The sequence below is a fragment of the Carassius auratus genome, unplaced genomic scaffold (genome assembly GCF_003368295.1).
Source record: "Carassius auratus strain Wakin unplaced genomic scaffold, ASM336829v1 scaf_tig00216571, whole genome shotgun sequence".
NCBI lineage: Eukaryota > Metazoa > Chordata > Actinopteri > Cypriniformes > Cyprinidae > Carassius > Carassius auratus.
Genome location: NW_020528639.1, coordinates 148218 through 220306, shown reverse-complemented (window position 1 = coordinate 220306; position 72089 = coordinate 148218). Strand labels below are relative to the sequence as shown.

The window sequence follows — 72089 nt, the reverse complement described above, 5'->3', positions numbered from 1 at the left end:
GAAGCATGCAAATACTGGCGGGTAAGCGTGCAGTATAAATTGCATGGGCGCGAAAATTACGTCAGAATCTCTTTCTTCACGCTAGAAGTCTTATCTAAGTCATCGTGGAAGTTGCAATAGAGGACTACTCACCCTGTTTTTCCTCTCCGCATCCGATGGCTGCTAATGCTAGATTCGGACCTTCACCAGTTCTGTGTGACCTGCCTGGGATTCTCAGACGGACCACAACTTGCGCCCACTGTACCGAGCTGCCAGTGCGCGCCCTCAGAGCCAGAGAAAAGAAAAATGGCTCGGAGGACGGCGGGAATGAGGCCCACTGCCGCCAGCGAGCCGCTGGTGGGCCCTCCCCCGCCCGAAGACGAGTTTGACGTCGGCGTGGTGGACTATAGCTTCCGCGAACTTCGTCCTCTTCGGAGCTGGCGAGGAGAACGACTCCATGTCGCTTCGACGTCGAAAAAGGTTTGGGTCTCTAAGTGGGACCGCCCCGACCAAGAGGGCCCTGAGACCTCCAGGAGAAGCTCGTCAGGGTCTTCGGAAAGGTCGTCACGGAGCTGAGTCTCGCTTGCAACGCACATGACGAGCCCGTGATAGGTCACTAGACTCGTGGCTCCTCCAGTCGAGCTGCTACCAGACGGCATTGAGGCGTGCGAGAGCTCGTGGTGAAATCGTGGGCTGCACCCCAATCGGCGCGCACCCACTCTGCTACGAAGGCCATATCACGCACGTGGACGGGACGGAAACCCTCCCCCCCCGTCTAGGAGACTGTTACCACACACCTGTGCTCGTCTCCCTCTGCTTTTGGTCCGGACCACAGTCTAGAAAGAGCGAGTGCAGCTTCTGCTCTTCATGCCAGGGCAATACTCAAGGTGTTCAGGCAAACGGCGGCACAGTAGCGCTGACGTCATCAGGATCTGCACGCGGCAACTGATCTCGCGCTGATTGCTACTAGCGCTCTGCTCAGCTGTTTCACAGAGCTCATGGTCATCTTTACAGGCACCTATGGCTTACCCTAGCTGTCCTGAAAGACGCGGACCGTAGGCCGCTCCTAAACGTTCCAGTTGCTCCCTCCGGCCTCTTTGGTGACGTCATGGAGCTATTCTCAGAGACGCAGAAAGCGCGCCAAAGTATCAGCCATGTGATACCCTGTCGCTCACCCCAGTCTTCTTCTGCGAGATTCTTATGCACCGGGCCAGGCTCTAAACCAGCTAAAATAACCCGCAGTAAAAAGGCACCCCGCTCTGAATCGAACGCTCGTTTCTGTCGAAACCAGCAGTGGTAAGAGCCTGGAAGGTAACGTCAGGGTCAGTTGAGGACCCCGCGCCGCGAGAGAGCCAGCGCGCCATACGAGCCGTCTCCCTGACGGTGAAAGAGTGAGTGAACGGGAGGCCCCGCCCCCAAGCGCAATGTTCAGATGCATCATGTCCCCCATGTTTCTTCGGGCAACGATTGCTATGTCTGTTTGGATGCTGTTTGTGTGAGTTCCACAATAAAAGCATGTTACAATCAACTAAAGAGCTTTACTTCCTCTTACACTCATCTCTGTGTCACTCGCCCTGTCTCAGAACAGTGCAGAGTCACAACCCATGATTATACTGGCCTCGCGAGAGTGCCAACACCACATAAACACGGTGTCACCCTCAATGTTCAGATGCATCATGTCCCCCATGTTTCTTCGGGCGACGATGGCTATGTCTGTTTGAATGCTGTTTGTGTGAGTTCCACAATAAAAACAGGTATACAATCAGCGAAAGAGCTTTACTGCCTCTTACACTCATCACTGTGTCACCCGCCCTGTCTCAGAACAGTGCAGAGTCACAACCCATGATTATACTGGCCTCGCGAGAGTGCCAACACCACATAAACACGGTGTCACCCTCAATGTTCAGATGCATCATGTCCCCCATGTTTCTTCGGGCGACGATTGCTATGTCTGTTTGAATGCTGTTTGTGTGAGTTCCACAATAAAAGCATGTTACAATCAACAAAAGAGCTTTACTTCCTCTTACACTCATCTCTGTGTCACTCGCCCTGTCTCAGAACAGTGCAGAGCCACAACCTATTATTATAATGGCCTCGCGAAGGAGCGAGAGTGCCAACACCACTAAGACACATGCATCATGTCCCCCACATCACTATGGGTGACGATTGCTATATGTGTTTAAATGATGTTTTTGTGAGTAAAAATTGTACTAAAGACGCATATATACAAATTATTGCACCCAACATTGTGTCACTCGCCCTGTCTCAAACAGCGCAGAGCCACAGCCCATGATTATAATGGCCTCAGGATGGCGCAAGAGTGTCACACCATGGCCCGCCCTCCCGCCAGTGCTTCCAGCCTCGCGGGGGCGGGGCCCTGATTAAAAGAAGCCTTCAGTGGCTTAGAGGTAACGCGTCCGCCGTGTCATCTCATGGACGGTAAGAGGGCTATCCCGGGCGTTTCACCGTGGATACTGGGAATAATTCACGACGGATATTCTCTCCAATTCAAACGCAGACCTCCCCGCTTCAATGGCGTGGTCCCGTCACTGACTTTGCCCCAAAACCGTCCTGTTCTGCGACAGGAAGTTCTCAGTCTGCTCGAGAGAGAGCGATAGAGCGAAATTTCCCCTCAGATCAAGCGGAATGCGCATGTTGAATTATCTGGACGATTGGCTGATTTTAGCCCACTCAAGAGATGTGCTATCAGTCACGTGGAAACAATGCTTCGACGTTTGGATACGCTGGGACTGCGTGTGAATATGCAGAAGAGCGTGTTTTTACGAGTCGGACTCGATGGCGATACAAGCACATCTCTCTCTAGAGCATTTCATCGACTCTGCGCTGTTTCTGACTGGGCAGGTCGTTTGCACTGAGGGAATTTCAGAGGCTTCTGGGACTGATGGCGGCGGCTTCTTCAGTGTGCCATCTGGGTCTGCTACATTGCGGCCGCTACAGTTTTGGCTGTAACTCGAGTTCCGCCGAGGGCGTGGTCTTCGGTCCACAAGCACTTACGGTCATTCACAGTTGCGGCAGCACTCTGAGACCGTGGAACAGCCCGGATATGTTCAGCCCAGGAGTTCTTTTCTCTGCTAACGCGATCTAGGCCGGGGAGCAGTGCGTCTGGGCCTGTGGTCGGAGTCACAGAGAAGGTGACACATAAACCGTTTGGAATAATGGAAGCGGTGTCCTAATATCCAAACTGCAAGCCTTTCGGTCGAGATTGGAGCGGAAACATGTACTGATTCAAACTGACAACACGTCTGTGGTCTCGTACATAAATCGCCAGGACGGCGTGCGCTCCAGAGCTCTATTCAAACAGGCAGCGAGTTTCCTGTTGTGGGCGGACCGACACTTAATCTCCATAGGAGCGTCGCACATCCCCGGTACTTTGATCCGTGGAGTGAGCATGCTTTTGAGGAACGGGATTCCTCAATGAGATGTTGGCTTCACCCAAGATCAGATCTAATTATTTGGGAGGGAGGAAGTGGATTTGTTTGCCACCAGCGAGAACACGTTTGCTATCTCACTCCCCCCTGCTGGGAGATGCTCTGACATCGCGCTGGCCGGAAGCCAGGCTTACACATTCCCTCCTGTGAAGATTCTGCCTGTGTTGTGCAAAATCAGGGAGGAGAAAGCATCAGTTATACTCGTGGCCCCGAACTGGCCGAATCAGCCCTGGTTCGCGGACCTGAGAGAATTACTGATGGCTCCCCCATGGCGAATCCCCCTCAAGCAGGACCTGCTGTCTCAGGCGAATGGCACAATATAGCACCCCAGCCCCGAGCTGTGGAACCTTCATGTGTGGCCGCTGCGGGGACCCTAATGAGCGGGACTCTCTGCACTGACGAGTGCTAAACACACTTACTGAGACGCGAGCATCATCAAACATTCGCTGCTACGCGCAGAAGTGGTGAGTTTTCTCAAAATGGTGCGAGAACATTTATATTGACCCGGGGACCTGTTCCGTGTCGGATGTTTTGCGCTTTCTACAGCACAGTTGGATAGCGGGAGTTTGAAACCATCCACGCTGAAGGTGTATGTGACCGCTATTGCCGCTTTCGTTCCCCGGTTACGGGTAAACGATCGGTAAGCACGCTCTGGTATTCAGTTTTCTCAGGGGAGCAAGTCGATTGTGCACTTCATGGCCGCCATCCGTGCCGCCGTGGGATTTCGCTCTAGTTTTGAGGGCTCTGTCTCTTACTACCGTTCGAGCCATTAGCTTCGATTGCGGTTAAGGAGCTTCCCTGAAGACTGCCTTGCCTCTTGCTCTCGCCTCAGCGAAGTGCCTTGGAGAATTTCGTGAGTGTTTGGTGAACGATATTGCATTGGTTTCGGGCCTGGCGACTGTAATGTCACTCTCCGGCCGAGACCGGGTTTCGTTTCGAAGTCACTCAATACACCGTTTTGTTTCCCTGCCCGCCTTATCTGTTGAGCCGTCAGCCTCGCGTGACGCTGATACTCAGAGCGCCGGGACCCTGTTAGGGTTTTACGGATGTATATGAATTGCTCGGCCGCCTTTCGTCAGTCGGACCAGCTGTTCGTGTGCTTGGTGGATGTATAAGGGACGTGCTGTTTCTAAACAGAGACTTTCTCACTGGATCGTGGACGCTATCAAATGCCAGGGGAAGGATTACCCCCTCAACATCAGAGCTCATTCTGCGAGGACATTATAAATGCTTCCTGATGGGCCTGGTCTAGAGGTATGTCTGTCCAGTATTTATGTTTTGCTGCTGGCTGGTCTTCCCAGAACACAATCGCCAGGTTTAACAAGCTGGATGTTCCCTCTGTAGCGTCACATGTTTTTCGGTGAGTTAAGTTTTATTCTTTAAAGCTGTTATAACCAGCTATACAGTAGTTACCATGGCTGCTAACTCTGTGTTATGGTTTAAATGGTTTATGCAGCAGTCACCGCAAACGCCGTCGACTCTGTTTAACTCTCATGCTTGAGTGCTTATTGCTTTGTGTCTGCCCTGTTTAGTGCAGATTTCGATATATTGCTTGAAGTTATGCATATTTTGTTAGGGTCGGAGCAGATGTCTCATTGGCCTAGTTCCGCCTATCAAATGCAAGCACTCTTAGCGACACGGCCATTGGCTAGAACTGTACTGCTTGTGTGAGGGTGATTGACTCCGTTCAGGGCTTATCTTCACTGCTCTCACGGCGGGATTTTATACAGTTCCCATATACGTCTTAGCTGACGTAATGTTGAGTTACCGCCTCGAGAGGGAACGTCTCCGGTTACTATCGTAACCTCGGTTCCCTGAGAGGCGGGAACGAGACATTACGTTAGCCGCCGTGGTCGCTGTTTGATCAGCTGTGCTAGCGTTCAGTCGTGATTCTGACGTAATTTTCGCGCCCATGCAATTTATACTGCACGCTTACCCGCCAGTATTTGCATGCTTCGCGTCAATTGGCCAGCTGTCCCCAGCTGGCGTTAGCCAATAAGATTTCAGTGAAAGTGGAGAAGGGAAGAGTTCCCATATACGTCTTAGCTGACGTAATGTCTCGTTCCCGCCTCTCAGGGAACCGAGGTTACGATAGTAACCGGAGACGTTTTGTGCACAGCCCATGGGGAAAACTCCAGAAAGGCCTGTTTCTGTCTTGTTAAATTGCTCAGTGGTTAAAATGTACCCAAGAATTCCTAAACAAGCAGCTTTACAGACAAATTTTTAAAAAGTGTATAATAAAAAATACTTGAGTTAAGCAATAATTCATGGTTTTCCTTTGTTTTGTGCTGTGTCCACACATCATGTAGCATCTAAAAATCAACTGAACTGTTTTTTTGTCTCCTCTTATGGCCATTTGACAGTTCTCCAAAGGCACCTCAGGTTAATTAAGCACTGATGGGGGGGATAGTGGATATCATTTCTTTATACTTCCCAGCATCTTTGGTTTTTTAACCCATTCCAGCTCAACCATCCTTCTTCTCATTTATATCTCAAAAATCTCTGTCAAAAAAAGAATGTTATAAAACTTTGGAGTTTCCAAATTTCTTAATAGTGCTACTAAATTTACTGATGGAAGAAGGTGATTATTTTATTGTGCTAAAATATAAAATTTTTCTGCTGGCTATACAACCCACATTCAAACTTCATACTCACTAACTTCTACTGTGAACTTTTAATAATCAATTTATTCACTAATAATGACAAACATTAAACAGCATTTACATAGAGCCCCACGTATGTACTACAGTTACTAATGTGGATCACCGGATTGTACGTGCAATATGTGCACTTGCTTTTTGAAACACTTTAAATTAGAAGTCTTACACTGCAGATTAACAGTGTATTGCATGTCTGAAAACTGCTTAAGTGAGCACGCATGTGTGTATGAGTGCGTTACAGGAGTTGATGTCAGCACCAAAAGTTTCTGCAGTGTTTGCATGCGGATGACACCTGATCTTACAGACCATTAAATAGTAAATGAGGTTTGTTCACCTATGCATGAATGCAGTGTTTGCTATTGCTACAGGAACCCCTCTGTGCACTAGCGGAGGTTACTGCAGTCTTTGGTTCTTGACATAACGGGCACCTTGGGAAGCTGGCACAGAGAATGGGCACAGGAGCATTACTGTTCTGCTCACAGCAGGTGTCATCCATTAACAATCTCAGGTCTGCTCCTTTTGGGTCAGCATGGATGTACCAATTTACTTTTGAATGACTGATCAATATTTTTTTCACAAACATTGTAAGCGTATAATTTGTAAGGGTTTTCTTGCAACTGTTGCAGGGGTTAATTCTAGAAAAGGCAAAGAACTACAGGGGTCTTTCTCACATGTCACGAATAATGGATAATGTAATCAAACATTCATTCTGCCACCTCCTGCTTTCCCTCACATATCACCCATCTCTCTGCTAAATGATAATGTGATGCAGCATTATAAATATAGAATAACCGGGAGAGTACTGCAGAGTACATAAGGATGTCAAAATCAGCGTGCAAATTATGCAGTGACTTTCAGGGATCTGACCTTTTAAAGGGATTTCTATAGGTATTTGTATTCGTAGATTAATTAATCTTACATACTACACCGTAAGCTATATGGCACTTGTTACGATATTGCAATCTTGCGGTAAAGAAAATACAAAATTTTGATTGCAAAAAAATAAAAAATAAATAAGAATCTAGATCAGCGTACTACTGTTGCATATCTAACTGAAGCGTAGACTATTGCTTACTTGTATGAAAGTGAACGCATATAAATACACAGTTTATCTCCCACCCAATTTAATTTTATCATCCTCTTCGTATTTATTTATTATAAAATTTATTGGAACATTTATTTAATTGTAAAAAAAAAAAAAAAAAAAAAAAAAAAAAAACATTAAAGAAAAAAGCCTAATAATTTGTAATAGTCCTATATTTTTATTACTCACAAACGCTTGTATTACGTCATATGAGTTCGATCTTCTCTCGAGCCAATAGGCGCGATCCAGCATATTCCTCACATGAAGTAAAAAAGAAAAATCTATTTTTTTTTTTTTTTATCTGCAGGTAAAGCCCAGCACGCGCACAAATTCCACAGAGCCGTGACAGCTTTTCTCACGACACGCATCGCATGCAGCGCTATCGGGTAACGCAGGGAATTCCCTTCGTCATGTATTCACACATCATGATCTGCAGAGAATCAGCATGCTGCATTAACATAAGCCATCACCCAGCGCATATGTATTTCTGAACCTCTGAGTCAGCCAAGCTTACGCACCGTTATTACATCTAGAAAAAGAGACGCAAATACAAGTCAGTCACAAGATGTAGCTACGCATTAAAACTGCACAATCATAAAACACATCTTTTTTAACACATCGGCTGCATACTACAGCACGCATCAAAACACAGTACATTGTGTAACCGCGTACCTGCGTATCAACCTGATGTGTCCATGGAAGCGCCAACAAAATCCGCGGCGCAGAGGCGAATAGCCTGAGTTAATAATGCCGTTTTATCGCGCTTTCCTCTTTGGATTCCCTTTGGCAGCGATGCGTCGCTATATTCAAGGCCTCTTCGTCCACTGTAGCGAGATTTAGTCGCTTACCCGAAGCAGAAATCACGACTGAGGGGATAGTTCCCTTCTGCACAGGTTGACAGATGAGCTATAACATCCTGGATTACAGCGCGATCTATCTGATCTGACGCTTCTGAAGACTTGATCTCAACGCCTGTGTAATTACTCTAGAAACACGGCGTCGGGTTTCCCTGTGGACGTGACACCCGCTTCGTCCGTCCGCGCAGCGCATGCAGCGGTGGTTATAACGCAGTTATAAGGCGCTCCGGAGCTGGAGCTGGAGCAGTGTGAGAGCAGCGGGGTGGCGACTACTGGGGAACACATCTGTCCTGCACACACAACACAAACCTTCACATCACATGTGTATGGACTGATCAGTCCACACCTCATTATAATGCAGTCTATAAAGAATAATGCAGGTATGTCAGCTGGGAAAATTATAACGTTATCATTATAATTGTGTTGTGGACTGCAATTATTTTAAATTTAGAAGGATTATTATTATTATTTACATTATCGTCATTAGAACGGGCTTTAACATAAAAATGGAGTCATTTGAAACATTGATTTGCATTAACTAATGCCAATTAAAAAGGGTTTAAATATATATTAAAGTTTTAAAACTCATGGGGGAAAAAGTTCAGTCCTCTGGTATTGAACATTAAGGGCCACATTTCCATTCCACTGTAGATGAATCTTCTCTTTGATGTGATTGTACTTGACTCTATAGCCTGTGCTTGGTTGAGGACAGCATTTGTATTCATGTCCTGTGGTTTATTCTAAACACTCAAAGACCTGGACATCACTCGAGACATGCGTGTTTACATTAATTCTGTGCCATCCTCAGAGTCAATACTGCTGACTATCAATGGGCTATATGGGCCAAATGATTTATGTATTTATGAATGAGGAAAACCGTTCTGTGAAGGAATTTTAACAGTACATCAGATATTAAAGACATTGTGTTTTGATTATATAGCGATCTGTCTTTCAGCTGAGATGAAAGAACTTCAACATCTCCAGTCAAATGGTGTTTTGGCAACTGCAGTGGCCAAATCTCAGCACGACTAACAGCCATCTGTTAGGCTGAGAAAAAAGCTAAATATTATTAAATGTGACTAATTAGCAGTAATCAAAATGGCACTGACGAGATGTTTGAAGGATTTTTCTAGGTTTTACACATACTGCCCTCTTTTAAAAGGACAGTGCACACACACACACACACAAATAACACTAATTTTGTGTCAGAACCATACCTCAATTAAAGAATGATATGAGCACAAGTAATTAAGGATAGAACTGTCTTTTCTGGGTTAACAATCCTTTAAAAAAATAAATAAATGGCAACGCACACAGAACATTTTCAATAAATCTGAGAACCAACTCTGAATAAACAATTTTTATTGGAACTGCAGTAGTGCTCAAAAAATGCACGTTTTTGAGTAAAATAACATGTTAAGATATTTAAACACTAAAAGCCACTGACTCCACAGCACGTTATTTAACCTGAGAATGATCAATTTGTTATTTCACCATTTACAAAGCTTTGTGATAAACAAGCAATTACCTTGTTATCCTGCACTGTAACAATTGAATTACAAAGCAGGTAAACAACATCTCTGACACTTTCTAGGACGTCTGTATATTAAAGAACAACAAAATATGCTCCAGAAATAAGCATGAACTGCCCTAATCACTGTATTAAGAAAACAACGATCACAACCAAATCACAGTGACGCTGCTGTTTGGCCAAACAGGTGCAAGCCAATGATGAGAAATCAGTCCGACTGCCAACAGAAGTGCTAAGCATACATGTGCTGTAGTGTTTCATCACATATCTGTATAAAAGAAGCATTGACATAAATCTTCAATTACACTCTTAAGAGTTTCATAGTTACTGCACATAAGTGAATTACAAAAGCACCACAAACCAAGCAAAACAGCACTATAATCACACTTGAACTATATCTCTTAGTAAACATTTTATACGTTTAAAAGGTTTATTGAGAGCAATTTACAACTGCTGATTAATGTTTTCATTTTAAAATATGAACTCAGCTCTCAAATGAGACAAGTAATATCAACTCCTTACAATACAGATATAACAGACGAGTCACTGCAAATTTATTAAAGCACAACAGCATTTAGGTTCATGAGGCAGTGAGCTGCATTCTATATCTATATATAAAAAAAGTCAAAACAGTCACAGCTAAACTTGAAGCCCAGTCTGAAACCCTACTCAAATCCTTCAGAAGTACTGAATTAGTGTGTGTCACACAGAATATGACTGTGGAATGTGCAGGCTTGTAGGCTTTTGTTCCCTCAAATCAGATCTTTTTCCGCTAAAGGTCGATTTTGGTTTGACTGAGGTTTTCAGGTTAATATCCCTTCATATTCTAAACCAGTTAATACATCAGCATACTTAACAGATATATACATACATCTTCAATTCGTTTTATTCAATTCAAATCACCTGTTATGGCATTATACCACTTTCAAATGGTAGTGCATTTATAAAACCACATAAAACCACTCTAGGGTCTTTACTATTAATATTTAGCTGCTACAGCAGAGCTATTAACCACATAACAACAGTCTCTATTAAACAAAATGAGCAAATTCTTCATTACATTTTAACAGAAGGAGCCTAACTAGCATCAGTACAAACATTGCTGTCATTGCTGCAGTGTTAAAGAGTTGCTGTTGGATCCGTTTGGCTTCATTGTTACATAATCAGGACCGATCTGGCTCTGAATAAGCAGTTCTTGCTTCGAGACATATAATCAGATCCTGGCCTCCAAATATTGTGGCACATCACAGTGAACACCAATGAAAACAATAAGTCACAATCATATTGATAGAAAAAAGGCAGCCTTTCACACTTTAACCACAAAAACAGCTCAAATTTAGCATGAGGCAGAGCATGATTGCAATACAGCATAAAAACACAACAAACATCAAAGCTCACTGCAAGATGATTCAAACACACACACACACACACAGCTACATTCACAGTGCAAGAGACAATTATGTGCCATATGAGTGTTTTTGGTCAAGTACATACTATGAGAGGACGTCGTCAGATTTAAATACACACTACTCAGATGGACTGCCAAACATCCGTCCTCAGTGAAGAGAAGGTTAAACTGCGAATGGGTGTCAGAGAAGCAGGGGCATGTTACAAGAAAGGCACCGTTCTCTCATTCGATTCAGGATGACAAAGTATAATTTCAGCTCTCAGGTAAGTGATCCTGAATCAGACGATCAACCGTCATGAGCAGATCAGATGGATGCTGCTGAGCAATGTGTGAGGAACACAGACGGACCATCAACAGCATTCATCAAATGTTACAGTAAAAAAAAAAAAAAAAGAAAAATGGCTGTGCAGACAGCAACAATCTCATGGCTACTGTGACTGTGGCAGTGTTTCTAACAATTTGTCTCAGGTTATAAGAGACGCTATAACCATAAATGTAACTTTGATGTCTTTTCAACACCATAAATTGTGCCCATCGATATAAAATGAAATATCAAATTGCTTGGAGTGCATGGAATGTTCTGCTACTCGGACTCGCCTTACAGCTTCGGCGAATGCAAAAGGGTGTTAGTAAGAAGTGATCTGTCTAACACAGAGGTACTCCAGCACCTACAGGCGTTACATGTGCATTCAAAGCTAAATGGCTTAAGGCAGAAATGACAGATCGAAGATAGAACAGGCAGAGATCCAGTCACGCTCACACATAGACATGTGAATTGCAGAAAGGCTGAACAAACACCGAAAGCTGCTTTTACATCCTTAAAAGTCAACATGAAAAGGCATTTCTGCCCCATTTTACTTCCGTAATGTGACATGTTAAATGTACGATACACTTTTTTTTTTGATAAAGCGTTTTTCCTGCAGCTTTTCAACTACAAAATTGATAAATAATGCTGTAATGTGATTCAAAATTGTTGATATGGTGAATCAGAATTGAAGCCAAGGCTTCAGTCAATAAAATAGAGTCAACAGGAAAAAAAAGCCTTGTTTGAAAGTGATAACATTAGTTTAAGCAAACAGAACAGTTCCCAATGGTTTTGCAATGCATTTACTATGAAACTAAGAACTTCTCATTTACTACCCACACCACAATGATCTGAATCAACACGTAAAAAATAAAATATTGAACGCATATGGATTTGCGCAAATGTAGATGGTGTTCTTACTGCTCCATTTCTCAATATTTAATCAGATTTTTTTTTATAATAATCTTTGAAATAACAGACATTGATGAGTCATGCGCAAGATCAGGAAGTAAATGGGGTCAATTGATAGGGCACCATGTTTTAAATTCTGGCTTTTTAGGATAAATGATGAGTGTTATGTCCGATAACCATAACACGGCTGATATCAAAATTATATAACATTTTTACAAATTAGTTAAAAATAAGTCACTAAAAACTTGAATTCTACAAATTAATTTTGGCATCCTGAAATTATAAGGTACAATATGACGAAAGAGAAATACAGGATACCGATAAATTAGTAAATAAATAATAATTTACAAACCTCAAATATCCACTCACATGATGAAATGATACCGATATATTGTGTATCCCTATCAATTATGACTTCAGGTTGACAAATTAATGCTAAATCAGACATATACACTCCTACACCCCAACACACACACACACACACACACACACAAGTGCAGGCTAGTTTCTCACACACTGATTAAATACAGTCTTAGACTTAGTTTAGTTCAGGCCGAGACTAAAAGGGATAACTCCACCCCAAAATGAAAATTGTGTCATTAATCATTTACCTCCATGTGGTTCCAAACCCATTAAAGCTTAGATTGCCTTCAGAACACAATTTAAGATATTTTGGATGAAAACCGGGAGGCTTGTGTCTGTCCCATAGACTGCCAAGTTAAATACACTGTCAAAGTCCAGAAAAGTATGAAAGACGTCATCAGAATAGTCCATCTGCAATCAATGGGTCAACCGTAACGTTATGAAGAAACAAGAATACTATTTAGTCTGTTTTTTTTCTTCTTCACGTACAAATAGTATTCTTGTTTCTTCATAACGTTACGGTTGACCCATTGATTGCAGATGGACTATTCTGATGACGTCTTTCATACTTTTCTGGACTTTGACAGTGTATTTAACTTGGCAGTCTATGGGACAGACACAAGCCTCCCTTTTTTCATCCAAAATATCTTAAATAGTGTTCCGAAGACAATCGAAGCTTTCACGTGTTTGGAACGACATGGGGGTAAGTGATTAATTAGACGGGATTAATTTTCATTTTGGGGTGGAGTAACCCTTTAATGTTTCTGGGAAACTAGCCTTATGAACAAAAAGTATTGCTCCTGAATACAGACATACCACAATTAACAAGTATAATACCCTGTACAGAAGCTACAAATGATGACAAACGACAGGTCACATGACTTCGAATGTGCTGGTCCACTGATGTCACTAGTCCATGTGATCCCACAGAACACACAAAGGGTTTCTAAGGCTGTTTTGGTCTAATCTGGTCTAAATTTGTACAAATCCCAGGTCTTGTTTTAATCTCAGTGCAGACTCACGTTTAAAGTTTGTAGGGAGGTCAAAAGTAGCAAGAACAGGCCAAGAGGGCCAGAGCTGCAGACAGGAAATAAGTGACCCTGTAAATGTGCAGTGGACAAAAAGCCAGCATTCCCACACACAGTGGCAACAACAGATGAAGCGTCAGATTCAGCATCAGTTTGCTGTAACACAAGTATAAACACAGACATACAGCACTGTTAGAAGACTTCCAGGCATCACTACTGCTCAAACGTTTGGGGTCAATAAGATTTTTTTTTTAATTAATACTTTTATTCAACAAGGGTGCATTCAATTAATCAAAATATACAGTTAAGGCAATAAATATTTTATAAAATATTTAAATTTATTTTCTATCCATCAAAGAATCCTGAGAATCACGGTTTCAAGAAAAAAATTGACGCAGCAAAAACTGTTTTCAACACTGATAAAAATATATCAGCATATCAGAATGATTTCTGAAGGATCATGCGAGTGACGTCTGCTGAAAATTCAGCTTCACCATCACACCAATAAATTACATTTTAAAATAGACAGTTATTTTAAATAGTAATAATAACAACATTTTACAATATTTCTGTTTTTACTATATTTTTATTAATGTAGAAAAAAATCTTACCCACCCTAAACTTTCCACAACAGATCGTATGTATATAAATATAATATTCACTATATATTTATGAAGATTTCAAAATAACAAATGAGCAACATCATAAATATTAACATCATGAAAAAAGATGAAAAAACTTCTAATGAGTGCCACTGATGAATAAGACTATTAGAATTTTTTGTAAAATTAATAACATGAATAAATTTGTAAGGACTGCACACAAACCTGCGCAGGAGTGTATCTGTGTTACAGTTGATGAGCAGAACAGAGCTGATGAGCAGGGGTACAAAGTGAGGCCAGCAGGGGTCAGGATCCAGATGAACCCAATATCTGAACAAAACACATAGAAGTGCAGATTAAAATCCCTCTTAGATGTTGGAGATTACTTTCTCTTCACTCTCAGGCAGCTGGTCTCTTGTAGAACTTGCTTGAAGTACTTTAGAAAATAAATCTAATGAATTTATACTCTAAATGACTATTACCTGAGATTGTGTCTCCAGTGGATAAGGGAAGGGACGCTAAGCATTGTGGTTAGAGTAAGCAGTGTGGACAGACTGAAGTGGAGCTGCAGATCATCTCTGACGTCTTGTAGCACTGATTCTGTCAGTAGAGGGCTGCCGTTACATTCTTTAACCTTACTGTGATCATCACTGGCACGGAAACCATTTTCTGATTTTTGTGAAACTTTCTCTGGTGCCTGGTTTAACAAAAAAAAAACATTTTGAAATTACAGGTCTTGTAAGCCAAAAGCCGATAAATAAAATAAGAGATTCATACCAGGTTCAACATGTGGCTCAGTGACCTCTCTGTCATCTGTAATCTAAGCACCTGGAAGAAGACAAAAAACGGTAATCACTAGAGATTCAAATCATTGTGAAGAAAACTGTACATTCAAATTAGAAGAGAGAAATACTGTATTACAGTAATCACAAGTGCATCTCAAAAAATTTGAATTTCATGGTGAAGGTCTTTTTTTTTTTTTTTTTCTTCATTCAAAACAGCAAACTTTCTTATATTCTAGATTCATTGCACACACACACACTGAAATATTCCAAGAGTTTTTATTTTATTATTATTATTTTATAGGATTAAATGAAACATAAATACAAAACATTTTTTGAGATGCACCTGTATTATAAGCATCAGTAGGAATATCTGAAGTCAAGCATTCAGCACATGCAAGGTCAAAAAAGCATCTCTCTAGGCTCACCTCTAATCAACACTAACACAACTTTATATAGAGTAGGTTTGATGAAGGATGGACAGATCACTCACCCTGTAGAGGTGGAGAAGACAGGAGACCATAAGAGCCAGTGCTCCACATGTGACGCCTCCCAGCACATTTAAAAAGATAATCAGGAGAAGCTGAGAATGAAGACGAAGCGTGCCGCAGTCCCGGGACACTGAAGGTCTGCAGACAAGCACAGAGTCACACACACATGACATGGAAACATTTCTGAAAAGATCTGCAAAAACACAGTTATTAACTACATTCTATGACAAAAAGTTAACAGTGTCATCTATTAACTGCACTGGGTGGTGGTTATAACACACACACCCACATATACATAACTTTTCTTTTTTTTATGTTTATGTCCTGTAACCACAGTACAATACTGTATGTTGTAATGCATTATGTGTTAAAATATTGACTTAAAATTTATATTAAATTATTAATGAACATCTAAGATTCAAAGATGAAGTTTAAAAAAAAAAGACAATCCACCCAAAACATTTTTGCATGTGAATCCTTCCTTTTAAAGGTTTATGGTCAGTAAGGATTTTCTAATCTCTCTGGCTTTTGAAAGTCTCTTTTGCTCACCGGGCTACATTTAAAAATACAGCAAAACCGATAATATAGAAAAGTAGTAGTAATAATAATAAATAATAATAATAATAATAATAATAATAATAACAACAACAACAACAACAACAACAACATTTAAAAACACTTTGCAATTTTAATATAATTTAATAGTAAAGCTGAACTTTCAGCAGCCATTACTTCAGTGTCATGTGATCCTTCAGAAATCATTCTAATATGCTAATTTAGTGCTCAAGAAAATAATTATCATTATTATTGTCAATGTTAAAATTGTTGTTTTACAGAAATGCATTTTTTATGATCCTTTGATGAACAGAAAGTTTGAAGAAAAGCATTTATTTGAAATAGAAAACTTGCGTAACAGTATAAACGTCTTTGCTATTATTTTTGATTAGTTTAATGCAACCTTGCTTTCTTTAAACACTGCATTATTGAACTCAGAGAATGACAAGTGTTAATTTATGTCTGATGTTTGATTTAGATCAAAACATACATTTAGATAAAACTTAACACTTTAAAAAATTAATCTATTCATTTAGAGCATCTACTTCAAAGCTTCTACAACAGCACTTACTATTAACACTTTTACCTGTGCAGTGGAGCAAGAAAAAAGGACAGGAAGCAGACAAACACTCGGAGGACTGTGCTACCCCAGAATGCAATGGATGAACCTAGCACACAGAGCAGTGGCGACACTATACGGGGCCATTCCTGAACAGAGGCCTTTGGGTCGTGGGATAGCTCCTCAATAGAGTTTAGAGGAAGAGAATCCACTGCAGGGAGACCCAGAGTAGACCAGACATCCTGAAACCAGCTCTGCCTATAGTAGGACAATAGGGGCAAAATAGATATATACTGTAAACATTTCACACCTTTATATTTGCAGGCTAAAATGTATTTGTATTGTCAAAATTGAACACTGCCTGAAAGAAAAAAATCTCCTGTATCAGGACTCACCTGAGCAGCAGCAGCAGCAGGAGGACGGGCAGCTCCAGTTTGTGGAGCTGTAACGATTTACTCATGACCTCTTGCATTCCACAAGGATGTCCAGATCTCTTGATGGATCTCAGCTGAGCCCTGATCATCAGAAGAAGAACTACAGCCAAGTAGACAGGCAGGACCGGACCACAGAAACGCAGAATCTAAAGAAAAACAAATCCTTTTGAATATGAGGAACACTCTGAGGTTGAAAGTTAACAGCATACCAAACGAAATAAGAAATTAAAGCACACCTGCCCAAGCACTTTAGGGAAAGAACTCCGAATAGACACCTATAAAGACAAAATACAATATTTGTTGCCGATAACTGATAAGGTTGCCTTTGAGAATGTGACGGATGTGGATGAAAAACCTTGTATTGGCAGTTGGGGGCAGTGTGGAGCTGCAGGAGGGCACTAGAGGCGTTGTCTGGGCGGCTGGTGTGCAGCGTGCTGTAGATGTCAGATACCGAAGGAATACTGCATAAAAAAAAAGAGAACAAAGAAAGTCATACATAACACAACTATCAGTACTCTGCCACAGAGCTGAGGAAAGTTTGCTGATTAATGACAAGACTCTTCCTACCTTGCCGTATCAAAAGAGTCTTCACGAAACCAAGGTACCCTCAGTCTGTACACACTGGGCAGTCTGTCTGCAGAACACAACACAGACACAGTGTCAGGCTTTTAATTCATCATGCTTCATTTCTGGCAGATAAAGCTGAATAAATGGATACCTTTAGTGGTTTTGCAGTGACTAGTGATCGTTATTCTGAAAGCTTGATAGACCTGAAAGAACACGAACAAACTCACTTTTATTATGTTTTCGGGTATAAGTATTATTTTAATAAAAGCTTATGGGGTAACAGATTACTAAATAGAACATAAACCTAAGGAACTATTCTAAAGACCTTTATGGGATTTGTACCATTACAAAAGCTTCTCCTATGAATCGATATCTGAAAAACAGAGGGAAGGAGAATGCTCCACCTGATGAAAGTCTTGCAGCTGTAGTGTGTGAAGCAGTCCAGAGGAGTTGATGCTGATGTCACTAACTGTCAGACCTACAGACCGTCACATACAAGAGAAAGCATCCACGTACAATAAACACAACAACTTTTTTAATGAATGACAGTGTAAGATTATTACATTGTATATACAGGCCTTTTTTATGTTAACAATGAATAAAAATAGCTTATACATCTGTCGTTAAGGCAAACAGGGCAACTAAAGAATGCAAACACAAGCATGCAGTTCAGTGCTCACCGAAGGACAGCACATGAGGCACCTGCACTGACACAGTCAAGCTCTCCTCTCTCTGCAGCTCACACTCCACTACAAACTACAATCAGACAATCAAGCCTTTAGAAAGCATCTAAAACATCGAGCTCATTTGACATAAATCATCAAATGCATGTTTTAAGAAGGGAAACGTCTGCTAATGTGGTCTGTCTTGTAATGCAAGTTTTCATTACAGACATGAATTATGTGGACCGTAAGTTAACTTCTAACCTCTGTTCCACTGGGGTTTGAGGCGTCAATAATGAGATGAGAGACAGACAAAAGGTCGCTGATTTTCACTGTAACAGCCTATAAAGAAACACAGGCAAAGTTTACAACACTTTTTATTTTAAATGTGGCTATACAATGTTACTGAATAAACTAGAATGACCTTATAGGCTGGAAGAAGTTCTGTACGAGATGACAGATCTACTGCCTGGACACTGGGTAATGGGGAAAAATAGATAAAGCAATTTACAAACCAAATAATAACACATACTGTACAATATAGATTATAAACAAGAGTCCAAACTAATGGTATGGATCAACGTGTGCAATGCACTAGATTTATGAAAATGTGCTAACTTTACGAATGCAGATTCTGTACGGGCCTGGTGGTAATTATTTATTTTTAAGAGGAATTTATGTGGTTTATTTTACTCACCATATCGAGCCACTCATCTGTGTACAGCCATATAACCAGCTGGTCATTTCCTGTTGAACATGTACAGACACACACAGCTCTTCATTACGTCTGAGAACATTCACAATGAGCATGTAAGAAAAACTCATAACACATTTTTATACTCATAACTGAGACATCACGTAAAGAGATTTCAAATGAATGCTCTTAAACAGGCCTACTTTCACCAAATGTTAAGTGACATTTAAATTGAAATGATACATTTAAATGAAAAAAGTTTTCTGGGTGTGATGCTGTTGGACTCTCTCACCATATTATTACTGCGGCAGTGGAAATGACTGTAGGCTTTCCTTCGACTGGAGAGGGCAAACAGGAAGTAAATGACTTGAGCTTCCTGCCAAGAGTTGGTTTACATTAGTGCAATGATCAGAGAGGCGCTGCTGGCAAAATTTAGCCTGAGATGATGAAACATATGGTCACCTTGGGGGAACTGTAGAACAGACGGAGTGTGTTGACCTCCTTCCACGCCTCAGGAGGAGCTGGAAGGATGAATGAACAGATTTGGATATAAATAGCAGGAAAAGGAGAATCAGATATTATCTTCCAGCTGTGATGAAAACTGATAAGCCTATAAATATACATGTGCACAAACACAGACCTGAGAAAGTGCCAGGGGCATCCTGTGCTCCTCCAGGATGCAACACTGGATGTCTAAAGAAGTGATAGTTCAGCACTGACATCCGCTTCTCAGGACTCTCGGTGAACTAAAGAGAAACACGAGTCAATGAAGCACCTTAAACACACACTGACACTCTCTTAGGACAGGACTTACCTGCCCTGTTTCAGGTTCAATAAGGTCGAAGAACGCCCGGACTGTGGCCAGAACCAGCTCCTTGCACCTTAAAGTAAAGAGGATTTCACATTATAAAGGATGAAACTCATTAGCCATTAGGAAGTTAAGAGGCTAAAGAGCAAAATAATTAAACAATGCTAGGATACCAAAACATACCAAACGATGGAAATGTGATCAGTGGAAACCCAGGTTCGGGGAACTGCAGTCGCCTAAAAACAATTCACAAAACACAGATGTACCAAGGTAAGCACATTACAAACAAAGCAGGTTCTGTCTATCTTTTATTTAAATACTTCAACTTTAATGACTAGTAGACCTACCACTACTGACATCTTATTGAGGTCATCGATGGGGCAGGACAGTGCTGTCAAACCAGAGCGCACCTGGAAGTCAAGGTAACCACCACCCACAGAGAGAACGGTTACATTGCGAAGGTCTTCAGCATTTGTGGCCCAGCGATGCCTGACTGCGGAGTAAAACTCTACCACAGACACACAATTCAGATGTTAGTGGACGAAAAACCTCCACGTTTGCAATCAAACTGAAGAAGTGTAGCAATATAAAAATACACATACCTTCTGAATAAACGATTGTTAAATAATTATTACATTTTCTGTCTTTGAAAGAAGTCTCTTATGCTGACCATAACTACATGTATGCATGTGAACAAAAATACAGTAAAAAAAAAAAAGTAATATTGTAAATTATTATAAATTAGCTTATTTCTTATTACCAGTGTAAAACTTTTTGTAAAAAGTTCAGCAGTTATCTAAAATAGATTTTTTTGTAACATTATAATTTTCTTTACTGTTACGTTCAATTAATTTGCGTCCTTGTGAAATAAAAATAGCAATTTCTTTTAAAATAAAAAAGCTACTTTTGAACAGTAATGTACCTTCAAAACTCTCAAACAAATCATCTGTACATGTTTATGTCGGTCTGTAGGTTTTTTCCTACCCAGTATATAAGGGTCCAGAGAAAGGACAGGTGCCTGGTGGGGTGAGGCCTGCGTGATGATGAGGCTGACCAGGCCTGGGTTGAAACGTGCCAGGGTGAACAACGCTCTTGCCACCACTCCACCCATGGAGTGACCCACCAGAACCACACTCCTGGGAGGGTCCGGACGGTCCTGCAGCCAAGGGAAAGTAGAAGAAAAATCACTGGTTTGAATTTAGATGACCTATTTAGCAATGAGCTTCTAGTACTAAGTGACTGAAAGGCTGGAGAATACACTACACGACTTTTAAAATCTAAACAGATTTTGAAACTATAGGCATCATACATTTGCTGACTTTGTGAATGTTTACAGAAAAAACTGGCATCATACATCAACAGAGATGTCTGAAGATCAAACACAAGCAGACTTTGACACTGTTTTAGCACAACACATGCAGAAACATGCGCCTTGTTGCTAGGAGACGCATGACAAATAAGAATAATATGCATTCTAAAATCGGCTCAAAGTATAAAACATGTTTTAGCCTGAAGCTAAAAATCTGAGTCTCTACCCATCATAAACTGTGATTTTACATTTAAATTTATGCATTTAGCTTGGCATAAGAGTCTACAACTCATATTTCTTTCAAAGTAATTATTTTATCTGTTCTTAGCCCATGACCTGGTGTTGCTAACGCAATAATCTTATGTTAAGCTACAGGATTTCGGCATTGTCAGTGTATTGCAATGAGCTTCCACTATCTCTCTTTCTCCATCTGCAATGAAAAGACTGAAAGTTTCATTAGTCGTGGAGTAAGTTAAACCCACCTTGAAGGGAAAGTTATTCATATCACATATGTATGCATGTATAAGATGTGCTGAAATACTGAAGAATGCTCTGTGATATCTGCCAACACTGACTGCCCAAAATCTTGCTCTAAATATGCAACTAGGATTGATTCCTCCAGACTGAAAATCTATGCAAGGTCATATATTCAACCTTGAAGAAATACACATTTAGTTGTGCTATCAGCTAAAAAATTAAATCATCTCTGTTCATGCTCCAGGTGAACCAGGTGTGTATACTACAAACAAAATTCTAGACAACTAACTTTGTGATCTGTAATTCTAACAGAGGGAAAGAAAAGGATGGAAAGGAAATGGTAAGAAAGTAAAAGGACAAAAAGAGAAAAAATGCCCTTGACCTCTGACCTTGTAAAGGCGCAAGATGGCTTTGATGCTTTCATGTAGATATTGAGTCTGTCTGCGCAAACTGCCCCCATACAGGGCCACTAACTCCTCGTTGAAGTCGATGGTGAACACGTTCATATGGATTGGCCCGTCCAGGTTCTCAGCCTTCCTCAAAGCCACTGAACCCAGAGAACGAGCTGCAAGAGAGAGTATGACAACATCTCTGTGTGATCTCTCATCTCGGTCTTTCTCTGTTTGTAATGAACAATCTGTATGTTTCATAAGTACTGGGAAAAAGTCAGTAGGAGGATCAAGATCGATTCAGCAAACACTTTTCTTTTGTTCTTTTTTTCACCCAACAGTCACAATCCACCTTAAAGAAAAAGTTTGAAATAATGAAGAAAAGCCAGTTCCATCTCACCTTGCTTGTAGCTGCCTGCATTCCCAGGCAAGAAGAGCACAGGAGCGCCAGTGAGCTTGAGTCCTCTGGTCTCCTGAGCATATGCGCCCTCTCCATACAGATACAGGCCGTATGATGGGTACTGGCGCGCCACACGCTTCGGAAGCTGCACACGCTGCAAACATACAGGTGAAGGGAATGCAAGACCACAAGCAAATCAAGTTATAGAACAGGCTTCCTGAAACGAATGACACTTTAACAGCATGCTCAGGTTGCAGTGCAGGTCTGAATGTATGGCGGGTTCATTTAGCTCCTATAAGCAACTAGTGAATACATGCGGTTTTCTTTTGGATTTTAAATTTATCTGTTTTTAACACTTCAGTAATTAAATGACGACATATTTTCCCTAATATATATCATTTATAAAAAATTTATTTAAAAATGTATATTTTTTAAAAAATAAATGCATACTTTTCATGGGGAATATGGTCTTTTACCATAAACCCATTACAATATAAATATTAAAAATACAAATATGACCCCTATGTTGTGGATTGCAGAGGGTTAAAAAGGACTGAACTATTGTATAAAGACTGATGTTGCTGATAATGAATGTTTGTTGTTGACAAAACAACAGGTAGAATGACAGGAATGAGGAACTAATGCACGACCTGCTATTGAATTGTGAGCTTATAATATTGCTCTAATTAGAAAAAATGATAAATTTTTGTGAACTGCAAAGCAAATGTGTGAAAAATCTCCATTGATAGACTGCGCTCGCGGTGATACTCACTCGGTATTCTGGGTACTCGAACATGTATGTCATGCTGCATCGGTTCTCCCCGAAACCAAACAATAATTCCCGCAAACCAACGAGCAAAAGCCCAAGAGCAAAGCCGCCAAACACGTATACAGCGAGTCTCATGTCTCTACAAGACTTGTTTGATTTTATTTACAAATTCATTGTAATCGCGTCTCCGCTTTCCTCGTTGTAAACCCACACTGCCTCTTTAAACCTATAGGAAACCTCCTACGGACCTGTCACGCAGACTCTCGCATGATGTCACGACGCAGACACAAGAGTAGCCAATGGAGAGCGAGAATAGGTTCTGGCTTTGGCCAATCGCAATTGACAGTGGGCGGGATGTCAGGAGAACGGTGGGATCATCGTGGAATATTTCTCATCTATTTAAAACGCAGAAAGGCATCATTGAAGGTCCACCTTGTATCTTGAAAAACAAGGGAACGTAGTAACGAACCTGCATCGTGCACAATTACACATCAGATATCAGGAATTAATATTATTCAGTACACTTTCATTTTATCCCCATTATATGTCTTACTATATGTATATAAACATAGAAATATAAAAACATAATATTGGTTTTCTATCACAATTTATGTATCACAATTTAGTTTTGTATGCTGCCTGTAACTAACATGAGCAATGAAAAGTAAAAAAAAAAAAAAAAAAAAAAACTGGTGCATTTCTTTTTTTTTCTTTCTTTAATTGGTTTGCCATAAAATCTTTTAAATATAAAGCACTGCAATTAGAAAATTACAGAACACAGTATAATAGCAGTATAGTATTATATATATATATTATTCTCATAAATATATATATTTATATACTGCTACAGAGCTATAATTTATAAAGTTTGAAGGTGTCTGATATTGACCAGAGCATATTTCAGAAAGTTTGTTGTGCACTTTTATAGAAACGCAAGCATACGTTTATGTAATTAAGCATTAAAAGGTACTGCATTTTATTTTCAATGAAAAAAAAAGCATGTTAAAAAAGTTATAAAAATAAATAAATAACAATGATAGAAAAATTATATTTGGTTACAAATGTATTTTCTGTACAGTTTGCGACATCACAAAATAAGTAGATTCCATTAGAATTACTAACCATTTATAATATTGTAAAGCAAATTAAATAATATTTTTATTAATTATGATTTTTATTACATCATGTTGTTTTATGCACAACGTTTCACATAACAAGGAAGTTTGGATAAAACCGTTACAGAACTTATTGGTCAGTTCATCATTCTGTATAAGCCTGTCTTTCAAAGTATCCAGGCAGTGGTCTTTGTGGCTCTAAAGAATTGCTTTTTTTTTCTCCTGACTTTTCTTGTATAGTTTTACAGTTCAGTTGCACAGTTTGCGCAATGTGCAGTCAGCTTCACCCCAAAACTCATCATACAAAGTGTAAAAAAAACTACCTTTTTTAATGTCCAAACTGATCAATGAGTAAACCATAAATAACAAACAATAAAATAGTTAAGAATGTAAAATCAGTGAGATGAAACGCACTGAAGCATACAGCAAATTAACATTTATAACTTTCTATAGCACCTGGGAAGCACCTGGATCTGACAATATTTCAGCGTTATTTTTTCCAGTAAAGATTAGTGAATTGAGCCTACATGTTTTGGAATTATGAGCAATAAAAAAGCATGAAAAAAAACCCCTCTCCAGTCACACTTAGTCAAGAATCTTTGAGTGCTCTATCCTCGTGATGATCCAATCTGAAGTCACACCCTGGGTAAACTCCCTTTGGAATCTGTCAAAACAGGAAAACAAGACAGACATAAATGTTAGAATGATGTCTATATTATAATTTACTACAGTTATAACATAATACTGATATTTCTATGATATTAACTCAAGGTATTAAAATTGCAGTTTTCTATTATTCTTAATATGTATAGTTAAATTAAACTGTAATAAAAATATAAGAACCAATATACAGTCAAACCAAAATTTATTCAGACACCATATATAATTTTTTATATATATATATTTTTTTACTAGTAGGTGCAGGACACCATAGTTCATTTAAAGTGAGTATAGCAGAATTAAGTAAACTGTGACATATTTATACACAAAAATTCTTCATACACTTTGACCTGACCATGTTTTTTCTTTAACTACTAATGCGACTATTTTACACCACAGACTGAACAAAATTAAGCCCTGCTTGGTAATTGGTTGACCTAAACTGGTATTATTATCTAACTGTGTTCAACCTAATTCATTACACACCTTTCTATCAAATTATTCTGACATTTTCAGGCTAAATTTGGTCTAACACAGTTTAACTCTGATAAACTATAGCAAATAAACTGTGATAGTGTGAGAAATGTGTCTGAACAAACTTTGGTTTGACTGTGTGTATATATATATATATATATATATATATATATATATATGCAGGCCAATGAAAAGCATGATCACAATACTCACTCATAATTGGCTGTCAGCAATCTCTTGGTCTCTGGTCTCTCTCCCTCTCCACCAATGACAACCTGGAATATTCTTGCTCCCTCCATACTCTCATCAGGAAGTCTGGCACTCATCAAGTACCAAAAACGCATCAAAATACTTACATACTTTCTTCCTGAAAGTGATGTGAAAACACTGCAATTAATTTTAGCATACATATTAATTTATGCTCTACGTTACACAACAGTAACGGTCTGATAAAAATGATAATTATGCCAATTTCAAAGCTTATATTACCTAAATTACATGCCCAGAAACAAAAAGTAAACATATTACCTGGGCGAATATTGCGTGGTAATGAGTTTACAGGGTCTCACCGCTGTCATCATAGTGAATGCCCACATCTCCTGTTGTTGTGTGCATGAACTCATCAGATTTGGCTGACAGCGCCCTCTGGTGGCTCAAAGACAACTGAGCGCATTTTTCCTCAAGTTTCCCTATTAGCTATGGGAGGGAATATTAGATTAATAATTACTCTAAATGAAATCGATCATCTTAAACAGGTCAATAACATTAATAATATAATGTAATATAAAAGTGATCTGTATCTTCTCGTACTTACATCTTTAGCTACTAATCCTTCAAGAGCCTCGAACTTGCAATGAGACAGCAATACGTGTGAGAAAGCCTGAGAGTAAAGAAGTTTATGCACTCTGCTTATTATCTCCGTGATCAAGTAACTCAAAACTACACTGGTTAAGTTTTCCCATTTAACAAAGTTTATCTGTTATTTTTACTTGCTATAACATACACACTTAAACATTTTTTTTAATCCTAAACTCTATTGTACCATGTTTACATACTCAAAATGTTTTGAACAATAATATTTTTTTTAAAGAAAATCAGCAAGCTCGCATTTATTTGAGCTAAAGTACAGCAAAAATATTTTTACTATTCAAAAAACTGTTTTCTATTTGAATATATTTTAAAATTGAATGTATTTCTGTGATTTCAAAGCTAAATTTTCAGTGTCACATGATACTTCAGAAGTTTTTATAATATTCTGATTTGCTGCTGAAAAAAAAATACTATTATTATTATTATATTGAAAACAGCTAAGTAGAATTTTTCCAGGTTTCTTTGGTGAATAGAAAAAAGTTCAGGAGAACAGCATTTATCTGAAATATAAATATTTTGTAACATTACAAATGTCTCTAACGTCACCTTTGATCAATTTAAAGCATCCTTGCTAAATAAAAGTGTTAATTTCTATAACCCCCCTTCCCCGCCCCTCAAAAAAAAGTGTATGTATATATATACACACTGACTCTAAGCTTTGGAATGATATAATGTATGGTTACAAAATATTTTTATTTCAGATAAATTCTGATCTTTAGATTTTTCTATTCATCAAAGGATCCTGAAAAAGTTTCTTGAACAACAAATCATCATATTAGAATGATTTCTTAAGGATCATGTGACACTGAAGACTGGAGTAACGATGCTGAAAATGTAGCTTTGATCACAGGGAAATTAATTAAATTTTAAAATATGTTTAAATAGGCAGCAGTTGGTTTAAATAGTAAATATATTCCACAATCTGACAGCTCTAACTGTATTTTGGATCAAATAATTTCAGGTTTGTTGAGCATAAGACTTCTTAAAAAAAGTAAAAAAAATAAAACTTACTGTTCAAAAACTTTTGTCTGGTAGTTAAGGCTACAACCATGGAGCAAGCATGTTAATTCAATTAAATTAAATTAAAGTTTATTTATATAGCACTTTTTACAATGCAAATCGTTACAAAGCAACTGTACAGAAAATTATGTTTCTACAATATTTAGTAGTAGCTTATAAGTCGTGACTGTCAGTTTGTGCACGTATGACAGAATTTTTAGAAAAATTAATACAAGACGTAGTCAGCCAGACAATGAACATTATTAACATTATTAACAATTAATAATTATTATATGATGCAGTCACACTTGTAGCAATATTTGTTAGTTCTGTTTGTTGATTCGAGGTTAGCATCATCTGAGGTCCTCTGAGGGTCAGCATCATCTCATCTCAGGTGTTCTGGATCCAGACTGGAGCTTGTGTAAATCCTAGTTAACATAGAAACAAATAGAGACATCATTAGCATAGCTGCTGATCCAACAAAGTAGAAATTAATTACTTTATTAAAATTCCATTATCAGCCAATAAATAAAAAAAACGACATTATGTAGCCTGTTTTCTATCACATAACGCTGTCAGCTGTTGGCATTCACCTGTGTGGCTCCTTCCGTGAACTCCTCAATGCTGAACTCTTTGTCGAAGTAAGTTCGGATAAGGAAGAGGTAGATACGGGTTCGGACCCAGATGAAGGGGTTCGCGATCCCGACCACCACAACCTTCTGCTTGTGTTGGTGTCTCCCCCGCTCAGAGTACTGACGAGCCGGGTCACAATCGAAACGGGCCTGTTAGCTGAAGCACCTCAGTGAGGGCAGCGCCATCTTTCTAGCGTCATCCTAAACGACCCATCTGTGACTGAAATCCGACTGACAACAACCTAAAGACACAACAGTTCCACATTTATAGATATATAGACTTTAACACTATATCAGTATTTTTCAGACAAAGTAGGCTCACTCTTTATTTAAATTCTTAATTAAATGTATACTATATGTGTTGTTTGTGAAAAGAATACGTTAAGGACGTACTTTTAGTAACTAAGTTTAATTTGTTCACGAAAGAGTCGGTTCACTTCAATGAATCAATTGACTGAATTGGTCTGAGGAGTTCTCGGGTCAACAATTTACTTTAAAACTATTTATTTTAATCCATGATTTAAACACTTCATAAAACGTAATAAACAACAATAAATTGTCAATAAATAACAACGTGGGTTATTTAGATTCATTTGACTTTTAATTCGGTTCTTTGAAAGAAACTGTTTAAAAGAGTCGACTCGAAAAACGAGTCGGACTTTCGATCCTCATTATATTCTAAAGGACGGCGGAATGAAGCAGATGGCAGCGAATGGAGAGTAAACTTCAAACTGTCAGAAATGGATTGTCAGGAAAAGCTGGAGGTGCCCGTGTACACCGATGTGGACAGAGAGACTTTCTTGAGGGACATATATCCGCTGGTAACTCGTGTATTATATTTTAAACAGCCACTTATTGCTGTGTTGTGGTAAATGAATCACACGTGTCTTATTTAGCGTAGACCAGCGGTTCTGAAGCGCGTGCCCCTGGGGCCCTGTGTGCGCGCGTGGACCGTGAATTATCTCGCGCAGAAGGGGGGAGACCGCGAGGTAAAAGTGCATGTGTCTCCAGAGCCCAGGATGGATTTTCTGCACAAGAACTTTGTGTACAGGTGTGTGATTTAGCACGAATCGCCTATTTATATTCCTTAAGCCTTAAACAAAACTGTGGAAGCAGAACATAATTCTGTATTTCAGGACTCTACCATTTGACAAGTTAATTCAGAGAGCTGCAGAGGCAAAGCACTCCGATTTCTTCATTAGTGAGGTTAGTTACCTTAAAAAGTAAATTTTAAAGTATTTTTTATTTTTTTTATTTTAACATTCTATTTGACAAATAGTTTGTGCCATTTATGCTAAATTAGTACAGATGAGTTTATCTGCACATTTTAGGCAGCTAAACACATAAGTGGGCAACAGAAAACATGTTTTTGGCTGGGTGTGTGGGCCACGAGCTGAAAAAGCTTGGGAACCACTGGACTATATTTTCGCATAGCCTATATAAACAAAATATATATTTTTTATTATTAATAATAATTAATGGGCTACCTACTGTAACAGTCATGGCCCACAGGTTGAAAACTTCTAAAATAGGTATTTTTGTTCCCAACAGGATGAAAGCTACTACTTGCGCTCACTTGGAGAAGATGTTCGTAAGGTAGCTTAAGTTACTCTTAGTAAAGAATATTGTACCTGTATTGGACTGTATAGTTTAATTTGAATATAGGCAGCATATTCACTATTAAATGGCTGTAATATATTTATTTATATAATTCTTTTTTCTTTTTTTACACACATTAATATTGAGTTCTTCCCCTTTCAGGAACCAGCTGATTTAAGGAAGCAGTTCCCTGAGTTGGCAGAGGATTTCGATATACCCCAGTTCTTTGAGCCAGAGCAGTTTTTCTCCAGTGTCTTTCGCATCAGTTCTCCTGGTCTCCAGCTGTGGACACACTACGATGTGAGTTCTCCATGTCTATATGGGACACTGGTCAGTGTTTTTTTTTGTTTTTGTTTTTACAGACAAGCTAATGAAATGTTGCCTACTTGAATATCTTTGTTTATGCGATATCCCTTCACACTAAGTATACATATCCAACCTTGTTAACAGTGGTTTACCATCAGGTAATGGACAACCTTCTGGCTCAAGTTACAGGAAGGAAGCGTGTTGTTCTGTACAGCCCCAAAGATGCCCTTTATCTCTACCTCACGGGTAGTATTTTATAAAAAGTTTCTTAACTATTACGATGTGTTATGTATATAATGCATATATTGACAGTCATTTTGTAAAGTTTCTTCTGAATGTTATTTTGCTGATTCACTGTAACTTTAATTATGACATTATTTTTTAGGAGACAAGTCTGAAGTTTTGGACATTGACACAACTGATCTGCAGCGTTATCCTGAGTTTGTGAAAGCAAGTCGCTACGAGTGTATTCTGGAACCAGGAGACCTGCTCTTCATTCCAGGTATTCTATTCTTAAACCAGCCCAACTAATTATACACCATTATTGAATACTATACTTTTAACATTGTGAAACTCACATACATCTAAGTGTGCTCTTATCCTGAAGTAGTGCTGAACTGCATTCAGAAAATTATTGTATTTCCTCAGCACTTTGGTTTCACAATACCCTGGCTCTCCAGTTTGGAGTTGGTGTCAACGTGTTCTGGAGACATCTGCCACCTGAGAGTTATGATAAGAAAGATCCATATGGAAACAAAGACCCAGTAGCAGCCTCTCGAGCCCTGCAGTCACTAGAGAGGACTTTAGGCATCTTAGAAGAACTGCCACCTGATTATCAGGATTTCTATGCTCGTCGCATGGTGCTGCGGATTCAAAACCGGGCCTACCTTAGGCAAACTATGGAGGCATCACAGGGAAATTTAGACACAGCATAGTTCTCTCACAGTTTACACTGAAATGGAGCTATAGAGTTTGAGAATGACAATAAAGACATTTTAGTTTCTTTAAAAAAAATTAATTAATAAATATATTAATATACTGCTGGTTTAAAGCATTGTCTCAGATCAACAGTTCTGGAGCACGTGCAGTTATGCAATTAGTGCAATTATTGGGAAACAGTTCACTGTTCTACGGAAGAGATTTTCGAGTCAACAGCTCCACCCTTTTTGAGAAACTGAAACTTAAAAAAGAGGTCAGAGTATATAAATTCTCCACACCTGCACAGTTTCATTTACCTCGAAACCGTGGGATATCTGCTTGACAAGGTAAAAAAATAATAATAGTCATCGTACAGTGTGTCTAAATGTTACTTATATATTTGCTATATAATTAAGCTTGTTAGAATTTGTATTTTGCTGGCACATTAAAAAGTCATTTAAATGTAGACTTTGCTAATTCTGTTAATACAGTAGGCCTATATGAAATGTAGCCTGTAGTCTATGTAAACTGTGTTTAGACTTATTAAGGTAAAGCTAAACGTTTGTTGTAAGGGTTTTACTTCTTGTTAGACCAAACCCACAGTTTTTTTTAATCTTTTCTCACTTTATACACACTTTTTCACACACTTTAAAAATTTATATGATGAAAAAGTCATGACAACTGCAGTTCCCTCACAAACTCCTGTTAGCGTAACCATGCCTTAGAAATGGCTGTCCGATATTTTTACTGAAGTCCAATGTAAAATATTCTGAAATACAAAGACCTGATTCTCTGTAGTATATAAATTGACTTTAAATGTAAGTGAGCCTTTTCATGATTATACTATAATTTTCATTATTTATTTCTATATTTTATGTTATAACCATTCTTATTATCATTTATAATTATTTCATTTAAATGTAGTAGTGTCTTCACATAAAGATTAACCTACGGTAGATCAGAACAATGCTTCTTAGAACTTATTTCTCTTCATATTGTGTCATTCATCTTTCTACACTGAATTCATTTAATTTAACATTACTAAATAATTTTGACTCAGACTGATAGAGTTTGATAGTTATGTACATCTCTCTCTTGTTTTCATGGCAGCACTTTATAACTTATATTTTTTAGCACCCTTTACTAATCCTAATCCTTTTTTTCTAAAGCAGGGACACAAATTAGATATTAATTGATTTCATTTATTTTTTATTTTTTTGCCCACATTTACTGTATGAATGACTATTGAGTTATCTGTCAATGTTTTAAAATTTCACTACTTGTATGAGGTCTTGCGTCTTGGTTTCCTTAGCTTTGTCTTGGTACTTTCTTAGGTTTTTCTCTCATCTTCTTAAACATCCTATAGGAAAGTTTTCCCTTTGCCACTATTGTCTGTTCACTACACGGTCAAGCAATGTTTTCTTTTTATTTTCTTTGTTTTCCGTAACATTTATAGGCCCCCTCCACTACCACCGAGGGGCAGATAACAGGACTCTTTATAACTCTGTTTCTCTCACTATAGAGCGAAATCTCAATGTTTTCTGAGAATGACACTGGCAGCAGTTTACAGGGAGGTGGGGTGTTCTGGTCAATGTTGTCAAGAGCAGAAACAGAAGTGCAAGTACTTGTATTTTAGACTCCACCTTGGCACAAAGTACATTCAGTCGAATGTCCACACTTCATTTTTCTCATACTATACATACATAACAAATAAAAAATAAACAGCATTTAAAAATAAAACATGTTCAACATTAGCCGTGATAACTAATCATAGAAATCCTGTAATTAATTTTATTCCTGTAATTAATCCAGTAATTTTATAGGTGCATCAACTAGAGAACCTTAATAATTAGTTAATAGCCTATATAATTTGTGTATCGCGTAGTAAGGCTACTCTCCATTTTCTATAACTACCTGACTTTTTGAGTCAATAGCTCCACCCTTTTTGAGAAACTGAAACTTATAAATTCTCCACACCTGCAGTTTCATTTACCTCGACACCGTGGGATATCTGCTTGACAAGGTAAAAAAAAAAGAAGTAATAGTCATCGTAGTGTGATTCACATTTGGGGTGTGTCACGATCATCTGCTGGAGTGCCGATGAACTCCTATAGAGGGCACTCCATTCAGGACTCTGGCATCTTCTATTTCCATTCCTAACTCCATTTCCCATAATCCCGTTCTTAGGGCTAATCACAACCAGGTGTTCCCCATGCATTACCACTCCCCTATATAAAATGTGTTTGGACTCGCAATCATTTCGAAGTCGTTTAGTACTGTCTAGCATTTTCGAGCGTTTTCCATGTGTTTGTTCCTTCCGTGTCTCATCTTGGATTGTTTATACCGACTCTGATTCTCTTCTGTCTGCCCCGACCTCTGCTTGTTACTGATTACTGCCTGTCCGACCATTTTTATAATAAAGTTATGCATATGGATACGAACGTCTCTGACTCATTGTTACAGGATGCGTGTATTTCTTTTTTTCCCCCCAATTATTTAAATTATGTTTCTAAAAATAAATAAACACATAGGCTACTTAAAATAAAGTTTCTGAAAGCTTCATATAAGGAGATCTCATAGTGACTTTATGGTTTCACAGTAGTAACAAACAGTATGGTATTCTCATTCATTAAACATTTTGATTAATATCTGTATGGTAGACGCCACTGATCTCTACAGTGGACACCAATTATCAACTGTTTAAATGGTAAATGGGACATTTAACCAAACCAGTATCACTGCAATTATTCTAAAAAAGTTCCAAATAACTGACTTGTCTTGTCAATGAAAAGACACAAGTCGCCTAATACTGTTCCAATTCATATTTTGTTTTGCACCATACAGGCCAATTTGTTCAAAAGTAGGCTAATCCATTTAGTTTTCATTCATCAGAATGGATCAAATCTTTTTTTATGCGTTGTTAAAAAAAAAAAAAAAAAAAAAAGGATTCTGAAGTCGGAATAGTTTTGTTCTGGATCAAATATCAGTTTGTGTTATAGTCTAAGTATGGCTGGTGATTTTACGAATTAATTAGATTGGCCCATGTGGACCATCTGCCATTTATACAGTCCATTGATGACCAATAATAGGCAGGGAAACAACTCATGATGGAGCCTACACTCAAAAAAATAACTAATTGTACAAACTCAGTTTAATTGAGGGCATGATTTGCATCCAATAAATATGTGTAGACCCAACTCATAATTTTGTCCAACTTAAGTGAGTTGGTCCAACTCAGTTTTGATCAAGTATAGTTAAGATGAAATGGATACATTTATAAAATTTGTGTTACGCTTCTTAAACTTAAAACATTTCATTGAAAAATCAATTAGGAAATCCTTCTTTTGCACTCCATAAAGATGAGACAAATCTTGATTGAGATTTTTATTTAGATGTGTTAATGTGAAAAGTACTTGCAAGTACACATTTTAAAGCCTTTTTTTTTTTTTTACAGCCTTTGTACATGGACAGTTTATGGAATTCTAAAGTCAAAAACTTAAAAAATAAACAAAAACTTGTCTCTAAAATAAACTTCAGAATCATATAAATGTATGCATAATGGCTTTTCTTAAAGGGTTAGTTAACCCAAATATTAAAATTATGTCATTAATGACTTACCCTTATGCCGTTACAAACCTGCGAGACCTCCGTTCATCTTCGGAACAGTTTAAGATATTTTAGATTTAGTCCGAGGGCTCTCATTCCCTCCATTGAAAGTGTGTGTATTGTATACTGTCCATGTCCAGAAAGTTAATAAAAACATCATCAAAGTAGTCCATATGACATCAGAGGGTCAGTTAGAATTTGTTGAAGCATCGTAAATACATACAACGCGCTCACAACAGACCCGGAAGAGAAGACAATGCTGAATAAAGTCGTAGTTTTTGCTATTTTTGGACCAACATGTATTTTCCATGCTTCAAAAAAATTCTAACTGACCCTCTGATGTCACATGGACTACTTTGATGATGTTTTTCTTACCTTTCTGGACTTGGTGACTTACACCAAAAACAAGATAATTCACAATGTCCATATATGTGCATGGAGGTAAATGGTCCTGGTCTCTGTGCCGCTGCATGGAGCTCGTATGGGTCGATATTTTGGATGCCTGAGAGCTTCTCCAAATACCGCTGTTTAGCGCTTGGTGTAACCTAAAAAAACTGTATTCCATTGTTCCTATGTTTTCCATATGTATCATGTGAGGTACTGGAGCAGTTTTTAACGCAGCAGTAACTTCCAGGCATGGTAAAACAGTGCGGAATTGCTAAAACCTCCTCTACAACCGAGTTAACAACACATGTAAACAATCCTGTTTCGCCGCTGGCGTCCTGCCAACATGGCGGAGACTGTGATATCGAGGGGAGGGGCTCTGTGCTATGACGACAACTCCTCACTCTCAATACTGAAGATCATTAATAAAATAATAAAATAAAATAAAAACCTGCGTGACATAGACTATTGTGGGTGCTGGTGGAAATTGAGCAGACATAAGTCGTCGGGGTCAGAGACGAAGTACACTTTAATGGTTTCAGACTTGTAGAGGATTTACAGTTCTTGAATTTAGTTGAGTGGATGATTGTAGTACAGGCAGCAGAGAGTATGGCAGAGTAGTACAGAGTAGTTTGGAGTGTAACTTAATATGAGTGAGTGGTTCTAAACAAACAGAAATAACAAGAACCAATTAGTAATGACATATGAATTCATTTTGTTACTTATACATAATATCTATACTTAAACTATATCAATATAGCCTATAGAGCATCACAGTCCCGCCCACAGCTAGTGCCGGAAGCAAAAATTCAATGCAATTTCTGCATTGACATTTGGGGTATAAGCCATAAAAACGTAACCATACATGGTAGACTTAAAACCAGCTACGGCTGTACTAAGCGATAGTATATGCTCATATAAACGCAAAAGGATCATGGGGCACTAACCTTGTTTTGATATAAATGCCTTTTATTCGCGATGTCTTGGCTAAGTATTTCAATACCCACAATTCTGAACAATCCCACAGTGATGCATCTGATTGGTGGAGCTCGTGTAACCGTCTGGTTAAACCCAGGCGGGAAGGAAGTCGACCAGAAGTTGAAGTCGGCCGCGTGCCGCCATCTTGTAGCAGAATTTCACTTGCGTTAGCATCCCATTGACTCCCATTCATTTTGTCGTCACTTTGACAGCGAATAACTTTACATCGGAGGCGTTTAAAGACTCCATTTGTCCATTATTTATTTCTAAAGATAGACGACAATGTATAAAGGGCTCCATTACCTTCTATGTTACATTATGGCCCCGTAGAAACAGTTTTTGTAAAAATAGGCTAACGATTGCGTCATAACCACTCGACTCTCTGTCGCACAGTAGAGAAATTACCGTACAGACAGGAGGAGAAACTCGCAGGCAATTAACTTAATATGGCGTACTGGTGTTACATTTTAAAATACTATACAAAAAAATTAATCAGAATACTTACTCCTGCTCACTCACGCCAAAGAACTCCCCGCTCAAGCTCGCCGTCTCTGCAAGATTAACGATGGCAGTTTGCACACACAGCTACTAGAAGATTTACATCTGTCAGACAGGTTGCTGACGTCATCAAGCTTAGTTTGAGTCTGCGCGTCAGAAACGGAAGTGCTAAAAATAGCTAAAAATGGGCTTCACTTGTCTCATTTGAGTTCCAATGGGGTCGCTGTGTCCATTTCTTTTACTGTCTATGGTTAAACCCCGCGAAGGTCTGTGAAGACTGAAGATACAGTAGGTGGCGATAATGCTCCTTTGGAGTTAATCGCCATTAAACAAGAAGAAGACTGAAGATCATTAATAAAAAAATAATAATGGTAAACGGTAGACTTACCAGTGCAATCATGATATCCATGGCTGCCATGAGAGTTTTGCAGGGAGGTTGGTAACGTTAGTTAGGCTACTGTAGCCTTCATATGGTATGAGTCATCAAGCATTTTATAATGTCATTGTCAAAACAATATTTAGCCTAGGCATACCTTTTTGTGCATTTACTGAACATTTGTGTAATGGCAACAACATGTGTTGACGACTGAGTGGTGATTGCAGTCAGGTACAAAGCACTGCACCATGTTGCTGACGTTATCATTAACCACTTTCACACAGGCACACGATATAAAATACATATATACAACACTATTTATTTACACAATTAATACTGAAAAAATGCTATTACTGCACATGCACTATATAAAATAAAATTCACTGGAGGAAAAAGTTTGCGCGGCCGTCATCAGATTTGGAAGTCGCTCAAAAGGCTCTTTCGCGCTTGTGGCTTCAGTCGAATTTGAAGGTAATTCGAAGGTATCCTCAATAAAAATACGTATCTAAAGAGTTTTAGAGCATGTGTGAGGATAAGCAGCTACGGCTGAACTCATAAGCATACAACATATCATTTCAAGTGAAAAAATTAAGACAAAATCCAAAAAAAGTAAAAGGTACAAGACTGTGTACATATTTTCATTTCAAGCGCAGGAACTACTCATCCCATAAACCACCGCGCCTCATTGAATTCGACTGAAGCCACAACCACGAACGAGCCTTTTGAGCGACTTCCAAATCTGATGAAGGCCGCCCGCGTGAACTTTTTCCTCCAGTGAATTTTATTTTATATACTGAATGTGCAGGAATAGCAGTTCTTTCAGTATTAATCGATCATGTAAATAGTGTTTTATATATGTATTGTGTATTGATTTTATATTATCATTGTGTATTTTATATTGTGTGCGTGTGTGAAAAGTGGTTAACGATAACGTCAGCAACATGGTGCAGTGCTTTGTACCTGACTGCAATCACCGCTCAGTCGTCAACACATGTCGTTGCCATTACACAAATGTTCAGTAAATGCACAAAAAGGTATGCCTAGGCTAAATATTGTTTTGACAGTGGCATTATAAAATGCTTGATATGACATATAACGTTACCATATGAAGGCTACAGAAGCCTAGCTAAAGTTGACAATAATGCTTACTAACGTTACCAACCTCCCTGCAAAACTTTCGAGGCAGCCATGGAGATCATGATTGCACTGATAAGTCTACCGTGCAAAAATGCAACACAGGTTTTTATTTTATTTTTTTATTAATCATCTTCAATCTTCACGGACCTTCGCGGGGTTTAACCAGACGGTTACAAGAGCTCCACCCACTATATGATGTCTATTGCTCCACCAATCAGATGCATCACTGTGGGATTGTGGGATTGTTTAGGATTGTGGGTAATGAAGTACTTAGCCAAGACATCGCGAATAAAAGGCATTTATATCAAAACAAGGTTAGTGCCCCATGATCCTTTTGCGTTTATATGCCGTTTATATGTACAGCCGTAGCTGGATTTAAGTCTACCATGTATGGTTACGTTTTTATGGCATTATACCCCAAATGTCAATGCAGAAATTGTATTGAATTTTTACTTCCGGCACCAGCTGTGGGCGGGACTGTGATGCTCTATACAGATGGATTTTGTAATAAGTGTATGTACACTATAAGCAGAAACTATGAACATAATTTACAAATGGATATGTAAGCGTTATAAAACACTACTGCAGTGGACATTTAAAAAAAAGTGCATAGAAAAATATTTGAGTGTGCAAATGACAGTAGTGCAAGTAATAACAATTATAACAGTTTATTTAATACATTTTTTAATCAGATGTGTGTGGGGGGTGGGTGGGGTTTGGGATTGGGGTTGGATGTATCTCAATCATTGTGATTCAATACAGTTTTGCTTTGAAAAAACAGCATAAATGTAAGATGAATAACCTGATCCTGGAGAGCAAAACATGGAATTTCCAAATTCAGATCATTTTGATCCAGATTGCGATTTTTGAACAACTGGCCTCTAGTGATGAACAGAAATATCAAATGCAAAACAATTCAGTAGAGGAGTGAGAACGGCTTTCGTCTGCACTGGGTTCATGGCATGTTAGGCTTCATTTACACTTCTTTGAAGAAACAGTTTTTGTTCAACATAAGTTACTTTAAACATTAGAGCCATTAATTTTAATTTATTTTAATTTTTCTTATACATAAAGTTTCTAATAAGTAACACTTCATTAACAACTATGTCTGCCAAATTGTTTGGGGCAGGATTGTTTGCCAACCATGACAATAACAGCTTCTCTAATAGACCTAAACATGAGTGGTAAAGATCACTAACATTGCTTAGTACTTCCTATGAAAAATTGCTTATTTAACCTTTTCACAAAAAGTTGTTTTTGAAATATTTTCAACAGGAAGCATCCTACAGATTTATATGTTTTGTGTGTTTCAGATGGATAAAATATTCAATGTACTTCATAAGTTCAGACTGGATAAATACTACAAAAAATTCATTGAACTTGGGATTGAAGAAGAACTGGATTTTTTGGACAGTGTCAATGATAAGACCTTAAAAGACATGGGTAAGAGTTTTATTCTCAAGTTTTTATTTTCTTATTTAAATCTATTCTGTTAATATCTATTATTTGGACATAATGCATGAACATATACAACAAGGACCATTTTATCTATAGAAAAGAGGAGCACTAGTGGCAAAATAAATGCATATTGCAGCCATGCCAAGGGGTATGTAAGCTGGGGTAAATGTAACAATTTGCTGAAATTGAGAATAATAATTGAATAATTACAAATAAAGGGTTAAGTCAATTATTGTTCTTTCTGTTTTCTCAAAAGATTTTTCACAAACAGAGAAGACCCGGTATGACAAAATGGTTGTCTACTTAAAAAGGATTGTCAATCCAGAAACACAAGGAATGCCTGTAACAAAGTCACTTAATTCATTTCTTATGTCCTACCGATTTCCAAAATGTCCTGGGATACAAGAGATCACAGGTAAATCTTTATTTTACACACTTCATAAACAATACAACTGTTTTCATGCTAACAGACAGTTATGCAACCATAATAATAAGGGTACTAAGAGGTGTCAGTGCAAGATGCAACTACAGCTCTGGAAAAAATTAAGAGACCACTCCAATTTCTTCTACATCAGTGTCTCTACATATATGCAAACATGCAAACATTTAATTCCAGTGTCTGTTGAATTCCAAACATAGCCAAAAACTAATTCTGCTTAATGAAGTACTAATTAGGTAATTATCTAAACCAAATCTTATTTTAAGGTGGAAAAGTAAAAAAAAAAAAAAAAAAAAAAAAAAAAAACACTGCTGTGGTCATTATCATCTTGTAATAGGACCAGCTTGATTGCAAAATCAGTGCAAGTGTTAACTGGAATCAAATAACTACTGACTATGCTAAAAGAGTTGAAAAGAAATTCACCATTCCACTGACTACAAAAATAGTGTGAGACTCCTGGGTTAATAAACTTGTACACAAATAAAAATGTATGTTTTTGTATTTGTTTATTAAAATAAATACACATCAACAAAATATAATATAATAATTTAAAGTAATGTTACGACAGGTATGTATTTATATAATATTTTTCAACTGATTCAAATGCAGTTATCCATTATAATTGTACAGGTATAGATCCCTCACAAAATACAGTGGAGGACCTGATGTTGCGAATCTGCTATGAAAACAAGGTTGACAGAAACATGTCTGTATGCCTTTACACTGCTGATGGTATGCCTTTGACAGATGATCCTTTTTTTAACACATGTAGGTATTCAAATCTTTTTTTTTCTACCATATTCAAACATTGTCATTTTATGAATCCAGAAATACTTGTTTATGGCACCAGATGTAGTTTATTCTCATTAGTAATTGAATCGAGAATTTTTAATTAGGCATTCTTAATTAAACTGCAATTTCAGAATATAGTGGCTAGAAAAAGTTTAAGAATAATTTGAAAATATCTGGATTTTTGTATTGATTGATTACACAGGAAATGTCACAATTATAAACAAACTATAAACAAAAATAATGACACACAAACCATTGTACATTTCAAAATTTTACTTAAGACATTAAGTTATCTTGGACAAAGAGCCTAGAAGTAACTTAACCTCTATGAACCAAAATAATTATAAAATAATTGTAGATTCATGCATTCATGCATGTCAGTTATCAGTGCAGAAAACCAGATCTAAGTCTTATTTTTGCCACTTTATGCCTTACGTTTGCCTTCACTAATTTAATTTCCCAGCATGACCATTATATCTTTGCTATTAAAGGGTCTTTGAATGACAGACATATTGCTAATGGGAGCGAACTGTATGCCATATTTACACCATGTGAAAATGTAACTAAGTTACCAACACAAAGACAGGTCAACATCAGAAATGAAGGACAGAGTGTCGTCCGCTGTCACATAATGTTAAAGGTATTATTAATGTTTGTAAAAAATGTTTTTGTGCCTTTTACATAAAAATTAATCTAAGCTCATTTAACTTATATATATTTCGACTCCTGTCATTTAACTAGCATTGTTTAGAAATTATAGCCTAAGTCAAATGTTGATATCATAATCCTTTATATTTGTACAAATAGATTTACAACTTTCACCTTAAAGTTATTTCATCCCTGTGACTCATTTTCAGATTTCACTGTATCAAATTAGACAGTGTCAAAAATTATCCTGTTTAACCACCATCCCAAATCTCCTCTATATCCACATTAGTCTACTTTTTTATTGTCAATAGGGAGACTTCGAAATCAAAGTTGACCTGGAAAGTGATTCACTGAAAGATGTGATACTACGGCTTTCAGTCGAAAGTGGTATACCAGCACCCGTTCTTCACATCAGGTCACTGATACATTACAAATTTATGATTATGTATAGGTTTATATGAATGTACATTATTTACATTAATGCATTTAGCACATGCTTTTATCCAAAGCAACTTACAGTGCATTTAGACTATACTTTTTTTATATCATTGTGTGTGTTCACTGGGAATTGAACCCACAACTATTTGCAGGTATATATAAGGCAAGAAAAACAAAACAAAAAAAAACAAGAGTAATCAAAAACAGGCGTGAGTCTGTTGACAGAAAATGTTATCCACAGGGCTAGACAAGAACGGAAATCCAATAACACGAGCGATAGTCCAGGCTAAGGCAAAGGCTTAATCCAAGATACGTAGGCAAGAATCCGGTAACAAGGGGAAGCAGGCAAGACAAGACTAGGACTTTGAACTAAGGACTAGATACTGGATCCGTACTGTGCTACCACTAGGAGAGCATATACAGAAACGTCATTAATATGTCATATGTCATTAATAACTCACCCTCATGTCGTTCCAAACCCGTGAGACCTCCATTTATCTTCAGAACACAGTTTAAGATATTTTAGATTTGACCAAATCCCTTGCTTTCACATCTCTAGTTCGATTCATTTGGTCCGAACCAAGGGCAAACAAAAATACATTGTAGCATTTTCAGGCTTTTTTGTTTCCTTTTCACACCATACTGATTGCGGCAAGGAAGTCGACCGGAAGTTGAAGTCGGCCACGAGCTGCCATCTTGTAGCAGAACTTAACTTGCGTTAGCATCCCATTGACTTTGCATTCATTTTGGCGTCACTTTGACAGCGAATAACTTTACATCTGAGGTGTTTAAAGGGGGGGTGAAATGCTATGTCATGCATACTGAGTTTTTTACACTGTTAAAGAGTTGGATTCCCATGCTAAACATGGACAAAGTTCGAAAATTAAGTTGTACGTTTGAAGGAGTATTTCTGTTCCAAAAATACTCCTTCCGGTTTGTCACAAGTTTCGGAAAGTTTTTTTCGAGTATGGCTCTGTGTGACGTTAGGGCACTTCTGCCGGAAGAGTGCGCACTCCCGTATAGCAGAGCAATGAGAGCACAACACACATTCACTGATCAGAGCGAGAGCGTCGCGAAATGTCACAAAAGGAGTGTGTTTTTGGTTGCCAGGGCAAGACAACCCTGCACAGATTACCAAAAAAAAAAAAACAGCATTAAGGGACCAGTGGATGGAGTTTATTTTTACAGAGCATCAACGGAGTTGTGCAAGTGTTTTTGTTTGTTCCCCTGCATTTCGAAGATACTTGTTTTACAAACAAGGCCCAGTTTGACGCCGGATTTGCACATCGTTTATTTCTTAAGGATAATGCAGTCCCAACGAAAAAGGGTCACGATCGTGTGTTTGAACCGCATGCGGTGAGTAAAACTGCTTCAAATATCTCTGTGTTGTTAACTTAGCTATTGGCGCGTAAGCACATCAAGTAAACAACATGCGATGTTGTCATCAAACTGCACTTTCCACATGTACAGCTTAAAAAAAAAAAAAAAAAAAAAAAAAGGACGACAAAGTGGACCTTAGTCATTTTCCAAAACCGCTAAGCAAATATATACAGTTTCAGTACATACCACATAGAGACGTCGTTGCTGATGCTGCTCTTGTTAAATTTCAGCCTCTGGATCTGATTCTGGATCATAAATATACGCTGAATCTGACTGTTAGCCATGGTTTGTTTTGGTTGGTTTTGTTCTCACGGTAATGTCACAGCTTCCAGACGCTCTCAACGCAAAAGCCTACTGGCGCTCGTGATTCTTTAGCTCCGCCCACATGTCACGCCTCCAGCCGCTCGTGTTTTTCCGGGAAAAATCGGTACAGACTATCTTTCTCTTATAAATATAATAAAACTAAAGACTTTTTGGAGTTATGAAGGATGCAGTACTACTCTATAGGTACTCAAGATTAACAGGATATTGAGTGAAAATGAGCATTTCACTCCATTTGTTCATTATTTATTTCTAAAGATACACGACAATGTATAAAGGGCTCCATTACTTTCTATGTTACATTATGGCCCCGTAGAAACAGTTTTTGTAAAAATAGGCTAACGATTGAGTCATAACCACTCGACTCTCTGTCGCATTACCGTACAGACAGGAGGAGAAGCTCGCAGGCAATTAACTTAATATGGCGTACTGGCGTTACATTTTAAAACACTATACAAAATAATTAATCAGAATACTTACTCCTGCTCACTCACGCCAAAGAACTCCCGCTCAAGCTCGACGTCTCTGCAAGATTAATGATGGCAGTTTTCACGCACAGCTACTAGAAGATTTACATCTGTCAGACAGGTGGCTGACGTCATCAAGCTTAGTTTGAGTCTGCGCGTCAGAAACGGAAGTGCTAAAAATGCTAAAAATGGGCTTCACTTGTCTCAATTGAGTTCCAATGGGGTCGCTGTGTCCATTTCTTTTACTGTCTATGGTTGAAATCAGAGCCGTTGAGGTTGAAATGAACCAAAATGCAGTCACATGACAACATCCACATCACTCATTGGCCATGACGTATTTCCTAAACTGCTTTTCTATTGGTCAGAATTTACGTGTGGGAATATTCCAACATAAGAGGGAAAGCTAAGCCAGCAAACAACACAGAGACAACACAACTATGGAGAGACGACTGCGCGGGCTGGTTTTGTCCCTGGCCATAATCTAGTACATTGTTTGTATACACTACAATATGCAAACAATACATTTCTGTAATGAAGCGCAGATGCTGCTTGAAAACAACGTTCTAATGCACTGCAGACGGCGAGCGGGCAACGCTCGTAACTTCAAGGGGAGGCGTGCATTAATTCTCCTTACTCTGACATGCTCATGGTCATCCGCACCTCCTAACTACTCCAAGTTTGTCCACGAGCTGCCATGCTAAAGTGCAAACTGTCAACAAACACTTCCTCATCCCATAATGCACAGTGCAGCTGACCACGGCAGCTGGTTTAGTCCAAAAATGATCTGTACTTTTTGCAGTTGGGTCTGTTCGAGGTCGGCTCACGTTCTCACCACAAACGAACTGCTCCAGAGTTCGTCTGAATGCGTACCAAAACCACCTCTTCAAGCAGGTCACGGTACTCTTGTTTGGTCCTCGTTTGGTGCGCACCCGAGTGCGATTGCTGCTATCACGCCCATAGACATACTTATATGATGTCTATGATCACGCCTGCCCAAACGAACCGCACCAAACGGGGAAACGAACTCTGGTACGATTCAACCGAACTAAATGAGGCAGGTGTGAAAGCACCCTATATTGCTGGCTGTTGGCGTGACATCACTTATTGTATGATATAAAAGCAGTGTGAGACAAAAACTTGTTATTAATTAGTTATGAAAAAATAACGCGATTAAAATATATTAAGGCAGTCAACGCACTGACCCAGACCTACGTCACCTAACATTTCATACATTTGACTGTTGCCAAATAATGCAGGGCAACAACTCCATAAATGCAGTTATGCCCTATAATTCAATATTGGGGCAAAAAAAAAAAATGCCCCTGAAGGAGTTTGTCTCATATTTATATCACATGATAAGCGATATCACACAACCAACAATAGCAATATCACAGGTGTGCTGTTTTTGTCATGAAGAACATGAGTGCAAATGTGATTTTATAAAATATTGTGCTGTATTTTAAGCAAAATATTGTGTGTTTTTGTTACATTTTTTCAACAAAAATATTACCTAAAAAGCCAAATCGAATCGTTTTATAAAGACATTTACCACCACCTGCTGCTAGTTTCTTATTTAGAGTATTCTTTAAAATAAATAAATAAGCATTAAAGGGATAGTTCACCAAAAATAAGTCAATAAATTCTGTCATCATTTACTCACCCTCATGTTGTTTCAAACCTAAATGACTTACTTTCTTTTGCACAACATAGAAGGTATTTTGAATACTGTTGGTAACTAGCTGTTTGGTCACTAGTGTCAAATAAATCATGTTAGGCCATGTTGGATTAATTAATCGCAGCACCCTGTAATTAATTAAACAATTTAATGGACTGACAGTCCTAATATATATATATATATATATATATATATATATATATATGTGTGTGTGTGTGTGTGTGTGTACTGTAGCATAAGTCAATTTCTGTTATTTTTTCATTACACAGAGGCGAAGAGTATAATCATGTTGACAAACTAAGTAAACTTGGAATCACAGAGGATTCAGTTCTACAGTTCTCTCTGTCATCATTTGATAATGAGAAACCAAGTCCAAGTCTTTTCTTCCAAAATGATGTCGGACCCTCAGTGAAGCAAACAGAGAAAGGCCTAAGTGTATTTCTGTCAACGCTCTATGCCATTGTATGTTATAACACTATAATTTCTATTTCATCAGGGTGCGATGCTTGCTGGTCTAGAACTTTATTACCAAACAATCCAATAGTATCCAGCTGTTTTGTGATAGCAGTTTTAGGCCAGCAGCGCCAAACTTTTAACTTTGGGTAAAACATATTGCTTTATTTTTCAGTGCAACTATCAGTAAGATTTTCCATATGTTTCCATATTCCTTAGAGACTTAGACACTGTGGAGAAGAATTTAAGAAAGTGGTGGCATATATTAGGAGGCTGAGTGGATGCAATGCTTTGGCTCAAAGTTTATTCCAAATGATCTGCGGGAACTTGCATGTAACTAGAAACCAAAAGGTAGGCTATATATACATATATTGGGTAATATAAAGTGTGCAAAAATTCTCTCATAATAAATTAGTTTTTAAAGGTATTTCTGCTAGTACTTACACATTGTTATAAAATAACATGTTTATATTGCAATATTATCTATTAAATAATTAAGTCAAATAATTTTAAGTCTAAATATAACTATAATTTTCATTTCAGATTGCTATTGTTGAGGGTCTTTACTTTCTTTTCCGAGAGTTGTTACCAGGTCGTAATGAAACATCAGGCCAAAAGGTCATTGAAGATGGTGATGTTTTTGAATATGCAAATATTTGCTGGGCTTACTTGATTGCTCAAGGACAGGTATGTTTGCAGTTCTTTACTTGACACAGCACATCATAAATCAGACACAGCACATCATTAATCAGATCAGAAGTTATAAGGAACTATTTTTCCTTCCAGCAGCACAGACTGGAAGCACTGCAGCCCATTACTTAGTAAACAGCCAGTAATGTGTATCTTAAATGATCACTTGAACGTTATACAATTCACAACTTAGTATAATGTTTATGATATTGAATAAGGCAAAAAGATACTTATAAGTTCTTCTTACATCAAAGTGTTTTTAAGCTGTGTCTGAAGTCTAGATGTAAATAAATCATATTGTTAATACTGTATAAAATGCTTTGATCACTAAAAATATATACAGTCTTGGTCTATGCTATGTTTGTTGTTGCTAGATTTACAGCAATGGTAGCAATGGTAGCTGTCACACACACAAAATTTTACCTAACTCTATTTTATCTTTATTTATTTATATATTTATGCAGTACTGGCACTCTCTATACGCAGAGTAGTTTGCGTATAGCACCAACTCCCAAGGGGGCACCATCAGTGCTCAGAAAAAAAAAAAAAAAAACCTCACCATTCCCCCATCCGCACTCGCACCTCATGTTTCAGCTGAATGTTCATAATTGACGGATGGACATCTGTGCCTGGTTAAAAGATATCATCAATCCGGTATAGAGAAAAATAAATAAATAAACACAGGCATAAAGTTGGCTTGACGTTGGACATTCGATATTCGCTAATTTAGGGAGCGTCTAAAGTTACATGCGATATTAGGCTAGTATAGGCTAGCCTACACGTTTCTAACATCAATAGCATTTGAGGACAATGACTTACAGTCATAAAACAACTGTAATTGTTCATCTATTGTCAACTATAATGCACACATTTTACATTTCTGATATTTATTAAAATAAACTGTAAATTGTAAATTATGCTACTTTTTCACAACCAAATGGGCCCAAACTCAAATTTGAAGCTCAATAGCATTTGAGGAGAAGGACTTACAGTCATTAAAACAACTGTAATGTGTTCATTTAGGTGTCAACTACAATGCACACCTTATTATATTTATTAAAATAAATTGTAAATCCTGTAGTAAAAAGAAGGCCCATATATCACTTGCAGGCACATTCCAGTGAAATAAATAAATAAATATATATATATATATATATATATATATATATATATATATATATATATATATATATATATATATATATATATATATAATATTATTATTATTATTATTATTATTATTATTATTTATTTTTATTTTTTTTTGGCTGTTGACGTTAATAGCGAGTTGGAAATAATTTCACCACCACCAATGCATCTGATATTCTCTCTGGTTTTCCAGGTTCCCTTATGAAAATTTTCCATGGTTTAACAAGAATAACACCAAAAATCATTGTTCTTGTAGTCATGGTAACTGCAAAATTAACCATGGTTTTGTTACTTCAAATAATTATTAACAAAGAAGTATTAATATATATATATATATATATATATATATATATATATATATATATATATATATATATTGTTGTTGTTGTTGTTATAAAAACAGACCGAAGCCATCAATAGCCTTTAAAGTGAATTAAAATGCATTATATAAAAAAAACAATGAGGCAATGATTGGTTAACACTGTTAAAAATACATAATGTAGGCTAATACAAAATAAACAATTTATGTACATAACATGTTAATACAAATGTCTGCAAAGGGAGCCAAAGGGTATTTGCAGGTCAAGCAAATCCTATTGGCTAAACATTTATTTCAAATATTTTTGGCCACCTTTTTGTTATAGATGACACAGCCTCTATAATTTCTGAATGCTTGAGACTATAAAATAAATTAGAGTCGTAATTAAGTTATAGCCATAGGTAAATGTTGAGAGCTACAATTGTAAATTGTAAATAATACGATTTATTCATTAATGTATTTACTTTTTTATTTTATAAAAGATCCATTTTCACCCCTGCAGTAGGTGTTTTTTTTTTTTTTTAATCATATTTGAGGAAGGGAGGCACAACAATACAATCCTGCTTAGGGCACATTTTTCCAGCAGCGGCCTATGCATTCCTATGCATTTTATGTTATATTAGCTTAAAGTCTGCACTTCAATTTTACCTTGATTATTTAATTTCAATTAAATTCTAGTGGCATACAGAGCCAAAATTAAATATCTAAATATGTATGGTTCTTACTGTATGTGTGTGTGTGTGTGTGTGTTTTCACCAGAATGAAAATAATGATCTGGAGAACTATGCTACAATTTCCTTGAAAGCTTATCCTACGGGCAAGAGGCTGTGTGAGCCAGTGAGAGTACCAGGGATATCAGAAGTTTTTGATAGGTCATACGTCCTGGAAAAAATCACAGGTAAAAACTGGAACTGGGATGATTTGTTAAACCCTCAAGAATTTATACATAATACTATTAATATGGTTTTATTTTAGATGGTGTAAAAATTCCAAACTGTGAGGAGGTGAATCTACTGGAGTCATCGATTAAAAGAGCTACAGATATCGAGAAAATTTTGTTTAGTCTTCCGCCATCATTTGATAGGTTTCCATTTTGGATCTCTCATGACAGCACTCCACAAGGCTGCAAGTATGTCATATTTAGAATTTTGAAAAAATATAATTTGATGCACACTTATATTGTTCATTAAATATACATGTAAAAATATTATATATAAAATAATGTATTTAAATATAAATGAATATATATGATAATATGATATTGGATATGTAAAAAAAGAATATAAAAAAAAAGAAATTTTTATAGTTTTCAGATTGAACGGAAGAAAACATTTTCAGACATGTTTGAGGATGTCAAACGGTACAGTCACCTGATTGTAACACCACCACTGCAACTGGCAAATATGGGAATCGAGGGTCCTCTATTGGTGTATCTCAGTGAAGGTCAAATTTTTATATGCTGTTAAATGAATGGATTAAACTTTAAATGTACAAGATAAAAAAAAAATTATCAATATGAAGTATACAGCTAGGTTTGAGTTACCTAAATACCCCAATGTTTTAAAATTGATTATTATTATTTTTTTATGTATTTTTTTTGTAAATAATTAAATGTAGAAATTCTGATCTAACATTATTTATCCATACAGATAATCTAGGCGTTTACTTGAACAAAGAAAAAGCACAAACAAGTGCTATTAAAGTTTATGACTGTCTATCTGGAAAAGAAACCACAAGAAATGTGACTCAGCTAGCTGAAAAGTAAGTATTTACATTGTTCAAGAGTTTTTTCCACACCACTTACATGTAAGTAATTTTTATAAATATTACAGATACACATTTATTTTCCACATAAATATATTACTTGCTAATTCAAATTCATAATGTGGTGAGATTAAGATGCATCAATAAAGCATGTTACCAAACCCAAATCTAACATTTAACCTAATGTCTTAGAATTATCTAACATTACTTTAAAAATATTATAATCATTGTTAAAATATTAAGATACAAAATTCAAAAACTTTGAGAGTGATTGGGGTCTAGAGTGAATCCAATCAATTGATTTTTTTTTAAATATAAATAAACAACAGAGTATAAAACAATCAGCACTTAGAGCAATCTATTTCATGAGGAGACCAAGTAAGAAGAAACGAGGGACTATATGAAATGTTACATTACACCCATCTTCCATGTCACCCCACCACCCCCATTTTTTTTATCGTTGGTGAACGTTGATAACACTAAACTTGTGTTATATTTCCTTGGCATTAAATTATAGAAAACCTGTAAGTGCTGTTACGTGAGTGTTTCAGTTAAAATAAAACAGTTGGTTTTGTGACAGAAAATTGCACATATTTGTCTGTTCACAAAATCTACTGATATCTTTCTTAAATATAAATTAACAAAATTAACAAATACCTGCACAGACCTTATTTTACTTAAAAAAATGTATGTAAAATAAAATACAATTATTACTATTTTATAGTGGATCATGGTTTCATATACCTTGAAAAATGTCAAAATATTTCAATAAGAAACAATATAAAGACCTATCAGACTTTTCAAGAGGAACCCCATAGTGAATTAAGATTTCAACAACTAATGTCTTTACTGAGCATCTCTCGGTAACCCTTTATTTAAAAAGTGTTATAAATGACTTGTGTGTCATATACAAATATGTAACACTTAAGAAAGATCTACAAATGATATGTAACACATTTACAAGTGATGAATAGTTTACACTTTAGATTAAGGGATGCAGAAAGAAAGAGTCTTTAACTCTGTGCACCTGATGTGAGCTTCAGTGGAAGCCGGTAAAAGTGGTTAACTTTATCACTCCACACACTCCACACAGAACACACATCTGTGCTGATGAGTGAAAGGCTTTAAAACAACTCACTGGAATCATCTGACTAAGGCATTTATAAATGTTTATCCACTTCAAAACAAATGAGTTACTCTTCTTAAAAATAGTGCTTTAGAATACCTGCATGTTTGTGCTTTTGAACACAGACCAGCTTACAAATTCGCCAATAAATCATATACTGATCATTTACCAATGGTTTATTCATCATTTATGCATGATTGACAATTGTTTATTGAGATAATTATACAATTTTTTTTACATAAATACTTCAATGATTTATAAGTGATAAATAATGTACACTCAAAAAAATGAATTTTCAGTTTTGTTCACTTTACCTGAACAATTCATGTTGAATTAATGGCATTTTGGCTATTTTTCATTTCAACATGATTGTGTCATGTTAAACTGACTTAAAACTGTCACTTGTTGGTTAAACATAAAGTTTTCATTTTGAAAGAACATGTTTCAATCAAGTACTTCAAAATAAGTTTTACACTTCCCATCATGCTTTGCACAGGACTGGATAAGGGGAGAGAAAATTTTGAAATAAAGTGTTATTTTATGCAGTTTTTAATTAAATGTGATAAGGAGACTTTTTCATGTCTAATGCTCTATTATGTGGGCATTTTAAAAGACTTTATATTGCTGTATTTTGTGCGAGTTACCATTGTGGTGAAGTGTGGAGCTTGTGGTTGGGTTGAGGACCTGGTTAAAAGAAAGTCTAAAACTTTAGTTTAGTCTAGCAACTTTAAGGAGAGTGCTAGTGCATGATGTACACATAGTAACATCCTTAAACTGCAAACAACTAACATCATGTGTAAAGAAAAGTTATATCTTACTTGCTAATGATTTTATAACACTTTGGCTAAACTTGCATGGACAGTGGTTCTACATGATGTAAACATATTATCTCTACTCAGATATTTCATGTAGTATGAACCAAAGCAAACTGAGTAAACTCAACTAAAAGTAGACATTTCCTTATAACTTGATTTATTCATGTCCAAATAACATGGTACAAACATGTGGAACCACTGTCCATGAAAGAATCATGTTCAGCCAAAGAGTAATTTTTTTGAGTGTATCAACTAATAACATAAAAACCATCTACTAATGATCAGTATGATTTATTTCATGATTTCAACTTTTTTTAAGATAAATTACAACACATTTGTAAATCGTCAGCATACCACTCATTAATCATTAATGAATGTATAGTCATGTTTTGTAAATGATTAGTTCATCATTAACTAATAATTTATAAATGACAGTTTATTATTTAAACACAATTTATTATAACAGGACGGTATTACAAAGTGTTACCCAGCTCTTTCATCTATTTGTATGGTTGGTTTATGGTACAAATTGTATAAATATATATATTTTTAACCCATTCAGGCTCAAGGATACCAGAACCGACAACTCCTTCAATGTCAGTAAAACCCCCAAAGAGGCAATTGTGGTAAGTATTGTGAACTAGAGAAGATTTTCCTCTGATGTACTGTAATGTTTTCCACACTTTTGGATGGGTATGGTCTCTAACTGAAATCTGATACTGCAGTTTGGTTGGTACAGTTTTCTGTTTGATCACCAGATGACCACAACTTACATTGTGATGAACAATATAAATGAATAAGTAAATAATAAGTAATAATAACTTATTTAATAATAATAATAATAATAACTACATTTGAGAGGAAAGCCACAGTGCTCCAAAATATTTTGTTATTCCAGACTCTGAGAAATACACTTATTTAACCTACGTATATGAAATATTTAATTTGTATGTTCACTTAAAGTGATTAAGTGTTGAGTCATTTCACTTCCTTTAAGAAACTCTGGGTGCATAAAGGGATTTTACAGCATATAGCTTTAATAATATACATACAAGCTCATGCTAAATTAATTAATGTTCTTATCAGGTGCTCTTCGATGCAAGTTCTTCAATGAAGAGAGAATGTTATGACACTGACAGTCAAATGAAGCGGATTGACGCTGTCAAGCAAATCTTTGACAGCTTTTCAAACCGAAGTATGGCATATGATTTTGAACATGTCATCTGCCTTGTGGTCTTTAACAAAGAAGTGAAAACTGTTCTGAAATTCACTGAAAATCTGGAAACCTTCAAGGTATTTTTGTCCTGATTACTGCACCATTATCTTAATTAAAGAAAGAAATAACTACTAAGAATCTAGTAGTGATGATAAATGCTGTTTGTATACTAATTTCTTTGTTATTTTTTACGTGTAGGAGCAAGTTCATGGTATTGAAGCATCTGGGTACACAAGGTTATATGATGCACTTGTTCATGGTATCTCAGAGCTTGATGATATCAAGAAAAGGTTTCCAGCTTGCAGATGTCGCATCTTGTGTTTGACAGATGGAAACGATATCAGGTGTGTCTTATATATATATATTTATTATTATACAATTTAAATTGATCACTTCGAAATATCACATTTCACTTTCAAAATGTTATTACACAACTAAAATGATAATGATAACTTTTTTTGTCTAATCTACAGATCCAAAAATAATCCAGTCTCTGTTGTCGGACAACTGATGGACAAAAATATTGTGGTTGATGCTGTTCTTGTTGGCAGGGCAAAGAATACTGTTCTACATGGAATCAGCTATGTAACAGGTTTGTGTGATAATATATATATATTTTTTTTCTTCTACTCATTATTTTAAGCCACAAAATCAATGTAAAATATTTGTAATATTAACTATTATAGAGATTTATATATATATATATATATATATATATGTTTGAACACATTATTAATTAATAAAATAAAATCTATAAGGTAAGTTGTTAAAAAGTGTTACCATAAATTTTAAAGAGCCAGTAAGATGAAAATTCTAAGTAATTAAAATTTAAATTATTTATAACTGAGCCACACATAAAAAAGGGGTCTTTCATGTTCAGTACTGTTTTTGATGTGACAGTTCAGGACAGACAGTTAAGGGTTTGAGGCGGTTTAGCCTTAAGAGTTGTCAGTATGTGAGGATGTGTGTCATGTGATTTCAGAGTAATTAGTCTCATAGCATTTACAGCTCACATGAATGGTTCAAATAAATAAATTAATACATACATACACAAACAATAATAAGCCTTAAACAATAAGCAAATGTTTACAATGTTGGATCCAGGTAAGCAACTGCTCTCGAGATAAATATGTTGTTTTTGATTGTTAGACCTAACCAGGTCCATCCAGTTTAACCTGGTGTAGTTAGAAACCCAAAGGAATATGCACTTGTTGGTGACATCACCCTCACTGTTAAAATTATTCTAAAGTTGAAAGTGCTTGAAAGATCACTGTGGCTCTCTTAATTTGTTTTAGGTGGATATTGCTTTAAGCCAGAAAAGGCAAAGGCTGCCCTTAAGCTTTTGGAGATGGAAACTGTCTTGTCCATGGAGCTGAGGGCAGAGAGAACAAGGGTACCTGTGTCTTCAATAAAAACAGAGGTACAGTATGAAGTAAAAGCCATTACGTTACCTACTTACCTTTAACAGAAAATTACAAGTATTAAATATTACTTTTTTCCTTTTAAATAAAAGTCTCTGTATAGCCTCTATATCCTCAGTATACATGTAAGTCTGACATAGAACCGAGGATTTCTGAAAATAACTTTTTTTTTTCATTTGTTTTAATTAGGAAGACTTGATCAAACATTCTGCCACTAATGGCTACGATGAAAAACCAGAAAGGAAGCTTCCTGCTCAAATCACTGAGAAAGTAGCAAGGACAGAGAGGTACTGAGTGTACAATTGAAAGTTAACTTGTAGTCTAAATTGGACATTATTTAATTATGGTCAATTTGAGAGATAGGTGGCAGTAATGCACTTATAAGTCTGCGATCCGCCATAAAGAAAGAATAAGAAGACGCCTCATTAGCATGCTGTGTTTTGCAAGTACACCCAGCTGCACCCCGCAATGAACGCAATGCATTTAGTTACGCGTTAAGCATTTTCCTCCCATAACTTGGCTTATCTGTAAATAGAATGCTTTATAAAAATGTGTTTACTGAGTTTGGTCTTTTAAAAATGGTAAAAATGGTCTTTTTAATGCATTGAGCCACGTTAAGCAGATTGAAATTAATTGGCTGAATAATGGTCACATAATGGGTATCAGAGAAGACACCAATTTAATATATTAATTTAATATAAATAGATGATACTTTCTAAAGTTTATCTCAATATTTGACCGCAGTGGCTGTGAGATTTTTGGATCTGGTTCAAGATAGGAATATGTCAAAATGTAATTTTCAATTTTGGCCACTCCTGAAACAAGTCATATCAGAAGTTATGCATGGCTTATTTAAGGATGTGCATTTATTACATGGACTTAGTAAAAACATAAAAAAGCGTGTCTAAAATCACTGATCACTGATCTCTAAATAGTACCATTGAATTATATATACATTTTTACCTTAATGCTGTTAAAATGTACACTCTCAGAAATAAAGGTACGGTGAGGGTACAATTAAGTACTTTAAGGTACAAAGTTCACAAATGTGTCAGCAAAGGAACAAACATGTATCCAGCTGAGTACCAAAAAGTACCTTTCCAAAGAAAAGGGGTACACAATGAAATATGCATGGTGAAAGGTACATATATGTGCCATTTGAAAAGGTACATTGTCATATAAAGTAATAGTTAAGGTACAACATTCACAAATGTACCATTAAAGGTCCTATCGTGTTCCCATGGGGTACTTAGAAGTACCTTTTGTGTACACATCCTGTAGGGTACAAAAAAGTACCTTATTCAAGTCAAAGGGTACACTTCCTGTGCAGCTATTTATGCATGCCTTTTCTAAGACTGATAGAGCCTTTGTCATAATTTGTAAATGTGGTATGCTGAATAATCCTCTGCATAGTGAAGTTAAGAATTAGGACATGCGTTTATTTTATTTTATTTTATTTATATTTTTATTAGAATTCTTCCTCGTTGTAATTTTCACTCTATTCTATTGTATGTTTGTGTGAATTAATAAATCAATCCATTAAAAATATACATGCACACATACATATTTAAATGGACTGTTTAGCCATTATGCCTCATCTTTGTGTGGTTTCATCTGAGAAGTGTCAGGGTCTGGTTTAAAACAAGGGAAGAAATTCTGAAGAATGTTTGCTACAAAACAGCTTTCACTTGCATAGTTTGAAATAAATACTGGACGTTATCTGCACATCATGACAAAACAGTGGTATTTCGATTACATCCAGTTCGTCTGTGATAAAAACGCGAACGTGTTCTCCTCCATTGCTGACGTTTCCGGGCGACAAAACAGCGAGATTCAGGAAGTGTCCGACTTTAAAGGTCTTTTTTTTGACCCCTCCCCTTACTGCAGCCGTCTACTCTCTCCTACATTTCAGGCGAGGCAAGACGCATCTCAAACAAGCCTATTTTGTTCCCAATAACGCGTGATTCCCGTGTGATTCCCGTGACCCGCGGTAATCCCGAAAAAATTTCAGCCTCTACAGGTGGATGTTTCTAGAGTAATTTAACAAATTTAACAAAAGTTCAAATAACTTCTTTTTGTTTTATTTAATAGTTCAGATTTCCTCAGTCAAAATTTTCACCCACTAATGCCCATCATTAAAATAAATAATAATTTGATCTGATGCATAATGAGTGGTCTGATGACTATCACTTAAACACTTATATCATGGTTCTTTTCTTAAATTAATTAGTAAATGTGAATTGATGTTCTAAGTATTAATTTCTTTATTAGTGTACTTAAAAAGAAGATCCAAGAATGCAAGACAGGCCGCTTCATGGAGAAAGATAAACGGATCATAGAAGAACTGAAGAGTCTTCACTGTGATCCCCATCCATTTTGTTCTGTGTATCCCTCTGAAACAGACTTCAGTAAGTATTATTAAATCTGCTTTTATATGAGTGGTCAAAATAAGACAGTTCATGCTATTACTCCTGCTGTTGGATTTTTTATCCATTAAGCATATTAATAGTTTCTAATCTTTTTATCAATATTTGTCGATAATAGTCTATAATTTGACCAATAAATAAATAATATTGAACAATAAACAATTGGGCTAAACTGAACTAGGTTACATGCATTAAAATATATTTCAGCTTTTTGGAGGATTGTCATGAAAGGACCGCCGGAAACACCCTATGAGAATGGAACCTTTGAGCTGTATTGTCAGTTTGGTCGTGATTATCCAGTGAAACCACCTGTTGTTCGGTTCTATACTCCTGTATCCTTAAGCCTTAGAAGTGCCCCAGTAATTTTCAGAAACTGATTTCTGTTTTTCATACATCTAAAGTAGAGCAAAGAACTCCCAGGAAAAATTATTTAGCATTTTGTACTTAACTGCAGTATAGATCTACCATTGCAACATCAACAGTGTGGGAAGGATTTGCCACAACATATTTGATCGATATTACTCAGCTAATGTTACTATGAGAGAGATCTTGGATGCTGTATATGGACTTCTGATACTCCCAGAGGCTGATGATCCACTAGACAGGTATCCTCTTAATCTTTATCTGGTGATTTCACATTACCATTACCATTTTTATTTATTTATTTATTTATTTATTTATTCATTTTGCATTGAACTGTACAAATGAACAGTGTATTGGCAGAGGAATTCCATACTAGCAAAGAAATCTATGAGCAAGCGGCTAAAGATGACACTGCTGTTCATGCATGCCAGTCCATGGAATTAATTGAAGAGGTACTTTGTTATTCTCAACATTTGAAACCCTGAGGTTTTAGTCAGAGAACTTTTATTTTATTTTTTTGAGACTTGTATTATTGGAATATAATATATATATATATATATTTTAAATCATATAGGCCTGTTAATATAATGCATTTATCTATGTATGTACAGTATGTATGAATGTATGTATCCACCTTTTTCCTGACATAAAAATGGCCGCCGCCATTTGTAAATTATATGGGTAAAGCTTCTGGTCTCATTTGCATCCAGCTATTTTTAGCTGTACAAAACAGTTAGTTTTGCTGCTTGATATTGCCAATTGATGTATCCTATCATATTATTTTAATATGTTATCTTAATTAAGAACACACTGGTTTGTACTGCAAATGATTTTATCGTTTACTGCACATTGTTATTCTCCTCGTTATTTACCTATGGCGGCTAATGAAATGGAAGTTTCACCCATAGGCTTACTTCCGCGTTGAGGAAAAAGGTGGATAGGAAATAGGGCAATAAAATATGAAAATGTTCTTGCAGCCCCTTTTGTTAATTTTTTTTTAGTCCAATTTGTATTTTATTGTATTGTGTTTCATAAATGTATTACGTCCGAGCTCTGTAAACTTTCTATATTTAGGCTATATTTAGTGCACACGATTTAGCAAATCAAGGAAACGCAATAGTAAATCGAGGGAACGTGATAGTGATCGTGTGCACGTCTTAGTACATTGTGGAAAAGAATTAGTAAATCATGCAATTTTTCTTTTTCTTGCATGTCATGTGTGGGGCTCCGTACTATTGATTTTTGTTTGCCATTATTTTTGTATTTCAACCTGTTTTTCAGCAATATATAGGAGAAAGCAATGTTCATGTGCCTCCTCACCTGGTATGCCCCTTGTCAAGGAAGATGTTCATTGATCCTGTCAAGACCAAAGATGGATGTGTGTACGAGCGAAGATCCATTGAGGAATATCTTAAGACGTAAGATTCAGTGGATTAATCTCTGAAAAAGTACATTTCGTTGACACTGGTATTTATTCTTAAGAGCGGTTTCCGATTTTTTTTAAGTGTTAGTCCATAAAGAGTTTGAATTTATATATGGCCAGAGAGGCATTGTGTCTTGTGTTTTTGCTGTTCATGTGGAGTTTTCACAAATGTTTCACATTTGAATTGTTATGGTATCTCAAAGTGCTCTTCACTCATATTTGCAAAAGGGGGACAGACAAGGCATGATAATGGAAGAGAGTATCATAAACATATAATGTTCATAATCCACTTGACACATTGATTATTTGGTATAAAGTTTAAAAAGAATGCAGTTGTACTTGGTCAGATAGTGGGTTTGATCTACCTGTAGTGATCATCAAATGTTATGCCTTGCTTTATTGTTGTCTTCTACCTTCAGTATGCATATGTGTTAGGAAGATTTTCTGACAGAAACTTATGTTTTATTGTTGCAGACACAAGAACGATCCAGCAACAGGGACGGCGCTTAGTAAAACAGATCTTATTCAAGATAAGAACATGAAAAGGAGTGTTGAGGAGTTTCGTACATCCCAGATAGTGTATTAATCACATTATACACTTTATATATCATATTCATTGTCTTTGATTGTTGGGCACAGCTTTTTACATCATGTGTTGTAATTATCACGTGACAATCATGACGCGTCGCCATGGAAACAAGGGGTCGGTTAAAATATTTGTAATTTACGCGTGAAAGGGTTGATTTAAAAAAATATATATTCTAAGTAAACAACATAAGGCCAAGTTTATGAAAACAATTTTTATAGAGACTATAAAAAATAATTCTGCATCTATTTTTAGGTGTGCCAGCTGCCACTGTGGGTGGCACAGGCACACCCTGGCACACCCGTGGCTACGCCACTATATAAGCAGAATTTTATTAATGTGTAGGGCTACAGTTTTTTAAGCGAATAGTATAATAATAATAATACATGCATAAAATGGTTTGTAATTCATACATTCATCAGGGGAAGATTTGCTGTTATATTTCAATGTTATTTGGGTTTAAAGTATATTAAATATGCAATTTACATATCAGCCTGGTTGTCTCTGTTTATTCTGAGGGGAAGATGATTAATAGCATTCAACACAAAGCCTAAAGGGATAGTTCATAGAAAAAAAAGTTATATCATTAATTACTCAACCTCATGTCGTTCTAAACCTGTAAGACCTTCATTCATCTTTGGAACACAAAGTAAGATATTTTTTATGAGTTCCGAGAGCTCTATGAAGTGATATTTTGAGTGGGTCAGGTGAAATTTTTTTTTTTTTTAAATCCAACAGGTAATTTGTGTAAAATGTACATATTATTTTAGTTTATTTAATGAAAATAAATAAGTATTTAACTTACTAATTATATTTTTAATATACCCTCAATATTTCTGGAGAAATATTTTAAGGACACCTTAAAATAAAGAGTAACCAAATTGTTTCAAAAATAATGTTGTTTTTTTCTCTACAACTTGCAACACACTGAATACATCTAAAAATGGGACAGTGCTCTAGAATGAGTGTTGCAAAAATTGCTTGCTCAAGCAAAACCTAAAATGTTTACTTAACCTTGAAGATAATTAACAATGATTACACATTTGTGGTTATTGTCCATATTCAATTCAGTTTATTTGCCAGACTCATGTCCAAAAGCCACGCAAGACAGGACAGATAAAAACAAACAAAACAAACAAACAACAATCAGTAAGAAAAAAAAGCAAAAAAAACCAAATACAATAATTAAAAAATACATACAGACATTTCAGCCAATGCACTCTCAGTCTGGATGTGTACCTGTAGCAACTCACTAAGGGATTTGAGAGTGCCACCATGATACTGTTAGTAGACTCATCCAGACGTTGCATAAATTTAAACATCAAATGTCTTAAAAGTGCTTTCAGTGTGGTTACTCCTACAGATACAAACATCTGACTAGCACTCCTCCTCTGGGAACCTTGAGTAAAATTCTCATTGCATCATTGTAGGCAACTTGTAACTTCTGCATGGTAGATTTTTTGTAAGAAGACCACAGATGGGCTGTACAGAGAGGTGTACAGTAAGCTTTGAACAGAGCCACTTTAACTCGAGTAGAACAGTAACTAAACTTACGTGCTATGGTGTTTGCCTGTGCATATAACTTATAACACTGTCTGTATATGTCATCATCATCATTCATATCATCTGCAATACAATGACCAAGGTATTTAATCTTTTTGCAGACCTCAAGACAATTATTGGCTAGCATGAACACAGGAAAATTAAGCAATTTATCCTGTTTCATTCTGCATATTAAAACAGCACTTTTGCTGGAATTGTATTTTATATCAAATTCCACCCCATAATCAGAGCATATATTAAGAAGCTCCTGCTGCCCAGCACTACTCGGACTAAAAGTAACAAGGTCATCTGCATACATAAGATGATTCACCAGCATGCCACCAATCATACAGCCAGTGTTGCAACCATTAAGTCTCCTTGACAGTTCATCCATATATAAATTAATTAAGACAGGGGACAAGATTCCTCCCTGCCTAACACCACTGGACACTCTAAAGGGGGCGGATATGCATCTGCTGGTGGGCATACCAATAGGCAAGAACCCTCACAATATACCCAGGGACTCCCCTTTGCTTTAGCTTAATAAAAAGCTGTTTGTGATTCACTCGATCAAATGCTTTGGAGGCATCAATAAAACACATGAGAATAGTGGAATTTTTAGACTTATACAAATTCACTATTTCCTTAAGAGCATAAATACACATGTCTGTGCCATGGTTTGGCTTAAATCCAAACTGATTATCCAGGGAAGAGATATACCCACTCACTCTATCAAGGAGGATTCTTTCCTTAACTGGGACAAGCAGAATAGAAAACATTGAATCTGGAAGTATGCCATGGATCAACAAACCAGTAAAGTTGATTGCTAAGAGGGAAGCAAGCCTAAGACTGGCATTTTTCAGATGCTCTGCAGTTATTGAATCCATACCACATGCTTTATTGTTAGGTAATTTCCATATGGCACCAAATACCTCATGTGTCAGAATACTTATTGATTCATTACTGATAGCAGAGTCCTCCACGTGTGGATCATGTTTTAAACAATTAAAGAGGGAGCTATAGTGCTGTCTCCATATTTCAACATCATTATCTTCTCCGGAGACTCCTTCAACCGTACAAGGAAGGGAAGATTTACAGTTATTGAGGGACCTCACCTCCTTCCAAAAGTCAGTAATATTGTTGCTCATCATTTTACTGGCCATAGAGTCAGCCCTCATGGCTTGCTCATTTCTAGATATAAAACGAACAGCATACTTCTCAAGCTCAGGGCCCTGCCTAGGTCTCCCAGCCAGGGCCCAAAGCTTGTAAGCTTCCCGAGCTTCAGTGTGATATGGTGCTACATGCTCATTCCATCCTGGTCTAATATTATAGGCCCTGTTTCTCCTGTGTTTTTGAAGAGGTTTACCACCCTCCAACAGAGCAGCCACAACATCATCATACATGACACATAGATTACTCTTGTGCTCCTCAATCTGACAGTTGACATCCTTACACATAATAGCTTCTCTGGGCAGATAAACATTACTTAGATAATGGTCTGTATTAGTATAATAAGCCAAAAGATCCTCTTCAGAAAGAGTTGACCAGTCTAATTTAGTACTCACATTACCACTGATAGCATTGTTGTTGCTGACTGTAGATGGTAATTCTTTAATGTTAATTGTGAGGGTCAAAGGTATATGATCTGTTATTGTGACCCCATACTTAATACGCATATTCTCTATGGCTGCATGCCCATCAGCTGTACTAAAACAATGGTCAAGCCATGATGTTGAGTGCCAGGCTTCACTTATGTATGTATAACTGTCTGCAGGCAACAGTACTCTACTTGATAAAGTGAAGTTATTATCTTCACTGAAGCAGATCAGATGCTTAGCAAATAATGAGTTACTGTCATTGATATCAGCATTCATATCCCCAACAACATATACACTGCAGATGCTATTGTCTTGAATAAAAGCATTTATAAAAGCCAGTCTATTTAAATATTCAACCTCATTCTCACTAGACTCATATGGAGTATAAACATTTAAAATAACAAAATTATTACATTTATAAGTATATTGTATACCAATACACCAGTCAACATCAAGCCTGATCGGTTTTATCACAGCATCAAGCTTTTTATCCCAGAGCACAGCCACCCCACCTGGGATTCTGCCTCTGACTATAGCCTTGCTAAGATCAGTCGTTGACTCTCCCACTCCAAGAAAGTTTTCATTAAGAGTGTTCAGTTTCTCTAAATCTTGTTTAGCAATAAAAGTCTCTTGCAAACATAAGATGTCACATTCGACAAGCAAACTGTCCACCACAGAACGTCAAGCTTTATCCCCTGCACTCTGTCCCAGGCGCAGGCCACGGCAGTTGTAAGGCAGTACCCGAATTGACATTTTCATGCTGACGGGTCAACACCAGAGTGCCCATTTACCTCCCTTTCGGACGACACACGACAAAAACCAACAACACTGGCCTTACGTAGCTCATAAAAACGCCTTATTAGAGCTCCTTCTGGCCAGAGCTCAGGAGTGTACATTTCACCAATATCATTACATTCAGCAGTCACTTTAAAAGAGCCAACCCTGCTACGTGCATTATCTATTTTTTGACAGGTGACCACTCTGTTAAGTTTACTTTTAAGATAATCAGCAAGTGTATCAGCAAGCATCAAGTTCTGGAGAAAATTTTGTTGCAAAAACACTCACTATTTTGGTCTTCACAGTTTTAATAGTACTCACGGTTCCAGTGCCGATGATTGAAGCTGGGCCAGATCTTTTACGTCCCGCGGTAGTCGCATGCCCACCCAAGGCTGTAGCAACAGACTTTGTCTTCTGCCGAGCCCGGCCGTTTCTCACAACTTTACTCCAACTTGGAGAGCCAGTGGAAGACACTGACCCAGCAGGATCCTTCCCCGTAGCTGCATCCACCGCGACAGTCCCCTCGCGTCTGCACTGCACCGGTTCAGGACAGCACGCAAATGTGTCTCCCATTATGTGCAGGTCCACAAAGCCTTCAACTCCCTGCTCCACAGCCATCGCATGTTCGCCACCTTGCACACCCGGCGTCAGCTCCTTAGCGTTCCCCGGGCCATGGTGAAAGGCCTTCTTTGATCCTGGAGAGATCCCAGCAGCAGCAACAGCACTAGCAGTCGGGTTGCCAGATCTACACTCCAGAACAGATACCCGGTGGTTGATTTCCACAGCTTCAGCACGAACTTGTTCACAAACACCCGTCTGGAGCTGGGTTATGTGTTTTAGAGCTCCCACTTCAGCACAAAGCTGCTCCATTCTCCGAAGCAAACAGGAGACATCTAGACTCGAGAATGTTACCGGAGGGAGCTCATCCAAGTAATAGGAAACAAATCTAGGGATATTAGACCCACATTCATTCAGTACTTTAAGGCAGAGTTTTATGTTGTTGGCGTCTTTGTGCTGCCCTTTGTATGCAACACATCTCTGCGAGGTTCCCGGACAGAGCTCAAACAAAACTTTCTTGGAGGCTTCAATTGCCTCAGAGTCAGGGGCGGATTTAGACATTTTGGGGCCCAAGGTAAACACAGACATGGGGCCCTCTACATCTCTTGTTTCCCTCCTTTTGTCAATCCTTATTTAAAAAAAAAAAAGCCCTACTTGTTACTTCTCTTCAGCAGTCTTCACACAGCAATGATGTATAGACATCTGGAGTTGTATCAGTAAGAAAAAAAGAAGAAAAATAAAAAGGATAAATTATATCCTTGCTCTGAACTGGGCCTCTCTGCACTATTGAGCAGCGCTCTTTGTCAGTGAGATGTTTTGGCCAGAGTGCTTGGTCATCTTCAAGTTCAAGTGTAACACATTGGTCAGAATAGCCGTTTTTCCACTATCGAGCTAAGACCGGGCGTGCTAGTGCGTGCCAGGGCCAGTCGCGTTTCCACTGTCACTTCCGGGGCTTGATCGTGCCTCGCCGGGGCTTCCTCGGGGCCAAAGGCCAGGGTTTTTTGGCCCGACGAAATCCTTGGGCCAAAGCGGGCCAGCTGGGGCTAGAGGAGGGGTTATGAACAAAGGCGGAGTTTCTCCGTGTCTGGAGAGCGTCAGCGCGGATCATTTCAAAAAGATAACAGCTTTAACAGCAGCATTAACGACGTTTTAAAATAAGTTGAGCTCAAAACTCACTCTTAGTTAGCAGCAAGTGTTTGAAATAACTTGATCCGATGTGGATTATAATCACTAAACAAGGCAGAAATATTTATAAGCGATGTAAAAGACTATGCACGCTAAACATTAACGTTACACAGTAATCATGTTAAATATGACCGCTTGGAGAAATCAGACGTCAGCTTCTTATTCTCTATCACAATTGTGTATTTATTAAGTAACATTTTATCTGTCGTCTCGTTTCAAGAGTTTAGCTCCACGTTGCATAACTTCAAAATATAATAATGATTTTTGTTCGGGAGCTTTTATAAAAATAGCGAGTCTGCGCTGAGGATCATTTCATAAACATAATAGCTTTAACACCAGCATTAAACACTTTTTTTGAATAAGTCGAGCTCAAAACTCTCTTTCAGTCAGCAGCGAGTGTTTGAAATAACTTGATCCAATGTGGATAATCACCATACAAGGCAGAAATATTTATAAGCGATGAAAACGATATGCACGCTAAACATATTACCATAGTAAACATGGTAAAATATGACTGCTTGAAGAAATCAGACGTCAGCTTCTTATTCTCTGTCACAATCGTGTATTTATTACTTATATTATCTGTCACAAGCCTCGTCTCGAGAGTTTATCTCACGTTGCCTATCAAAAAAGAATATAGCCTAATAATGTTTTTTGTTCGGGAGCTTTTATAAAAATAGAGATATTATCATTCATTCTAAATGTGACGGCTATACTGTGGCTAATAAACAGAAACAGACTCGACTGAATAAGCAGGCTATTTTCATAAGCGTTAAAAATAAATAAATAAAATAGAAATAAGTGTATTTATGTGTGTATTTATGAATATATAACAAAGCATGCAAACAAACGGCCTCTTTTATCATGTTTGTTTTGTGATCGCACATGTTCCAGGGACTTATTTCTTAGTTTTCTGATAACTTCTCTTTAATGGTGAAATGATGAGGTTGCATGACGTTGTTCTGAGAGGCGTGTAAAGGGCGTGTTTTAGTGACATGCAGCGGTGCTTCAAGCTCCACTGTGGAAACCCTGCGCTATTCTGGCCTTGGTGCTACTGGCCCGGGGCTATGAGCCCCGCCCGGCCCGCTTTAAGCCCTGGCTCGCACTGGGCCGACAGTGGAAAAGCGGCTAATGACTGCTAGTACTCATTAGTTGTTCATTGGAATTAGTTGTTCATCTTTTTTGTGATGAAACGGGTAGCTCCTCCACGCTAGCAGCAATGCTAACAGTCATGATGGTGTTAGCGTTGTTGTCATTGTCAGCGGGGCCGGGCATCACAAAAAAGTTTGTTACCTTCGGCAATTTTGCTAAAAACTTTTTGATTTCCTCCTGTTTCTTCCTTTTTTCAGCACCACTTGGGTAGCTTCGCTTCATTTTTACTGTCAACACTCTCTCTCTGTACACTTTGTCTATCACTGTCAATCACTTCTTCGTCAGTTTTTTTTGGCGCTTTACAGCCTTGTCACTTTCGCAGATGCGCAGTAAGTGAAATAATGGAATAGTCCAATGTAGTGAGGTGGGGGGGGGCCTCCTGTCTGCGATACTAATGATTTGATGCCATTTTTCGCAAATGGAGTTTACAAATATATATTTTGCACGAAGTAAAAAAAAAAAAATCTTTAAGCAAGTTAATGGGGCATTTTGGGGGCCCCTAGGTAGCTCGGGGCCCAAGGCAATTGCCGACCTTTGCCTAATGGTAAAGTCCGCCCCTGCTCAGGGTCAAACGTGTTTGTAGCCAATAAGACAATCTCATCCTGGCTTAGGGTCTTAATTTTCACAGCAAGGAAGTTTAGTAACTCATCCTCCACTATTACTTTGCCATCAGTCGTCCCGTAGATCTCTGGTTTTAGACGAGACCGTTTAAAAGCACTAGCCCCCGGGTTGCAGGCATCCATATTGCCACCCTTTCCATAGTTCTTTGATGTGGGTTAATTGTCACATGACATGCAGGTAAATTACTAAAATGTTTTTAGTAGGATTTTTTAAAATTGATTTTATTTTTTATTTATTTATCTTATTGTTATTTTACATTCTTATGATTTCATCAATTATTAGGTTTTCATTAACTTGTGAACAAGTTCCCTCTCCATGCAGTTCCCTCTCAAACTCCTATTGGCCAAACCCTGCCTTAGAAGTGGCATTTTACTGAAGTCCAATATGCAAAATTCTGAAATACAAAGTCCCAATTCTATGTAGTTTATAAACAGACTTTAAATGTAAGTGAGCCTTTTCATGATTACACTCTAATCTTCATTTATTTCTATATTTTATATTATCATTATTATTATCCTTTACAATTATTTCATTCAAATGTGGTAGTGTCGGGAATTTCCCCTACTTATTAAAAAGCTACGTTCATTACAGTAGTGAGCATCATGAACATGATAAACATCAGACGGACACGACCTCAACACATATAACAAACTACAAAGTGTTCGTTCTGAAATCTGAATTTATTCAGATAAATAACTGACTATATACAGTACGGATTTAAGAAATAAATACAAAGCTTTATTTCCCAGATAGTAAATTTAAACATTTTATTTCATTATAGAGAAATATTATTATTATAATTGTATAATTCATTATAATATATTAAAATCCATTTCTGATACTAATACGTTCGTTTAATAATTCCTGAATAATTTTGTTCATAAAGAAATAAGCCATTTTTGTGTTCGATCAGTTACCTGTGTCGTCAGTGCGCAGCAGACACACCCACCTACACGATTTAAATATATCGCTTATCCTGTCCCAAAAGACCGTAAACACTGCAGATAACATCTGAAGTAAACATTACTTCATTACACATAACATACAAACGAGTCCCGTTTGACTGATCAGCTTCAAATAGAGTTATTTTAGGACAGCGGTTTGAATGTAACTCAATGGTGCTCTCTGCTGGTAGGGATTAGTAAGATGGCGGATCGAACACGTCCGGTGGCTTCACTGCCTGTTGGCAGTTTAGAACGCGATGAGCGATCCAGTTATATATATAGATCAGTGGTTTATACCCTAAGTTTAGCTTTTAAGGTCTGGTGCTTTTAATTCATATGCTTCAGAATTCAGCAAAGTAAAACGTTCACACAACTTTTTTATGTTGGAATATGCTCACATCAATTTACATCAATACAGTTACACCAGTTTAAACAAACAATAAACACACCTTAATAATAAGCAATCGCTGCTGTGCGCATGCGCGCTAAATACCGGAACACAAGCACACCCAAACGGAAGTAAGAATCCATCATAATGGCGGGAAAATGTGGAGAGGTCGTTACCTTGTGGCTGAGGAAAGGGAACGAATAGAACGCCACTAGAGAAGATTACCAAACTATGACAACTTCTGCCTCAGAGAGAATCTACACGGTTTAATTTACTGCACCTCCGTGATGTCTGCTGGCAAGGTAAGAAAATATACATATATTGGTTTGTATTTCCACAATGTTATGTTTAAGAACAATTTTGACTGCTACGTCTCTTGCAGTCTTTATTTTTGTATTTTGTTCTATTTATTGATAACTTTTTGTTTGAATCTCTCAACATTTTACAACAGTAGCCAGGTGATGAAGACAAAAAAAAAAAAAAAAAACGAAATTACAATGTCACTTGCACTCTCCGTACATGTGACGTCACTTGCAATCAACACAAATCGTGCGTGTTGCAAGACGCTGTGGTGGTGATTTATTTTACTGTCTGTGGATTAAACGATTAAAAACTGAAGATGAACACCAATCAGGGTATCTTCCGTCCATTCCAAATCCGTTTTCATTTAAAAAACAGAAAACGAAAGACTCAAGAGGATTCAAGTGAGAGAACATGAATTCAATAACGAGAAATGGAAAAATGGCTCGTTTATTCGTTATTCCATCTAGGTTAACAAACGGAAAATGAGTTTTTGACTTGATTTCTCATTTTGTCGTTTGGGGTTTAAAAAACGGTTTATGGCTTCAATATTTCATTCGCACTTGTGGGCGGAGCTGAAACGCTCCTTTCATCTGATTGGTCGAATCGTTCCGCCTTCAACTCGGTCTTACATTCTTTCAGAATAAGAGTCTTATAAGAGTAGTGTCTGAAACCACCGCTCACTGTTAATTAACATAGTATTTGAGTCAGATGTTGCTGCGCACATAATTCGTGTTGCTGTGACTTGCAAGTCACCCCTTTAAATTATTTCTAGGTTATAGTATTGTATGAATATTGTCCCACTGTAAATACAGTGCAAATAGTTTTGTCTCCTGGGATAAAAGTGAAGTGGAAATAAAAATCAATAATAGACTGAACAGTTCCATGATAATATGTCTGTAACATTTACCACTCTCATCTTTTAAGTCACACTAGGTAGGTGTGTGTGACATTAATAATTAATTGGGAAAATTAATATAGTTAAATTTATGAAATAAATTAGTAATATTCGTTTTATTACATACTAAATTGAATGTTTGTTGGCCTTGAGAAAGCCAACATATATTTGAACATTATTATCATTTATTATGAGAGTAATTGACAACGACTAAAATTTTAATGTTTCACCAAATTTCCTTCTCAAAAAATCCTAGTGACTTTCGTCATCTGAGCAATGAAGGTCTTACACTTAATGTCCACTAGAGGGGTAGACAGGATTTAAATTTACGTAAAATGGCAAATAAATACATTAATTTCATGTGTACTACCATGAATATACCATATCTGTGTACAAGAATAAACTTGACACTTCAAGCTGTACTTAAAACTTCCCATTCTGGCTTTTTCAACGTACCTCCAAATTTATTTTAAGATTTATTTTTTTATTCACAATGGTTTATGCATTTAATGTTTGTCCATCTGGAACTTTTATTTTTCATGAGCTGTACATTTTAAGATGTACTCGGTGTTGATAAATCACATGCACTGAATGTAAAGAGCTAATGTCAGGACTCTCAGTCCTCCTCCTGGATGGCCAGTGTCCTGCAAAGTTTAGCTACCCCAAATAAACACACCTAAGCTAAGCAAGGTCTTCAGGATCAGTAGCAATGTCCAAGCAAGTGTGTTGGAACTGAACTCTGCAGAACATGGTTCTCCCAGTTCAGGACTGGGTTTTAAATCTATAAATGAATTTGTACAGTTGGGTGTCTGCATGCAGAGGTGTACTTCAGTAAGTACAATGTAAACTGTAATCTATAAAGACAAAATCTTCAGATAAGCATTTAGGCCACTGCCTTGAGGTCTCCATCCATTGGTCAAAACAGACCTCGCACCCCACCACACTCCTGCTAGCTGTCAACATTAATTGCGGCTGGTGCCAAATAAAAATTATGTATCCCTTGTGCATTGTTCAAATTCACTACCCTTTCATTATGTTCGGGATGAATACATTCACTTAATTAAACTGCTATAAGCATTAGATAAATCCTTTTTCCCCTAATTTATTGTTGGTGGATGTTTTTTTCACTGACTTCCATTATAATTACATTTTTGATTGCAAAGCCATGACACATAATCATGCATTCTTGATTGTTTGTGGTTTTCCCTGTTGGGAAGAGGAAAAATTTGTTATTTTTTACAGTTGATCACTAGGTGGGACCATCAACCCTTTAGATAGGCCTGTGCAAAAAAAAACTTAGTTTCTGACTTGTATATAGAGTTATGTGGAGTATAACAGCAAATTATATTGTGTGTATGTGTGTAGGAGAGAGAGAGAGACTTTTGCGCACTTACCTTGATGTATTCGAGAAAATCTAAATGTACACCTCAGCTCTCAGAACTACATGGAGTAAACAAAAGTATATTTATGCACCTGCTGCCTTTTAATGGTGGTGATAAGTATAGACTAAACAAAAACAAAGTACATGGATTTAAACACTTGCATGCCATCCTTCTGGTCATTTGATGGTGAGAAGAGCAGCAAGCAATACGAGAAAGGGCTTGACTTGAACCAGAGTTTTGGAAATGATTATGCAGCTTGACCCCTCCAGCGAGTTGCTGCTTATTTGAAGTTGGTATTGCATTTTGGTCCATAATCAATTATGTTCAAAGTAGTTTTAAAAAAAAATAAGATTTAAAGGTTTTAAACTGGCTTCACCATCAAGAAAAGACAAGCATTTCACACACAGGCCATCCGTATTTTTCACCATCAAAAGGCAGCAGGTGCATAAACACACTTTTTTATTGTTTAGTCCATGTAGTTCTGAGAGCATGAGGTGCATATTTGGATTTTTTCAGATACATCAAGGTAAGTGCACAAAGGTCTCTCTCTCTCACTCTCTCTCTCTCTCTCTCTCTCTCTCTCTCTCTCTCTCTCTCTCTCTCAAACACACACACACACACACACTATAATTTGTTAAACTCCATATAACTCTATATACAGGCCAGAAACTAAGCCTTTTTTTGCACAGGCCTATCTAAAGGGTTAATGGTCCCACCTAGTGATCAACTGTAAAAATAACAAATGTTACCTCTTCCCAACAGGGAAAACCACCAACAATCAAGAGTGCATGATTATATGGTGTCATGGCTTTGCAATCAAAAAATGTCGTTATAATGGAAGTCAATGGGGCAAAAACAGCCACCAACAACTAATAAGGGAGAAAACATTTAAATCTAATGCTGCACAAAAACTAACAATACATCAAAGCCAATCTACAGTTACTAATCTTTGACATGCCCAAAGGTAAAAAAAAAAGGTCATAAAAGTAAAAGGTAAAAAAAATATCCAGTCCACAATTACTTTTTATATTGAAAATATGTCATTTTGTGTGTGTTTTTTCTTCCCAAATCAGTGACATCATTTATGAACTTGGTAATTAAAGAGTTAAAATCTTGGATTTTTTTTTTAAAACATTTGGTAGTTTTGATCAGGACTGAGGGTGATTAATAGATTTATGAAAAAAAAAAAAAATCTTTATCTGAGACATTTTTACAGCATTTTAATTTAGTGGGTGTTTTCATCCCGAACATAACAAAAGGGTAGTGAATTTACCCACAGTATACTGTTGGGTTTTTGAAAAATTTCAAGCATTTTCCCAAAATAAGTGTCAAAATAAGATTTGTCACCAAAAATCATTCCATTAGCTGAAACACAGAGAAAGTTGTGGCCAAAATAAGACTCAACTTTACCCCCTAGTGGACGAAAACGTCCCCAACAACGCATATGGGGTATTATGTAACAGCAAGTCATTTGTGCAAGTACATTTCACTTGCAGTTTTCCAAAACTTAATCATTTTATTTGGTACCAGCTGCAGTAGTTAATGTTGTTTTATATTATACAGCTATCATTGAGCTAAGGTATACCCCCCTACCACCCCATCTATCATTGAAGAACCTGTGTTACACAGATATGGCATATTCATGGTAGTACACATGAAAATAATGTATTTATCTGTCATTTAAACTTACATAAACAGAAATCCTGTCTCCCCCTCTAGTGGACCTTAAGTGTAAGACCTTCATCGCTCA

At 37.1% G+C, this 72089-nt stretch overlaps 3 protein-coding genes and 1 long non-coding RNA gene across 4 annotated transcripts; 2 read left to right on the top strand and 2 right to left on the bottom strand.

Moving 5' to 3' along the window:
• Positions 1-13209: 13209 nt before the first annotated feature.
• On the bottom strand, positions 13210-21925 carry LOC113098510 (GPI inositol-deacylase-like). Its single transcript, XM_026263635.1, has 24 exons — positions 21905-21925; positions 20714-20885; positions 20077-20237; positions 19913-19965; positions 19736-19802; positions 19562-19667; positions 19384-19442; positions 19214-19297; positions 18925-18974; positions 18652-18703; positions 18492-18569; positions 18246-18321; positions 17970-18043; positions 17717-17768; positions 17566-17632; positions 17354-17459; positions 17235-17273; positions 16960-17144; positions 16592-16822; positions 15453-15588; positions 14955-15005; positions 14660-14874; positions 14403-14507; positions 13210-13731 (listed from the first exon to the last, which is right to left on the bottom strand). Exons 2-24 carry the CDS (start codon positions 20838-20840, stop codon positions 13590-13592), a joined length of 2316 nt encoding a protein of 771 aa, XP_026119420.1. The 5' UTR covers positions 20841-20885; positions 21905-21925; the 3' UTR covers positions 13210-13589.
• A 2848-nt stretch (positions 21926-24773) lies between these two features.
• On the bottom strand, positions 24774-28088 carry LOC113098513 (m-AAA protease-interacting protein 1, mitochondrial-like). The gene is made up of 6 exons (XM_026263637.1): positions 28074-28088; positions 27785-27973; positions 26137-26202; positions 25892-26018; positions 25536-25689; positions 24774-24852 (listed from the first exon to the last, which is right to left on the bottom strand). The coding sequence occupies exons 1-6, from the start codon at positions 28086-28088 to the stop codon at positions 24774-24776; spliced, it is 630 nt and encodes a 209-aa protein (XP_026119422.1).
• A 413-nt stretch (positions 28089-28501) lies between these two features.
• LOC113098509 (tRNA wybutosine-synthesizing protein 5-like) lies at positions 28502-30693 on the top strand. The gene is made up of 8 exons (XM_026263634.1): positions 28502-28644; positions 28720-28874; positions 28960-29029; positions 29375-29419; positions 29585-29722; positions 29887-29974; positions 30114-30230; positions 30377-30693. The coding sequence occupies exons 1-8, from the start codon at positions 28564-28566 to the stop codon at positions 30661-30663; spliced, it is 981 nt and encodes a 326-aa protein (XP_026119419.1). The 5' UTR covers positions 28502-28563; the 3' UTR covers positions 30664-30693.
• Positions 30694-56467: 25774 nt separating this feature from the next.
• On the top strand, positions 56468-57166 carry LOC113098517 (uncharacterized). Its single transcript, XR_003289031.1, has 3 exons — positions 56468-56604; positions 56830-56954; positions 57082-57166. It is a non-coding gene; the product is annotated as an uncharacterized LOC113098517 (long non-coding RNA).
• The last annotated feature ends 14923 nt before the right edge of the window (positions 57167-72089 follow it).

What these genes read in the sequence shown, in the direction of transcription:
- LOC113098510 (XM_026263635.1), bottom strand. Translation starts at nt 20,840, where the DNA reads ATGGGTGGAGTGGTGGCAAGAGCGTTGTTCACCCTGGCACGTTTCAAC. An exon ending in GCCTCATGTGCTGTCCTTCG is followed by an intron (nt 18,044 to 18,245) that starts GTGAGCACTGAA and finishes GACGGTCTGTAG; the next exon opens with GTCTGACAGTTAGTGACATC. An exon ending in TCCCTAAAGTGCTTGGGCAG is followed by an intron (nt 17,145 to 17,234) that starts GTGTGCTTTAAT and finishes GTTTTTCTTTAG; the next exon opens with ATTCTGCGTTTCTGTGGTCC.
- LOC113098513 (XM_026263637.1), bottom strand. An exon ending in AAGGATTAGTAGCTAAAGAT is followed by an intron (nt 26,019 to 26,136) that starts GTAAGTACGAGA and finishes TCCCTCCCATAG; the next exon opens with CTAATAGGGAAACTTGAGGA. An exon ending in CATTCACTATGATGACAGCG is followed by an intron (nt 25,690 to 25,891) that starts GTGAGACCCTGT and finishes CATCACTTTCAG; the next exon opens with GAAGAAAGTATGTAAGTATT.
- LOC113098509 (XM_026263634.1), top strand. Translation starts at nt 28,564, where the DNA reads ATGGATTGTCAGGAAAAGCTGGAGGTGCCCGTGTACACCGATGTGGAC. An exon ending in TGAGGGACATATATCCGCTG is followed by an intron (nt 28,645 to 28,719) that starts GTAACTCGTGTA and finishes TGTCTTATTTAG; the next exon opens with CGTAGACCAGCGGTTCTGAA. An exon ending in CCTTTATCTCTACCTCACGG is followed by an intron (nt 29,975 to 30,113) that starts GTAGTATTTTAT and finishes ATTATTTTTTAG; the next exon opens with GAGACAAGTCTGAAGTTTTG.